General features: G+C 31.4%; 4 protein-coding genes across 4 annotated transcripts in view; 1 reads left to right on the forward strand and 3 right to left on the reverse strand.

Moving 5' to 3' along the window:
* Positions 1 to 2014, reverse strand: part of LOC134691164 (glycine, glutamate and proline-rich protein-like) — a 14137-nt gene extending 12123 nt beyond the window's left edge. The window contains exons 1-3 of the mRNA XM_063551468.1: positions 1793 to 2014; positions 1299 to 1361; positions 954 to 1043 (exon numbers count right to left, since the gene is read on the reverse strand). Coding sequence (XP_063407538.1) covers positions 954 to 1043; positions 1299 to 1361; positions 1793 to 1844 — 205 coding nt within the window. The 5' untranslated portion in view covers positions 1845 to 2014. The remainder of the gene's footprint in view (positions 1 to 953; positions 1044 to 1298; positions 1362 to 1792) is intronic.
* Positions 2015 to 18027: 16013 nt separating this feature from the next.
* LOC134690409 (glycine, glutamate and proline-rich protein-like) lies at positions 18028 to 25356 on the forward strand. Its single transcript, XM_063550378.1, has 6 exons — positions 18028 to 18137; positions 21121 to 21177; positions 22020 to 22109; positions 23479 to 23591; positions 24638 to 24803; positions 25199 to 25356. Exons 1-6 carry the CDS (start codon positions 18086 to 18088, stop codon positions 25333 to 25335), a joined length of 615 nt encoding a protein of 204 aa, XP_063406448.1. The 5' UTR covers positions 18028 to 18085; the 3' UTR covers positions 25336 to 25356.
* A 1979-nt stretch (positions 25357 to 27335) lies between these two features.
* On the reverse strand, positions 27336 to 31081 carry LOC134690410 (complement C1q subcomponent subunit C-like). Its single transcript, XM_063550379.1, has 5 exons — positions 30986 to 31081; positions 30466 to 30539; positions 29782 to 29847; positions 29098 to 29169; positions 27336 to 27959 (listed from the first exon to the last, which is right to left on the reverse strand). The coding sequence occupies exons 2-5, from the start codon at positions 30518 to 30520 to the stop codon at positions 27559 to 27561; spliced, it is 594 nt and encodes a 197-aa protein (XP_063406449.1). The 5' UTR covers positions 30521 to 30539; positions 30986 to 31081; the 3' UTR covers positions 27336 to 27558.
* Positions 31082 to 50243: 19162 nt separating this feature from the next.
* On the reverse strand, positions 50244 to 53716 carry LOC134690411 (uncharacterized). Its single transcript, XM_063550380.1, has 4 exons — positions 53564 to 53716; positions 52871 to 52955; positions 51530 to 51660; positions 50244 to 50907 (listed from the first exon to the last, which is right to left on the reverse strand). The coding sequence occupies exons 1-4, from the start codon at positions 53684 to 53686 to the stop codon at positions 50506 to 50508; spliced, it is 741 nt and encodes a 246-aa protein (XP_063406450.1). The 5' UTR covers positions 53687 to 53716; the 3' UTR covers positions 50244 to 50505.
* Positions 53717 to 68140: the final 14424 nt, after the last annotated feature.

A 68140-nucleotide genomic window follows, 5' to 3' on the forward strand; every position in this document is an offset into this window, starting at 1 on the left:
TAACCCACACTACGAAAGAAAATTAAAGAACATAGTAAAGTAAAGACCCCTATCCAGACCATGTATATCTAGATTGAGTGTTGTTTGGGTACCTTCTATTGGTAAATACTAAATACACATGCATGCAAAGGACGAGAACTAACCATAACAAATAGACTAGACTAGTCATGTAAAAGAGGACTTTTGGAATGAAGGTTTGGGATATTTGGACTACCCCTTGAAAATGAAGATACATTGGATAATTGGATAGGGCAAGCTATTTAGTGGCAACAGGCGGACCCCTGAAAGAGTTTTTGCAATGGTTCTTAATATTTTCATAGGACGATACTTTGTATATCCCGTACGCCCCATTTCGGCAAAGGTCCGTACTTCTATTCCCCAGTATTTGCGGTTGTGTCTAGATGAGTTATTGTCCTGTGTAGCGCTTTCTATTTTCATGACTATATATATAGTGGACATAACGACTGTCCTTCGAAATGGAACAAGCAACGAGAACGATAAGTCGATATGTTGTATAAAGATGGTAGGGGGGAATCTGAAAAGCTGATGAGCAAAAGTCCATTTAAACGTCAGGTTTCTTGATTTTTAGTTTTAGCCTTAAAGGCTGCTTGACAATGTACATATTTCATAGGTTCTTGTTTACGTTTTTACATTCGGAATAAATCTTTTATGTTTCATACTGTTTGTCGACATGCATATTAAATTTCATATCAACAGTCCATAATCTCCTGACATAATTACATTCAACACTAAAACATAGGCATCGTTTATTCTTGCATTAGTGAATTCATTGTATACTATATGAAACTAATCATTTGAAGCAGCTTCAATGTGAATACGACCAGATGACTAGTTCAATTTGCTCAAATACCTTACAAAAATTAAACAAAAAAGGATATAAAAAACTCATTTAATGGACAATTACACCATGCATTCAATTGAATATGACTCACAGTTATTAGCTGCTGCTTTCAGATAACATGACTTTCGTTTATCTATTTCAGATATATCCTGGTCAATGGCGAGATGGGATGCTGCCATTCCTGCAATACAAAGTGAAATACAATTAAAGGTAAAAATAATCTACATAAAAAGTCAACAAAGTCTAGAGATTTACTATCTATCAATTAATAAATGTGATGATTGTTGGAGAGGACATGAACATGAACATTTTTAAATTAAAAGTCCATGTTCAAATATTTTCCACTGAACGTTTAGTTAATACAATACGTCTCCGCATCATTTATCACTGACTTTTAGCATGTAGAAAGGTTTGTGATATTTTACAAGATACTTACCACCATACTTAGGAGCCATGCCTTTAGGATGTAGGGCAGACACGTTTCCATGACAATTATAATCTGAAACAGAAACAGAAAATCATGGCCGTTAATTATCCTGTATTCACTCCAGTATATAAACACTTATTTACTGTTAGTTTTTAACAAACAGTGGATTTAACTTAGTTAAGAAAAGAATTAAATCAAAGATTATTAAAGTTTACTGTTTGATATAGTCGATGACTTCAAAGAATTACATTTAAGTAAGCTTTTTGATGAAAACTATGTAGTCCAATAAACATATAAAAATACATGCTTTAAACGACTATCAATACATAACATCTCAGAGGCGGATTAAGAGGGGGCCCAGGGGGCCCGGGCCCCCCTTTTTTGGAAAAAAAATTGGTTGCTTATATAGGGAATCACTGAAGCGTGACTGGAGCGGGCCCCCATCTTAGATCAGTCAGTGGGCCCCCACTTATGAAAAATCCTGGATCCGCCACTGCACCTACCTATAGCTTCAACTGATACCAATACAGCAAGAACTAACACAAACACTTCCATTGAAAATTATCTTCTGAGGATAATCAGCCGAATTGAGAACAACTAATGTTTATCAAATGTATGTGTAACCTTTGATGAAGGAAGCGATGATGAATATATCCGCCAAAAGAAATCTTGATGTTAGTTTTGAGACATGGAATTTTAATGTAACTTCCGCATTTTGTCGTATAAAATCACGTGTTAAATCATTCAATACAAACAAGGAAGTTTCTATTTCTATTTTTAAATTTTGGTATTTAGATTCACATTGAAACTTAAAAATAGAATTCTTTCTAACCGCAAAGGCATTAAATAATACGCTATAAAATGAAATACGTCATATAACACATGAAATAACAGTTCAACAATAATCATTTTGATAAATATAAGTTACTAATGAATATTTAAGTAAAACTTTCAAACAGACAGCCTACAATTTCGTTTAAATTTATATTTTTAATATTTTAGCACTTGTTCCGCCTTTTTAGAAATACCGTTTAAATTGTGAATTTGGTCCTATGATTTTTTTTGTTATTACCTTTAAGGCAATATACAAAGAATAAATACTGCTAATCTTGAATCATAGGAAATTCACATAGAATTAACACGACACGAAGAACAAATATTCGCAATAAGAATTCGGTGTGTCGGTAAATTGATAATATACATGTAATATCTTGAAAACCTGGACTTCCAATGCTACCGGAGGCATGCATCACCTTTATTTAACAATTACCTGCTATTATGAAACATTTTTTTTAAAATAAAACAAGTATGGACACAGACGCAAATTGTCAGTGGGTTAAAGGTCGTTACAAATGTATTGAAAGCTAGACTGGAAATGTGTATTAACAAATTGAGTTGATGTGTACATGTCTTCATTCAAAGGCATTGACTGATAAAAAAGGGGGCTTCAACTTCCACCCCTCTCTATGAATTAGTTGTTTGAGTGTTTGAATATGGAGTTTGTTAATAAATAGCTGCACTCTAAGCGCATGATATGTCTTGATTCCTTTAAAGCTTGCTTAAAGGTTGAACTATTTTGTTTTGTACAATTATTAGTCTATTTGTTTTCTCATTTCATTTGTTTTATATTTGTCATTTTAAGGTCTTTTATAGCTGACTGTGCTGTATGAGCTTTTGTCATTGTTGAAGGCTATTTGGGGACCTGTAGTTGTTAATCTTGTTTTAAATTTTGGAATGTAGCTGAAGTCAACAGACATAGACAATTCACCCAAGTTTTATAAAATGATGTGGAAGTGTTTATGTGAATAATAAAGATGGGAAATAAGGAAAGTGTCAAAGTGACAACAACCCAACCATAGAGTAGACAACAGCTGAAGGCCTCCAATGGGTTTTCAATGTAGCCAGAAACTCCTGCACTTATAGGTGTCCAAAAACTATAAAATCCCTTATTATTTTTTAGCATATATAAAAATTCATAACACAGAAATGTATAATCTGAAATTTATTACAATCAAAAGGGACCTTAGGTCAATAGTGTAAACAATTCCCCAAAGTTTAATTAAAGGTGATGGATGCATTTTTATGTTCTTGTTCAAAATTGGAAAATTCTTTCTTTTTTAAGGATAAAATCTCTCTTCATAACATGGAAATGAAAATTCTAAAATTTATAAAGTCGATGTGGAGCTACATGTAATGTCAATAGATATAAACATTTCAACAAAGTTTCTTGAGAGTAGGGGGAAGAGTTTTCTAGTTATTGTCTGAAGTGTGGATGATGGACTGATAGACAACAGTATACTATAATATGTTGTGTGTGAGGCATTGGTATAATGAAATGGTTTTGAATGAATTATGATTAGAAACTGTTTAATGCAGTTATTGAGGGAACGACAGTGAAGAAATTGCTGCGATCAATGCGTTTGAATCCTAAGAATTCAATTTTTGTTGAAATGAAACAAAGTTCAATTTTTGGCCCTTTGGATCTTAATGTAGACCAATTTGAAAACGGGACAATCCTGTGCAATTGAATATTTCTGGCTATTGGCAATACTGTGCAATTGAAAATTTCTTGCTATTGCGCAATATTGTGCAATTAGATATTTCTTGCTATTGTGCAATACTGTGCAATTAAAAATTTCTTGATATTGCACAATACTGTGCAATTGGAGATTTCTTGCTAGTGTGCAATACTGTGCAATTGAACATTTCTTGCTATTGAACAATACTGTGCAATTGAAGATTTCTTGCTATTGCAGAATACTGCGCAATTGAAAATTTCTTGCTATTGCACAATACTTAGTATAATAATTTTTGACCCCGATTTGGACCAACTTGAAAACTGGGCCCATAATCAAAAATCTAAGTACATGTTAAGACTCACCATATCAAAGAACCCCAAGAATTCAATTTCTATTAAAATCAAGCTTATTTTAATTTTGGACCCTTTGGACTTTAATGTAGACCAATTAGAAAACAGGACCTAAAATTAAGAATTTGGACATGGTTAGATTTGGCATATCAAAGAAGCACAATACCGTAATTCATTTTTTTGATGAAATCAAACAAAGTTTAATTTTGGCCCCTTATTCCTTGGGACCAAAACTCCAAAATTAATCCAAACCTTCCTTTTGTGGTCATAAACCTTTATAGATTTCTATTAACTTATACTCAAGTTATTGTTCAAAAACCAAGAAAAATGCTTATTTGGGGCCTGTTTTTGGCCCCTAAATCCTACACTGTTGGAATTAAAATTACCAAAATCTATCCCAACCCTCCTTATGTGGCCATAGACCTTCTGTTTACCAATACTTAAGTTATAGAGCAAAACCAAGAACAATGCTAATTTGGCCCCTTATTCCTAAACTGTTGAGACCAAATTGGCAAAATACCCCAAATCAATCCCACCCTTCCTTTCATGGTCATAAATCTTGTCTAAATTTCATATATTTCTATTTTACTTTTACTGAAGTTAGAGTGCGAAAACCGAATGTCTTCGGATGAAGACGATGATGCTAACGTGATACCAATGTACAACCAAAAAGTTTTCAATTTTTGCGGTTGTATAAAAATGATCTCAAATCAAATTTTTAATGGAGTTTGCAACAGTAATTATTCAACTACTCATTTTAATACATCATAAAGTATTAAAGTTTAAATGTCATACAGTCATGGTGATGATGCCTCCGCTAGCATATAACGTTATAAAGGTACATAAATCAAGAACTGTAAAAGTGAAGCTGCTAAAAATTGAACTTAAACCGAGTTTAGAGGTACCGGTAATAAGCATTGTATACACATTTCACTAAATTTAGTTGAGACAAACTTGAGAAATTTTTCCATTTGTGAAAGGGGATAACCCTAGAATGATAATCAAAGTGCTTGTAATCACTGAATGGCTATTAAAGACTGCTTAAATTTATCAGTTGGTAGTAAAGTGAATTTTGCATTGTATATTGTATATATAGCATTATTTTAATTCGATTCAACTTCTATTCTGGACAGAGAAAGATAACTCTAATTTTCAAAGAAGATTTCATAAAGCAATGGTTTTAGGTAATATTAATTCAACAACCATTCTGGACAAAGAAAGATAACTCCAATTTATTGTCTTGAATCTACAAAAATGTTTATTTTGGGCCCTCAATTCCTCTACTGTTTGCCCCATAACCCATAAAATAGACCCCAAACTTCTACTTATGGTATTAAATATTATGGTACAGTTTCAGAACAACTGAAATACTTATACACAACTTTTTGTACTGACACAAGATTATATGTGTATTGGGCACCTTTGGAACCCTTATTCATAAACCTTAGGGACTATATATATATATCCGCCCCAAAACAATCCCAAGCTTCCTTTTATGATTATAAATATTATGTTATAATTTAATGGCTTCCTTTTTACTTATACTGAAGTTATTATCTGGAAACCATCCGTCTTGGGAAGACAACGACAGGATACCTACATGTATTTCAACTGCAAAAATTTCTGTGGTTGTATAAAAATTTCAAATATGTACAATGAAATATAGTTTTAGAAATTGATAAGCCTAGATAGGCCTTATAATTTTTCCCCACATAGTTGAAGGACCATTTACACTCAGGACCGAGTCATAAGTAGACAGTACAGTCTACAGATGTATTAAAACAACCTAGCATCATATTGCTAGTAGTGGGAGTAGCATTCTTGTTCTTTTTTTTTTTATAATATGTTTGGTTCAAATCAAAATTGAATGCTTTTATCTCCCTAATACTTACATTGTAAATAGAGGTGGTACTACTTTGACAAATCCTTGTACATGAGAGTTTTCTGTCAAATCTTTATTTCACAAAGAATGAATTGCATAACAATGAACAGAGCTCAAAGCAAAGTACTTTAATAATACACTTAGACAAAGAGCTAAATCCAGTGATATACTTTGTACTACAGGTCCTTCATTAACATCCATTGACCAAAACCATATCTCAACAACATTCCATACTACATGGTTGGATTTGGAAGTCCTGAAAAAGACATGATTTTTTTTTAACATATTTTAAGTATATATACACAGGTTTAAACTTTCTTGTTGTATAATTATTCCGTATCTATATACATTCCGTATCTATATATATATAGCTAGAAACTATCAATTTGCTTAATGCACATATTGATAATCATATATGTTGAGTGTACCTCTGTTGGAAATAAGAACACACAAACCTCCACCTAGTTTTAGTCAATGGACAAAACATTCATAACTATAAAATATTATAGATCTAAGACTTGTTAGTGTCTATTTACCATTGCCACTGAATCAGTGATATATGTATTGTACACATAATTATATACATGCAAGACTAAAATTATAAAGTACATGTCATGTTTGTATATAAGACTAAAACTGACATTCAGTCTTTACAACATCTTCATTCCCAAAGTCATTTTCAAATCTGACTTCATGGTGAAATAAGATTCCATATCTACAACCAATTAGAAGGAAAAATCCCTCTGATAGACTAGCATTTAAATCCGATTTCTAAAATGGAAGCTAGGACACCTTGGAACTTAGAACTAAAAAATATCGAACAATATATCTGATATATTTCAAATGCATGTACACTTGTACATGAAATAATATAAATCTCTAAAATTCACCATATTGTTCCCTATTCCATCTTCTGTTAGATACTGTATATCCAGTGGCGGATCCAGAAATTTTCTTAAGTGGGGGCCCACTGACTGACCTAAGAGGGGGCTTGCTCAAGTCATGATTCAGTGCTTCCCTATATAAGCAACCAAATTTTTTCCCAAAAAGCAGCCCCCCCCCCCTAAATTCGCCTCTGATATCAACCTCTAGATGTCTTTCAAATACATTCAGTTTAGTGTGGGTTGATCTTTGATTGTTGTACATGTTACAACCAGATTCCCAGCAGGGAGCAACTTTGTAAGACCACAGAGGTTCAAGCTTAGATTTTGAAATAAGGAGGAAAATGTAACCTTTTCAATTTATAAAACAGGCTCAACATCATTTCTATACATTTATAAACATATTCTAAGTTGTGGACACACCTTCATTAAATATTCTACTTCAATTAGTGGAGGAGATCAAATTTTTTGGGTCTATATATTATCCTTGATATTGAGGTTATTTTGACACAGCAAAATATAAAGAAAATGTAAACTATGATCTGGAAATTGACTTCGTTTTCACAAAATAAGCCCACTTAAACTGAACTTTAAATGCAAAAGACCTCTAAATGGATAACAGATATTGCTATATAAAAGAAAAGTCCATGATTATACATGTACATGACATTAAAGAATTCATGAAATTTTTACACTGATTCTGTTAGTTGAATGGACTAGAATGAGATAAGTTATATACATGATAGACATAAAGGTTTTTTCCAACAGTTGTGTTGTAAATTAAATTAGTTGTATTTTATGGTTGATATATTTATGTATATACATGTATGTAAATCATTGGCTCTTCAACCAATGATATTTTACAATATCGATTATTTGTTTATTGCGTAAACCCCTGAGGGTTTACGCAGTATATATTGGACGAGTGATGTAGTCTTTCGGAACACCGGATGTTATTCGGAACACTTCTGTTCTTTCTATGACCACCTTTCAAATACATGCGCAATAGCTATGACCACTTTACAAATGCATGCGCACTAGCTTTCTTATCTGTTGAATATGCATTAGCATCTTAAGTTGCTATAGAGATATTTTACGCATGATCTAAAATTTATATGATACTTTCTTGCACACGATTACAAGCTGGTAATATTAACCTACATGCGTAGTATTTTAATTAGTCAAACGATGTAACCAGCTGTGCTAGATATGAGATAAGATTTCATGTAAACAATGCGCTTTATATTCTGAACGAGAATAATTAAAAATAAAATCTTTAGAACGAGTTTTAGTAGCATTTCATTTTAGATTTTACGTTAAGTGAAGATGAACATGTTGTAAAAAGCAAGCTTTTTATTTTTTTATACTGAAATTAAAGGGAAGTCTTTCTTGCATATGATTAAATTACAGTTAAATATGAAAAAAATGAAATATTTTAAAAGGGGAACAATTAAAAATAAAAATTTAAAAAAAAGTATTAGCACTTTTTGAAATTTTACGTCTAGGACAGACCAAGGACATGTGCCTTAAATTGGTGTAAAAACAAGGATTTTTCCAAAAAAAAATCGTTTATTGAAAATAACGTTAAAATTAATTATGAAAGTTATGTCTGTATTTATTTTCATTAATATTGCAAATTTAAAGTTATTTTCTTTGTTCAAATATTGCAAAGTTATATGCATTATTAGCAGACTTAACCAGGTCGGCGATAAGATATCGAATATATAAAAATCAAGATTTGGTTTGGTGTCAATGAGACAACTATCTACAAGAAACCAAAATAACACAGAAGCACAAACTATGGGTCACCGTACGGCCTTCAATAACAGGCAAAGCACGTACCGCATAGTCCGCTATAAAAGGCCCCGAAAAGACAATGTAAAATAATCAGTCAAAAAAGAAAATTAACAAAGTCCGTATCATCGTATGCGTAACTTAGTTGCTCACCAGAGGAACGCTTCGCAAGCATTTAAACCCGCGTTCCATAAGTTTGAAGTACGTCGAAATGCAAAGGTATACGCTTGGTGAACGCTTTTCCTTCAGGAAAATTTTAATGGAACATAAAAAATTTCATTCAGCTCAAGCGTTTGTCAAGCGTATACCTGTAAACTGCACGTACATAATATACACGCTGCATGCACGAGCGTTGAAAACAATACAGATAAGTTTGAGACACGTTAAGGGCACATTGCATGCAAAAATACTCGTCGCCTTAAAGTTTTCATTCAGGAGAAGAAGTCCGATACGGGTGAAACTTCATCAAACCTACAGAAGATATTACACCCTCTCCAACCATGCAACATGGGACTAGACATAGAAGTACAGGAACTACTCAGGGCCCATTAGTTTTAGCTGTACAAGATCTACAAAAAATATCCCGCCTGCCTCAAAGGTGCATAGGATCGACCATGATCCAGCACTAACGATACAAGTATCAACCAGAGTTACAATGACGTGGTAGTAAGTCTTTAAAGGCCACCGAGCGGCCTCCAAAAATGAAAAAAACTCTATTTAGTCGGCTATTAAATGCCCCGACCATTAAGATTTAAAAACGAAAATCAAACAAAACTAAATAGCCTTATTGATAACAAAATAATTTACGAAAAAAACGTGACCGACATGAATTATGAACAACAACCACTGTACTACATGTTCCTGGCTTTAGAATGGACATTGGCACATAAACAATGTGGTGGCCATAAACCCAACCCTCCCTAATGAACCAAACCTTAAGGACAACACATCGCAAGAAAAAAAACTGTAAAATATATCAGTTGCAACTCGCGTCCCTAAAAATATGGGTAAGGTTCACAATAATCACTTACGTAAAAACAATAGACACAAATCACTGAAATAATCGCACTTACCGAAAGCTATTTCACAGCTAGTGAACATGTAGACGAACCAGTGGGCATAGACGGACTGGTAAACATGTAAACAGACGGGCGAATGTGACAGACTTATTGACAAACATTCACATATAGCCAGACCTGCAGTCGGAAATGTAGAAAGACTAGGAGAAACGCATAGGTACGCTTTACGCACAGCCAATACACGTTTAAGGTCGTTGTGCACACGATACAGATATGATTGACAGGTTGAATGCATCAAATTTACTAGCGTATTGGTAGCATGCATGATTTTTTTTACCACGGCCGACGTACGTTGGATCTATACGTTGATGTGTGAAGCCGGTATTACATTAAGTAAACAGGCAATGTCAGTTTCTAATTCTTATGTACAACAAAAGTAATATAAAACAATACATCTTTATTAAACAATTATCTAATATATATATAATGCCAAACAAGCATTTGGGTTTACGATTGCATTTCTTTTTTTAAAGAAAGCAACTTGTTTTTCTATTGTTGGTATTTTTCAGCATACTAAAAATGTTTTAACGCAACACGAGCGCAAGCTTGATAGGGTGTCCTCACACAGGGTTTTCGCTGGCGGTCGCCATTTTCCCAATTAGCGAAAAAATAATACTTGTGGCGATAAAAATTCGTCATTGGCTAAAGAATTTGGCGAAAGAAATATATAGAAAGATTTATTTTCCTCCTTCTTGTTTATTTACTTTTTATTCAAGTTTCTTGGACTTTAACTTATCAGACAATACTCGGAATTCACCTTGAATGACCTCATTAAGATTTTGACAGAAAATCAATTATCAGCTGATTGCAATTTACAGCTATGGACAACAAAGGACTAATTAATAAAGGTGTTGATTGAATTGTTTGACAAAATGATATGTTGAATGGCTTCCACTAAATGTCACATACAGGAGTTATTTACCACTTTTCGACTCACGTGTTTGAAGAACTCTTTTGACGTCTCCTCTCCATGTAAAGATAGTTTAGAAAAGAAAGCTGTTGTTGTGACAATAAATGTTAAAGGGCAAGAAAAATCTCCCATTTAAAACTTGAATTATCCTTTGACTTTGGTGTAAGTAATTGATCAGGGAGACTACTTTAAAGTCGTTTGAGTGACACGCGTGTTTCAAGCATAGTTTTACATCTCAACTTTTTCATTTAAGATGGTCAAGATGGTCATTATGAAGAAGGGGGGGGGGGGTGGAATGCATTTTGGCGTCACAATTTCAAATGACATAGGATAACATATGATCTGTCCATATACATGTATGACGGTAGAAATGGGGGTATCTTATTGAAGTATTCTTGCCAAATGAAGATTAATCGGTAATTCTTAAACATGACCATAAAAGAGGGGGGATAGGACCTTTATCGGGACTCCAGGATCGGGTGTTTTTAAGCTTGGGATTATCCCCCCTCATAAAACGTACACTTTTTTCCAGAAGATTAAAAAATCAGCTGAATTTGACAAATCACACTATTTGATTTCCAAAAATAACCGTAATTGGATGGGGGTTGTGTGTATTCACATTATTTGAACAACTTTCCTTGGGCCGAGAAAAAAAAGATCTGTGTTTCAGGTAACCCGACCGACCCTGTTTTTTAGCCCCGACCTTAACTTTTATATTGGATCTTTCAAAAAAAAAAAAAAAAAAATTATCAACCGACCCTGTTTTTGACACAGGCTTCTGATAAATGACATCATATTTTTTCTCTCTTGCTTCCTCTTGCATAGAAAGCCAGTAAAACATTTTATTAATGTCAAAAGGTATTCCAAACAGGTTAAAATCCAAGAAATTTGCACAGCAGGTGCTTCAAAAACATTGCAAATGGCCCAAGACCACAATTAATGACCCCACTGTTCGTTGTTCATGAATGTATATACGCATAGTTCCTTTTAATTAGTCATTAGAGTGTATTTTTCCTGATTTTTTTTTCTTTCCCTTCCCCACTCATTTCTTAGATTTTATTGGGTGGAAATGAAAGATCAGAGGTGAAATAATTTTTTGGATGTTGTATTTAAACTGATTTTGATATGAAATGAGTGATTAGGCCAAGTGCAAAAAGGTCATATTTACAGTTTTCGGAACATCTCTTGACTTGTCCATAGGGGTATGGATGTATATTGGCTAAATTTGTAAAAGTGATTGCTTCAATCTTTCTGAATTTTGGATATATTTTTGGACTAGTGCTATACATAAGACACACAAAAAATTTGACAAAAGTGCATGGTGCAATTTTTTTAATGATACAAAATGTTCAAAAGAAATGATAGAGAAATTAATTGTGGTCTGTGGCCAAATGGCACACTTCTAGTTTTTGAAACTAATTAAGGATCCGGACTTGGAAAAAACATGATAAATACTCAATTACTCAAATATGAAATTTTGAATCATCACCAAAAAGTACAGATCATGTGACCATCATAAGAAACAACTATATTAAGTTTCATGAAATTTGGATAAGTCGTTCTCAAGTTACGGTGCCACATGTTTACGCTGGACAGACAGACGGACACCTGACATTTGTATACCTTTATACGTCCCGTCTTTGACGGACGTATAAAAAGCAGTACTAAGCGTGCATGTTACGCTAGAACCATATTTAAAGAATAAAGTTTTATAACTTCTTAATGTCATATATCCAATATTTATCAAAACCTAAAGGGGAGTTACATGTATCTTACTTCCTATATTTTTTCATGGATGTCAATACACCGAATCGCTATTTATTCCATACCGGATAAATTCTAAAAGTAAACAATTTTTCTATCCAGTTGAAGCTATCTGGGGACCGTTGAAACAATTCACCATGCACAATACTTTTTAATGAGACCCGTTTTAACTTATTGTAAATACTTTAAACAAAATAATTTTTTACTTCAATTTTAATTTCGAAAAAAAGTGGATCATACTCTATTAAAGTTTCTTGATGATCGCTTTTTAAAGTTTTTCCTCCCTCAGCTCTCTACTAAAAAACCTTTATTTTCGGCCGCATGACCCAAACAGGAAGTTGTACATACAATGTATGACTGTTTTTCCCAGATTGGACTAAATAGCGATAATTAAATAAGGTGTAATTTCCGGGATTGTTGAAAACTTGCATATTCATCACTATCTGATTTTGTGGTTTTAACGATCCAGACAGACAAATAGCAATAAGATGTTTAGGAAAACATGACCTAAAACCTCCTTCATATAAGACAAAAAACATGGGAACTCATACTGAATGGTCAAATGTGTACAATATGAAAATTTGAGTTAAGATAGTAAAATCACAAATCAGCCGTTAATGTAAATGGACCATAAGTATGACTGTTGAGCAAATTTAAAGGGAAATGACGGGGAAGGGGCAAATTAGCGTTCAAGGGGAGCAAATGCTGTTTAAATTGGTAAGCGGGTTTTAAATATAGAGGGAAAGTGGAGTCATCTTTTTAGACTTTAGTTACATGTAAATATAACTTATGTAGACTTACCTTCTAATTCTATAGACTATTAAAAAAAACCACACACACAACTCGGAACTATTTCTAACTCACTTGCACTACTGATATGCAAACCTAAAAACAAAAAGGAAAATATCTTAAAATAGTGATTGAAAGATTCATATAACACTTTGAAAGGATAATTCAGACACGTGTTACACGGGGAGCATGTTTGTTTACAAATAATAATGTCACGTGATCGCGCACTGACCTCGCATGCTGCATCGCCATTACAATTCACTAATACATGTACATAACCATTTTCATGCAAACATGCAACGTGAATGTGATTGGTTATCAAATAATACGAAAATAATTCATGAACCGTTGAAAAAGAAATTATTTCATCAAATAGATTGGATTTTCACTTTCGACACGAATAGGTCGAGTTGACATTCCTGTCATCGGAGATAGTATTGAGATAAATGGGATAAAACGGACCGCCAAAAAGGTCTAGAGAAGCACATCAGTAGAACCTTAACATAAATAAGTAATACTTACCAAAATTTCTCTAATTGATAACCTATAGAACTGAAATTTCACAAAAATACCGGTAAATAATTTTGTTGATATGATGCTGGTTAAGTTGACGCGAAATAAATATTCTTACTCTTCATGTAATTTTTTTTTTATAAAATTGTATTCGACTACAGTTCAGCATAAAAAAAAACGTGAATATGCAAAAGCCAGGTAATATGTTAATGATTAAGTGTGTATAAGTTTTCTTAAACGAAGTTACCCGTATAATTACCAAGAATTACATTTGAGCGCAAAGTTCTGTATGTGGTTTGGTTGATTTATGTAACATTTATAATTAAGACTGGGATCCTGGCTAATCTTGACCTTACGACGCGCAGCTAGATTGGACCGGATCCCAGGCTAATGTAACATCGTAAAACTCAGGGTAACGGAATTTTTTGCGTTGCTATAAGATCATTGAGGCCATCTATTTTTATTGCGGGTTCCACATATTTAAATCGGAATTATAGAAAAAAATGGAATGTTGTGAGCAGAATCAAAACAGAAATGATGAATACTGCAACATTTCCAGCAAAATATAAATAGGATGGAGGATCTGTGTACTCACATTATTTGTAAAACTCTCCTTATTCATGTGAAGCGTGTGCTTTACATCGAGGCTTATTATGCTAATCATCGACGCCAAAGTACTTCAACCAATCAGACAATGTTTATTTGGGGCATTCGATCGATTTTAACTCAGATTTTGGAATATTTCAATCGAAATTATAGAAAAATGGAAAGTTGTTAGTACATATAAAATAGAAAATGATGAATACTTTTAGCTAAAGATAATTTGGATGGGGGTTCTGTGTATTCACATTATTTGCACAACTCTCCTTACTGATGCCATATTTTGGAATTTCCGTGACCTAAATGGTTCGCGAAAATTAATATTTTTATATATAGTATAGTAATTAAGATTTGCAATTTATAGGAAATTTCAACATAATATCTTCTATTTGAAAAAGAAAAACATAATTTGGAAAAGAACCTCATGCATCGTTCACATTTAATTCGAGTTGAAATCGAAGCGAATTCGCTAATCGCGTTCACACACTCTTCTTTAGTTATTTCGAATTGGCTAATTCAAATTATCAAATTCGCATTAGAAATACGCTTTTAATAATACGAATTAAAAGTTAACGTCGTCTGGACATTGCAATTCGAATTAAAATTGTCGATAGGACGTAAACCGTTTTGAATGTGAATTAAACTAATTCGAATTAGTTTATGCGAATCGAGTTCGAACTTCGTGTGAACTCAGCCTCAATTTCATGACGAGTTCATACGTAATTCGAATTCGATTCGCATTAACCTATTCGATTTGATTTAATTAGCATTCAAAACGTTTTACGTCCTAACGTCAATTCCAATTCGAATTTCAATGCGCGTCAAATTCGCTTTACTGTCCAAACGACGTTAACTTTTAATTCGAATTCAATTACAACTTGACCTTTACCATTTCGGCTGGTTATCGTCACAGGACACCATACTGAAAGCAATGAGGTGATATGTTTCAATGGATAATGCACAGTCACGAAAAAATGCACTGTCTTGATCTGTTAACCAAATCATGCACGTGTATGTGACGTTATGTCAGGCTAATATTGGAAGTCCAGACTGGGTGTGTCAAAACATATCTTGAAAACTTAAAAAATATTCTTGTTTTGACACATGCAATTCGGTCTAGTGTATGTACTTATCACAGAGTAGCAGTCTTTGAGTATAAACAAACATATAAAAACATGATTAAATAAATACGGATCACATCTTTGAAACGCATTATGATTTCACTAGGAGAAGTTGTTAGATGTTTTTATAAGATGCATTTGTGTTTAATAAATAGGCTCATTAGTGTTTTATAGGCATTGCAGCCTCTCGGCACCATATTGACCAGGATATGGCTGAGATCAATAAACATAAATCTTGTTATTTACAAGCAGGACATAGTAACTGTATGTATTTAAATTTATGGTTTAATATCATCATTTTATGGTACTTTAAATGCTTTATAATTATTTTTTTTGTGATTTTTTTTATTAACATTCTGACATTGTATTATAAAGTGTAACAAATAAAAGCATTTTAAAAGTTTTGAAAAATTTAGACATAAGTAAGTCAATCGGAACTGGCATAGAATTCGACCAATAATTCTAAAATTACCAAGTTCAAGTGTTACAATCGAAAGTTTACTAAATTGTTATAATGGCTCACAAGTATATTTAGTTACACTATTTTGTGAAAAGATTCCCATGTCATTGTTTATAGCCGCTGCATATAATGGAGATTTTTAGCAACGGAGTAGATAACTGTGAATCTGGTTTAAAACATAAAAACCTTTGACCACTTTGAAGACCTCAAGTACATACATTTATTTTTTTGTTATTGCATCCGCTTTTTGCAGGATAAGGTCAGTCACAAAAGTCATTTTGAAATACTAGTCCCTAGCATTGTCATTATTGAGTTTACCTGACAGTGTGTGTTCTACTTTTAAATACAAAATAGATGGCCTTGTGTATGGCACCTACAGACAAACGGAATTTATGCAAATTAATAACTTTTTCACATAGAAGACTCCATGTACCTTTCGTAATGTTTTATGTAAGAATCATGCAAAGGGTTTATGATTATATACTTTAACATGCTATGTGACTTTTTCCAACCAAATTTGTCGGAATTTCAAGTTATTTTAAACTTTCACAAATGACATGAGTGATATGCCGTATAACTTTGTCATACGACGTAATTACACGTGCACAATGATGTATTAGTCATTATCAGTGGTAGAATCTACAGAGAAGTCCTGCATGTCATACAACACAAAATTTCTAGTTCAGTTTTATGTTTGAATAAATTTTGTGATCGATGAATTTGTATTATACGTGTTGTCATATAAGTGGGTGTTATTTTGAAGCTATCATGGTTTGTAAAATGGAAGCCAATTGCAAGACGTACGGTGCTGCATGTGTCAATGTCCTCACTTCCATTCTTTTGATACACCCGGATTTGTTTCTGGTTCTAATGGACTGTCTTTAGTCGGCGCTCTTACATATGTTCTCTAATTTTGGAATTCAGGCATATCTTGGGTGGAATACTAAGGCGTCTCTACCTCAGGCATAACTTACCTTAGCTGTATTTGGCAAAACTTTTAGGAATTATGGTCCTCAATGCTCTTCAACTTCGTACTTTAATTTGCCTTTTTAACTTTTTTTTATTCGAGCGTCATTGATGAGTTGTTTGTAGACGAAACGCGCGTCTGGCGTATATACTAAAGTTAGTCCTGGTATCTATGATGAGTTTATTTCCTATTACCTTAATGTACAATTATGACTAAAACATCACCTCCACACTAGACCAATTCAAACCTCTACACGTGACAATGTCGTATGTCCGAAATTAAGAACATTCACGTATCAAAATATGAACTACAGCAAGACAAATATAGATAATGATTAGGCTATTAACATATGTACTGAACTACAGCAAGACAAATATAGAAAATACAATGGTTCGGCTTTACAGAACTACATGAGTTTCTCGTCACGATTTAAGATGTGTTCCTACACTGCAGTTAACAAGTGCAACAAGAATTAGGTATTAAAATGTAAACAAACAAAATCAATTATGTATTTTCAATCCATGTCTGAGACAAAAAAGTAATAATAGCTTGACAAAACATTACTTTATCGTTGTATCAATAGAATAAAGACAAACAAAACCGTTTCCAATTGCAATATAATCTTTTAAAAATTTAAAGTATTCTAGAACAAAACACAATATTTCAGTAAATATATGTTTGAAACGGACAAGTTTGTTTCTTTCGACAACTGTGTTAACGCAACTGATAAAGTTCATATTTCACATTTCATATAAAAGTCATTAAAAAAAATATCTTCATTTTTTTTCTTTTATCTTATCTTCTTTCTTTAGTTGTATTTTTTTCATGGTGAGAAGGTGCTTTTCTTTGTTTTTTATTTAATTCCCATTTATTTATTTGATCAACGTCATGTATTTAATGATTCAAGCCAAGTGTTAAGTTGATAAGCATTGTGGACCCACAATTAAAAAAAAACATGCCAAATGCTGCTTAAAGTAATGTATGTCTTTATATTCAGTGATACATGATATATATTAGAAGTACTATTTGAACCTTTCCGATCAAACCTTTGATCTGACACCTGTATATAGCCATGACAATGCATTCAAGGTGACAAATTATCTTATCATTCAGGATAACACGGACAATTTAGTCACAACTCGGTTGTACGCCGCATACTGTGAAGCAATGAAAACTTTATTCCTTTTATCTGCTGTAATTTTTGCAATTGATGCAGCGAGTAAGTAAATAATTTATGAAATATGCATATAATATATATATATATATATGAGACAAACATCACCTGTGAAAGCGGACAAAGTCTGTATGATTTTTTTCTTCTTCAGTAATTCAAACAAATTTGAACTTAGAAATCTGTAAAACAGAAACGAAAATACCGTTATGTTTCCGTTTATTGTTCGATTTTAAGGGATTTTAGTTGTGACGTGATTAAAGTTATAACGTCATATTTTTGTAAACAATAAACGCTTTCACCAAAGAATCATTTAAAATGAAATTGATATTGTGTTCCTTGCTATATTTTTCTAGACTGAATAATACAAATGTATAAAATTTACTCAAAGTCTCATGCAAACAAGACCGGAAGAAGAAAGTATATTTTTGCGCAAATGCATGCAGGGAAAAAAAAGTCTGAAAAAAAGTTAATTATTTAGAATAGAAAAACACACAATTGAAACACAGGAAAATTCAAGAATGTCTTATTATAGATTATTCCATAAATTAAATATTGTTCAGCATTCATTAAATACTATAGTTCGCTCGTTTAGATGTTGCCTACATATTTGGGTTTTTTGTCGAGCCTGCAACTTTTGTTGCAGAAAGCTCGACATAGGGATAGTGGTCCGGCGGCGGCGGCGTTAATTAACTTTTTAAAAGCTTTATATTTTAGAAGGTGGAAGACCTGGATGCTTCATTCTTTGTATATAGATGCCTCATGTTACGAAGTTTCTGTCAGTCACATGTCACATGTCCTTGACCTCATTTTCGTGGTTCAGTGACCACTTGAAAAAAAGTTCAGATTTTTTGTAATGTTTTTGCAACTTTGTTTGTTGTATGGAAGCATTGTTAGCTGTACATGTCTGCCTGGCATGGTTCATCTGACCTTGACCTAATTTTCATGGTTCATTGGTCTTTGTTTAGTTATCTTGGTTAAGTTTATATGACAGTCCTATCCCTATACCTCTAACCAATGTAGAAAAGTAAACTCATAACAATACGCACATTAAAATTCAGTCCAAGAGAAGTCCGAGTCTGATGTCAGAAGATGTAACCAAAGAAAATAAACAAAATGACAATAATACATAAATAACAACAGACTACTAGCAGTAAACCGACATGCAAGCTCCAGACTTCAATTAATCTGACTGAAAGATTATGATTTCATCATATGAACATCAGGCACAATCCTTCCCGTTAGGGGTTAGTATCATACCATCATAACATATATGAGAAGAACATGACCCTTGTCATGCCAACAACTGTTTTTAGAATAAATGTGTTAGTTCCGATGCAAAGACATTATCAGTGACTCAATATTAACGCCAAAATATGCAATATTTAATGACTTGACAACAGTATCGTAATTATATCCCTTCTTAATAAGTCTATTCAAAGGTTTTGTAAGTTTCTGAGGTGAATACTGATACCTTTGTGCTTTATAAAGAAATTTCCAAAAAAATTGGATGTGAAATACCTGAACGTATAAGAATTCTGCATGTTGAGCTATATTTACGAATGAGTTCCTTATACCGATGATAAAATTTAGTAAATGTTTTGACTAGTTTGTGATATCGAAAACCCTGGTGTAATAATTTTTCAGTAATACATAAATTTCTCTCGTTAAAATCTAAAACATTGTTACATACACGAGCGAATCGTACAAGTTGAGATATATAAACACCGTAAGATGGTGACAAGGGAACGTCACCATCTAAAAACGGATAATTAACGATAGGAAATGAAAAATCATCCCTTTTATCATAAATTTTAGTATTCAGCTTTCCGTTAGTGTTATATATATCAAGATCGAGGAAAGGGCAGTGGTCATTGTTAGTATTAGCTTTATTCAAAGTAAGTTCACCAGGATAAATTTCATTAATATACATACTGAAGTCGTCATTATTGAGAGCCAAAATATCATCCAAATATCTAAAAGTATTATTAAATTTGTTTATCAGATGTTGTTTCGATGGGTCTTTGCTTTTTTTTGTCATAAATTGTAACTCCTAACAATACAAAAACAGGTCCGCAATAAGGGGTGCACAGTTAGTCCCCATTGGAATTCCGATAATCTGACGATATAAACGGAATCCCCAAAGCGAACAAAAATGTTATCTAGTAAAAATTCAAGGGCATATATAGTGCATGGCGAACTGTGCATCACCAGTATTACAACAGAGGTACAAAACACTTAATACTTTTTTCCCCTCTCATTGGAATGTGACCTACCGAATAAGACTTTGAACGATTTTTACGTACATGAGCAACTCGACGAGTGTCAGGTGTGAATCAGGATCTTCTCACCCTTCACGAGAACCAGAGATCACCAAAGAAGTTTATTGGGTTCGTGTTGGTCAGTCTTAAGTTTTCTATGTGGTGTTATGTGTACTGTTGTTTTTCTGTTGGGCACTTTGTTTCTGAGACATGACGTTGTCAGTTTATATAGCCAGCCCAGTAGCCAGTACTTCGGTACTGGCATGAAAATACGGATTTTTTGTGTTATTAAAATTTGCTGTTACAAAATATTAGAAATTATTATGAATTAAGGAATGTATCTCCCTCATGCAAAGCTCTGATTCCTTTCACGAATTTGGCTATACTTTTTGGACCTTTTGGATTATAGCTCTTCATCTTTTATGTAAGCTTTGGATTTCAAATATTTTGGTCACGAGCATCACTGAAGAGACATGTATTGTCGAAATGCGCATCTGGTGCAAGAAAATTGGTACCGTTAATTTTATTATATATTTTTTTTTGTTGTAAGATCTGGGTTTTTTTGTAAGATGTGGTTTTTTTTTGCTTTGGATCAATCTGATTAGTTAAGCCTATAATGCTTTTGTATTAGATGTGATAATGTTTGAGATATTATGCGATATGTTGATAGCTTAAATCACAATTTAAATCTTGTTAATATTTGATTTTAATTTTTTTTAAAGAAGAAAATATATAATATAAAAATATTATTAACCAAATTTTATATGCAGACTATAATTGCCACGGTGATGTGACACAGCTTCATCCAACAGGAATGAGCAGTGGAGGTAAGTAAGATATCAATCATATAATAATAACATTAGATGTATGTTTTATTATAATACGTTATTCTGATTGTCTAACTGCACATCACATGTTATTCCGTAAGCAATTTCATTAGACAATAAAATTTATCATTCATGATGACACGAGGTCCCACAATAAAGTGCACAGGTGAATTAAATAAAACTTGATAAAACTCATGTATTCATGATCCTAGAAAAAAATGTAATTATAAGTATATTGTTATTTTGTAGGGTTGTAAAAGCGATGACCATGCGTACATTTTTAAAATTAAGAGCTTCCGCGCTTCATACAAAATGTATCTCGGTCAACGCTTTTACACCCCAATAAATTTACAAAAAGAAGCATTCAATTCTTAAATAAAACAATCTATATTGCGAAGCAGAGACAACGTTACCAATATTTCGATATTGGTAAATGAGAGACTTTGTAAAAGCCAATAGGATAAGGAAAAGACAATACAAACAAAATATCTTGTCAATCCTAAAACAAAATTATACTGACTGAAAGATTAGAATTATATGAGTATAAAATTAATTTGTTAATCGGTCACCAATTTCAATTATCTCGTTCGTTTTTATGCAGATCAAATAGGGCGTTAATCAATGTATATTTTTTTTGAAATTCTAGAAACTTTATTACCTTGTGTGCAAACAATGACCACTGAAAATAAGGAACATTTTATTAAAGATTTTATGGAAAGGTTTCCAATTGAAAACAACCCATGACAAGTAAATTTATTGAACATCGTTTATGAATCACTTTTGATAAAATAAAAAGTCTACAATTAATTCTTTTTTTATTTGATTAAATTTGTCTTTAATAGGTACGACAGGTTCACACCATGCAATTGATCAGGATATTGCTGAGATCAATAAACGAAAGTCTTGTTATGTACAAGCAGGAGCTGCGAACTGTAAGTATTTATTTTGATATTTACTTTAGTATACCCTCCCGATTGTTTCTTGTTTTTTTTTATCTACGTATAAATATTGCATACGCTAGCTTGCAAAACAATTTTGTACCAAAGAAATTAAAAAAAGATAAAAGTAAAATCACAAAAATGCTGAACTCCGAGTAAATTCAAAACGGAAAGTTTTTAATCAAATAGCAAAATTAAATGATAAAACACATCAAACGAATGGAAAACAACTGTCATATTCCTTACTTGGTACAGACATTTTCAAATGTAGAAAATTGTATATAAGTAGCAGCTTGGATTTAAACAATCTGAGACTATCTTTTTATGTCATTTTTCGTTGTTGTTTTTCATAACTGCATTTTCATTCTTCTACAAGTATGTTCGAAACAAAAGATATTTTGTTGCAAGGAAATGTAAACTCGTTCCTAGTATTTTTATTTCGAAAATCTATGTTCTGTATTAGATTGGTTGCAATTATTGCGAATATGTGTAACAAAATATATATTTTAAGGTTGAAGGACGACACGTTTTACTGCTCCTATTTCCTTTTTGAATTTTGAGCCTTAAGCTTAAATATATGTTCTTATTTAATGCTCTGATAAATAATTCTTAAAGTCCGCTTTTATTATACCCCCGCTTTGAAAAAGGGGGGTATACTGTTTTACCTCTGTCTGTCCGTCCGTCCGTCCGTCCGTCCGTCCGTCCGTCCGTCCGTCTGTCCGTCAGTCAGTCTGTCCCATGAAACTTTCGTCACATTTTTCTCAGGAACTACAATACAGGGATTTCTGAAATTTGATTTCAGGGTTTATTTAAGTCAGCTATATCGTGTGATGTGTTTTCAGATTGATCGTTTGACAACTTCCTGTTAACCGAACACTTGTATGATTTTACACATGATAGCCAAGTTGAAAATTTTCGTCACATTTTTCTCAGGAATTACAATACAAGGATTTCTGAAATTTGGTTTCAGGGTTTATCTAAGTCAGCTATACCGTGTGATGCGTTTTCAGATTGATCGTTTGACAACTTCCTGTTTACCGAACACTTGTATGATTTTACACATGATAGCCAAGTTGAAAATTTTCGTCACATTTTTCTCAGGAACTACAATACAAGGATTTCTGAAATTTGGTTTCAAGGTTTATCTAAGTCAGCTATACCGTGTGATGCGTTTTCAGATTCATCATTGGACAACTTCCTGTTTACCGAAAACTATTTTTACACTATTAATATTATCCACTTGCGGCGGGGGTATCATCAGTGAGCAGTAGCTCGCAGTTTCACATGTTATTCCGGAAATTGGAAATGGATGTTCAAGTTGAAATTTTGATAACTTTCATAATGTCGAATGATTATTTTATAGGTATACATCCTGCAGTAATTGCTGGTCTTGCTAGTCGGGAATCTCGCGCCGGAAAACTGTTATATAGTACAAGCGGCTGGGGTGATCATCATAACGCATACGGTATCATGCAGGTAGACAGAATATGAAATCAATGGATGTTACAAATTCCTTTTTAGTTAATTATTAATTATTCTCCGAAATGGAAATATGAATAAATCGCCATATTTTACTTATATGTATTTTCAGATTTAAGGAATCACAAAATCTACTATAATGCTTTGAAATGATATGGTCCGAGTTTACTAGATCTGATTTGAATGTAAATAATTGATATTAAGTAAACAATTAATGTGAAAAATTTTACTTGTATTTTTGGTACAAATGTAAAGAACCTTATTCATGTTTAAGAAAGGAAGCGCTACAAAACGTTGATAATAACTTAAACAGTATCAATTTGTTTTGCACCTAATGGGCATTTCGACAATCAATGCATCTTTAGTGACGATTTATGCAAAAATACATTGTATTTCAAATCCAAATATATCATTATCAAATAGATGAAAAGCGTCTAAACAAAGAAGGACAAACTGGTATAGCCAAAGCCGGTCACGGAATCATATCGTTGAACGAGACAGATACATTGATTAATCTTGAAAAATTTCCAATATTTTGTAACAGCAAATATAATTGCACACAAAATCCGTATTTTCATGCCAGTATCGTAGTACCGGCTACTGGGCTAAACGACATACTCTCAGGAATTATAAGTTAGACAGTAGAGTTGTGAATTAAAAGGTTCATGTTTCATATGTTTTATAATACATAAGTGAATATGTATTAAACAAGTCGAGTGTAGTAGGCTTACTTTTAATAAAAACTGGCAGGCTAGCAGGCAGTTAATGGCAAAACACAAAATTGCATTAGAATGTACATATACTTTATCAAAGTTATGTCATTATATTGTTGCTACATTAACGAGTGTTTGTTATGAGATTCGGTTGAAGTATGACCCTATTATATAAGTTGCAAATCAAGCTTTTGCGTGCCTTGCTTCTTACTGAATTGGTGCATTTTCTTTTGTATGTGTTGTCGGATTTTAGTGTAGGTAGCCAATCTATCTTAACATTTTTCATTTTTTTAAATTTTGCATTATTTGATTGACTTATTTTTATTCCAGTGTGACATCAATGCTAACCCACTACATAGTATCCACAAAACATGTACATCTTATCACTGGGACAGCTGTGCCCACATAAACGCTATGACAGCACATGTCCTAGTTCCAAATATACAAGGTGTTAAACGCAAGCATCATTCGTGGTCGGATGCGCAAGCGCTACAAGGTTTGTTATCATATAAAATATAGATAGTTCCTTTTCTCTAACATTGTACTGGTAGCGTAATACAATCATTATCAAATGGCTTAGTTCTTATATGTTAACATAAAAAATCATGGTATTCTATTATGAAGACCTGCATAGAATATTCAAATAATATTTACTAATTAAGATGGGCATACACAGCCGTACATGTTGTAATTCTTTAACAATTTACAAAACAATGTCACCAAATAAAGGATTTATAGGGAAATTGTGATATAATACTTTTGGCATTACTGGTGTTAACAACCAGACAACATCGTTTTGAAAGAAAAACACTATTATAGGGAAGTTTTACTCAGTCACCTGAAGATTATTATAATGATGCAACACTTTTACATTTGTATATTCCATTTAAGGTGGAGTAGCTGCATACAACTTTGGTTTAGGCAATGTACAGAGTTGGGGCGGATTGGATGTGGGATCAACACATAATGACTACAGCAACGACGTAATTGCACGTGCTCAATGGCTAATTAGCCATTATCATTGGTAGTGTGTAGAAGGTCATCCTTTCAGCATTCAAATAAATAATTTGTACTGAGAGAACACTTTCTTTACTCATGCCAAGTTGTTTGTATATGTTCTGTCTCCTATATCATTTGTGTCTTGTAAAGTCAAACATCTGTTTTCACTATTTTCTGACATACAACAACTGTCTAAATGCATAACTTCGGGAATAGATCTAAAAGGCAAGTGATCCCGTTTAAACATTTCAAAAACGGTAGCAAGCTTGAAAACTAATTTTATTGAAGCGTTTATTTGAAATTTCAGCTTTTTTGTTTACACAATAAGGTATTGCAGCCTTTTTATGGTCATACAATATGCACGCAGTAAAAACCTGTGTTAAAGCGTAATAAGTTTGTTTGGAATACTTTGGCAATCGCTGGTAATAGTGTTAATGATCTGCTAATTTCATGCTGCTTTTTTTTCGGATTCAAGCTAGGTAAACGTTTCTGTGTATTGTTCTTTAGTCAAAGATTCCGTTGTGTTTTTGTTTTATAATAACTTTACAAACCTACAAGCTGCTTTCTTTAAATTACATAATTCTAAATAGAGAAGTAAAGTGTCAGAAAATAAACACACACTTGCCGACCATCGGTAGGGGTTTTTCTCATTGTTTGAGCCGTTTGGTTACTTATATAATTATAATTGCTCACATCCACTTAATTGGAACTTTGTTGGATATTTGTGTCCTTGGCAATAATACCACATTTCCTTATTTTTATACTTCTATTTCAATTGTTGTCAGTTAGTTTGAAGATTTTTGTCAATTGAATGTGTCATTTGATTAGGGACTTCCTGATTGGATTTTCCTCGGAGTTCGGTATTTTTGTGATTGTACTTTTTATGACACAAATGGATACCAATCAAACATCAATTAAACTTTTATGTATTGTGAGAGCGCTGATCATTTTTGAGTGAACAAATAACATACAGATAGTTTGTGAAGGATATCAATACAAAAGCGCGTTTAATTTTCAAATTTAAAAGAATGGTCTTGAGCTGACAAAGAAAAACACAATTCATTAGTATATTTGTTTTAATCAGATTTGATATGCTTAAGCTAGTACCTAATTTCTTCTTATATATAGTACTTGTCCTTGTCATTTTAACATTTGAGAATCACTGATGAATCTAGTGTAAACTGAACGCGCGTCTATATTTTCTTATCCTATGCATAGATTACCTAAGCCGTATTTGGCACAACGTTTTGGAATTTTGAATCCTCAATGGTCTTTAACTTTGTACTTTTTTGGCTTTATGAATATTTTGATTTGACCGTCACTAATGAGTGTTATGTAGACGAAACGCGCGTCTGGCGTACTAAATTATAATCCTGGTAACTGATAATTTTTTCACCACTGGGTCTATGTCACTGCTGGTGGACGTTTCGTCCCCGAGGGTTTCAATAGTCCAGTAGTCAACACTTCGGTGTTGACATAGATTTTAATAATGTGGTCTTTTTAATAAATTTCCTGTGTACAAAAGTTTGAATTTTTCGAAAACTAAGAATTTTCTCATTCAAGGCATAGATTACCTAAGCCGTATTTGTCACAACGTTTTGGAATTTTGGATACTCAATGCTCTTCAAATTTGTACTTTTTTGGCTTTATAAATATTTTGATTTGAGCATCACTGATAAGTCTTATGTAGACGAAACGCGCGTCTCACGTCCTAAATTATAAGACTGGTACCTGTGGTATTTTTTTATAAGATAGCCTGCAGTTAGGGTACCTTTCTTTTCTTTCCTTCTTTCCATAATTGTATTATATATAGTTGAACAACTCATTTATTCGAAATTTGATAAAATTGTTGTTGTAATATTTTTTTTTTAAATGTTGTCAATGTTGTATTTTTGGAAAATCTAGAAAGAATCATATCCGACAAATTTCCTATGGCATTTGTCTCAAAAATAAGGGAACATACCGTATTTTGGATTATAACAAGCTCATCGAGTCTTTGTTTTTCTCCAGAGATTACAACAAAATAACGATGATTTAAATCACTTGTTTTTATTGATATAGCTATGGTAAAGTCATGATTGATTAGAAGTGGTATGCAAAGCTTAAATATAAGAAAAGCACTACAGCATTTTATTGCAAAGATAACTAAATGAATCTTGGTTAGTAAAAGAATGTACGTTGGAAAGAAGTGTGTTTACAGCTCAAGCATGTCGGTTGCTACAATGAAAAATAGGTCTGGTCCAATGAGGTCATTAATTCAGACGAAATCCTGCGAAACTGGAATCAAAATCTATGGTGCAGACAGTGCCCTGGTAACCATGGTTTTTGGTCCATACTTTGTCTCCTTCTTTCAGATAGATTGTAAGGAACGTACTATCTCCATCATGCGTGTTCTCACTAGATTGGGCGAAAGCGGTTGCTAACCTATCACCACCATCCTTTATGATGTCAATCCAGCATACTTTTCCTTGATTAGATCGAATATTTAGCATGAACACATACATGCCACAGGATGGCGCAGTAAACTCGCCTGTGCTTGGGTCGAAGCTACCTGTGTTATCAAAGATTTGTGTATCAAACCTAACGGTATCACCAACTGCAATTTCATCTGTATCGTCGTAAATTTTATAAGTGAAGGCTACACTTGATGGTGCTGAAAGATAAAAATTGGATTGTAAGTTTAAGATTTTCCTATCATGTTTTTGATCGAGCAAAAACAAGAAAAGCGATTCTGCAGCAAAAAAGTGTTTAAATGAAAACAACAATCAAATCTATTTTACTCATTTCATTTTAATATATATTTTTTGGAACAATAACAATGGCTCGTGAGATGCATTTCTTTCAATTAGTTTGAATTGATACAGCTATGTTTCATTTCATACACACAGCTTTAAAACAATAGTTTTCGAAAGCAAGAAAGGTTGGACGGGTTTAAAGTAAGATGATAAGTCAAAGAATAGATACAATAAATAAATGATAAACTCATTGTATCTAATCTTGTTCTGTTTATCTTTCACTGTATCTTACTACATTAACTTCTCTTTCAAATAACTTCCCACTCTTTTACATATCTGGTTTAGAATCGTACAATGTTGTCTTTGCATATTCCTTCAACAATATGTGAGGATATTTTGAACATGGAACTGTATTGATATACTAGTGAATAATGAAATAACATTACATGAAATGGAATTCCTCCAAATATGACTTGTCTTGTATCAAACTAGTCTAATTTTTAGAATGGAAACACGGAATGTGCTAAAGAGATAATAACCCAACCATGGCGCAGAAAACCGGTTCAGAACTACAATTGGTCTTTAACACAGTGAGAAACACCGCACCTAGTGTCTGGATTCAGCTGCCACCTTAATATAATTTCGATTTGTTCAGCGAAAATGGACGCCATACTAAACTCCAAAACATATGAATATGCCAGAATTAAATAAAACATGCAAGACTGAGAAAGGCAAGAGGTTACTGACTTCGGTTTGGCACAAAAATGCGGCTTGGTTTATCATGTTGTGTGAGATGTAAACCACTATACATCTAGCCAAAGTAGAATAAACAAACGGACATAAATAACCACAAAAGAAACAGCTTTAAAAAGTCCGAGTCCGATTTAAAAAGGTACATTTCTATTTGTTAAGCTTCCTCTTTTTACGTAGGCTGTACATGCTATCAGAAATATTCAATGAATGTTTAAGGTTTGGCATTCTATGTGTGCATTCTGAACTTATCAGACTCAATGAAATATACACTGAAATATTGTTACATCAACTTGTTTTACTTACGGGTATTTGTGTTCGATCTTTTAACCGAATTTATTTGTGCTCTGGATTCATAGCTCCTTGCTTTTATCCATGCTAGTGTTGTAAAGAAAAAAACATCAAATTATTAAAAAATAATTAGTATTTCACATGTCTCCATCTTTTATATTTATAAAAATATAATAAAAATATAATGATTCTCATTCTGATGTAATATGAAATTAAATAAACAGCAAATACTCAAATAACAGCGTTATCGTAGTAGTGGTCTTGTCAAAGCGTGTTCGCCTCGAGTACTTTCGATTACAATCGATCGAAAGACTTAAACGTAGGGATTTGCTGCTTCTCAGTAATGCACGAGGAATTGCGGACTAAAATTAAGGACAGGTTGACTCAGAGTTTGACCGGGTAAAGAAACATGTTTTCCCCTGAAATGGGACCTTATGAAAAAGTACATTAAAAGTCTGGCTGAGATAGTCGATCATCATCATTGATTTTGTTTCTATTTTAACGAGTTTTGTTGCTGTCCAAATTTCATAAAACCAGTTATCTTTTGTGTGATAATTATGTTACCTTTCAAAAATAACGAAAAAAGGTACATCACATTTGAAAGATATGGAGAGTCTTCTTGTGTATTAATATCCATTACGAAAAGTTTAGAAATATACAAATACTATATACCAATTAACAAACGAAAAGAAAGCTTACCTTCATCCTTTTGTATAGCATTTCGGGTTTTCGGCGAATGGATTAACCTATTTGCTTCAAGCATTCCTAAAAAGTAAACCAACAAAACAATGAAATCTTAACATGGCGATTTCAACTAAAAAAATAACGGATTATACTCTGTTTGTCAATGTTAAGAAAATTAAGTTCAAACGATCAGGAAAGCTTGATGGTAAAAATGAATTTTTATGCATATAATTGGCAGTTAACAAGTAAAATTAACATGAACAAATATCTTCTTTTTTTTATCAATTTGAAAAAGTTTAAAGCAACATTTTCTATTTGTAAGGAATGAGCCTTAACATCATCCAAATAAACTCAAGTAAATGTGTTCATGATAACCAATGTTAAAATATCTTGTCTTTTCAATATAAGGTTGATTCATCATTTATTTTTCAATTCTTGCTTAAAAGAGATTCGAACGGTAATAAACGGTCATCAACATAGTAAGTCTAAAATAAACTGACAACCTTATGACTACAAGGTTAACAAAAACAAAAACAGATAACCAACAGTGTACAATATACATTATAGTAAAAAAACACTGAACAACAAGATCATCACCAAAGACTCGAAGTGATCTCATGTGTTCAGAGAGGGTAAGCAGATCCTGATCCACATGTGTCACCCATAGTGTTACTTATGAAAGTCCATTAACAAACTTACCCTCCAAAGAAATAAAAATCACAACAATCACAATCTGCTTTTTGGTTCGAATCATCTTTTATTTGTAGACTATGCTGTAAGATAAAAAATAAAACGTTTTAAATGTATGGTTCAGTATTTTTGTACTTTAACTTTATATTTAGTTATTTGTGTCGCTGAAACTTTCGATTTTGACTATTAGATATTTTTGTTCTCATGTTTCTCCCTTATATCTAGCTTGGTAACTTTGTAATTTATTCAGTGCAAATTAAACCATTTTCAATTTCATTTTAATTCGATATTCAAGTTTAGGAAACCTTTATATTTATTTAATCAATGTTAAATTTATTTTCGAAAAAATAGAAACGATTAGTTGTGTTTATTTTTTATGTCAACCAAATTCAAAAATGTTTTATCTTAATGCTGAAATTCAATTGGCAGAAAATAATTTCCCTACCTAAGGTTTTGAAATTTTAATCATACGTGAATTGAAATATTTTAAACGCGCCTATCTGTTAAAGGTTTAGTAAGTGATACATACGTTTGTTTCAGATGATGACAAGCTGTTTGTTCCTTCTCTCTGTGAATGTAAGCTGCATGTTTGAGTTGGATATTTTATACTAGAACTATGGCCAATAGAAAACAAACAGTGCATAGTTCAACCTTGAACCGTTAACGAACTGATGGATGAACAGATAAAAAGAGAAAAATAATCACATAAAATGGAGTTTAAACGAACTCTTAAATTTGTTTGAAAACCGGTTATATTGTAAATTCGATTTTTGTCAAGGATATCTCATAGTTTTTAAATATTACGTCGTAAATTTGCACTTTTCGAATAAACCATATAGCATAATATAAAAAAAAAGATTTGGTAGTATTGCCAATGAGACGAATATCCACAAAAGACCAAAATGACACATACATTAAGAACTATAGGTCATCGTACGGCCTTCAACAATAAGCAAAGCCCATACCACGTAGTCTGCTATGGAAGGCCCAGATAGGACAATGTAGAACAATTCAAACGAGAAAACTAACGGCCTTTTTTAGTAAAAAAACTAACGAAAAACATATATGTAACACATAAGTTTATCATACCAATTTAAGAAATTTAAGAAATTTAAGAAATTTAACAAGAGATCGCCCTATCAATTTACACTTGCCATATACAATATAATAGATGAATTATCATTTGTTTATACATCATGGAAAATAATATGTACTTTTTGAATTTGTAGTAACACTAAGCATGACATATTTATCGCTCGTTCGTTCAAAGATAAAATATGTTTGTTCTTTGCCTGTTAATTCCATTACTATGAATGCTTTATCACAGAAATCTGAATAAATGAAGACTCGGGTTATCCGACGTAAAAATCAAAAATCGTTTATATATTATTCAGCAACAAATCTGACGACTAGCCTTGTTTAAATTAAATACCTTAACTTAAAAATGGTTAGAAAGAGCTCTGAAACAACATCTAAACATAACGGTAATGGAAATAACTCTTTATAAGTTATGAAGACCAAACCGCTTATTTTTATAAACCTTACAACGACTGATCACATCGTTAAAAGATTTGAACTTCAATAAATTACAAAATGTTTATGCTTTTTTTACCAAAAGGAAAATAAAACGAAAAGTTACACTCATCATACGTAAAATTTGTAATCATAATGTTTACTGTGGTAAAGTGCTTTCATTTAGAGAGAGAAAACGAGACCAGAGAGATTCAATAAGTTGGGAAAAAACTGGCAATGTCATGGCGAAAACCAATACGATAAAAATACATCTAACAGTACAAATACACAACATACACAACTTGGCCAAACAACAAGAAGCCTTCTAGAAATCAGAGGTGATTGCTGGGCATCTAAAAAGTAAGCAGATCCGATCCTGTTCCACATATTGCACCTGTCGTGATTCGCATGTAAGTCCAAATCGGTTGGTCACGACCGCGGAAAAGTAGACGGAATATTGATTATGTCAATTTGAACATATATGTCATCATTTATGAAATAGGCACTCCATTACAGCCAACAAACTTGTGAATACATAAGTAACGTACGTTTTTCAAGGGAATATTTCAAATTCACCAATAAGAGATAAGGATTTAATAGATTTCTTGCTAGCGCAATCCTCTATCAAGATTTTTTTTATAGATGTAGGCTCTGAAATATCGTTTCAAACGAAAGATATATAAGCCGTCTGCAGGTGCTGCTGTAAAGAGGCTACATAAATTAGGCATAGAGAGACGAAAGATACACTCACAAAAAATGACAAATAAACGACGTTGCTAAAAAAGGTAAGCAAAACTTGAAGCTTAGATCGTTTCTTATGTTATAAAGGTTTACTTTCTATCGACCATCATTGTCAATTTCTAGATGCAAGTCAAGATATGAAGTAGATCTTATTGTTTTTTTGTGATCTCCCAAATCTTAATTTTGTTTTAAAATTCGGTTTTTTGTTTCAGTTATTTGATTGCTGATAAAATTGACAAGAAAGAAGTTTTGTTGAGCATTTGGAAGATATAACGTTATTTGTATTTGTATTTTGTATACTGATCGTAGTCGCAAACATCCTTTTTTTTTTCTTATGTTTTTCTTATTTTGTAAATATGTTAATTTTTGTAAACATCTATACAATAAAGTGTTGATATCACTTTCAGGTCATTTTAAAGTGAAATAAGCTATGATTATCAGATAGTTCAAATGATAGGGAGTCGGAGAGAGCTACCTGACTTCTACAATAATTGAAAATGAATAACAAATACCATATAATTTTCAATTATGTACTTTATCTAACACATGAAAATATTATACCAGGTACTTACATAAACGTTTAAACAAGAAATTTGAACTCAAATGAATAAATGTATGCCAATCTAAAAGAAGAACAAAATAAAACGTAAATTATTTCAAAACATCATATAGGCCAAGGCGCGTCTGGCGTGTTAGATTATTAAGATATTTGAACTTAAATGAATAAAAGTTATGCCAAACTATTTTAAAAGCAAATGCAAATGAGAAATAAACGTATAAATTACTTCAATAACATCATATCATACATAAAGCGTAAAGCAAAGATTTGCCGAACGGAAATTGAGCCTTGAACTATGAGATAATTTGAGGCTCAACTATTGTCATGCAAATCTATGTTTTTCGTTACATGTCAGACAAAGTACATGTACTTCACGATTATCACAACAAATTTGAAAGTGAACTTGAAATATCAAATAACATTGTAAAGTACAAGGCGTTAGCATAAACATCTACGAGTCTAGCCAGTCTTAAAATAGACTAAAGTGAATCCAGACAAGCAGTTCGAAAGCTCGCATGTAGCCTTAATCTTTCAAATTATCTATTGCTCTACCGCATTGCAATTGATGTCCAACGATAAAACCGAACACTTTAAGTATTCCTAAAGCTTGAATTTAGAATAAATGTAAAAATGCACTATACTAGAAAGGTTATTTTAAAACTAAAATATATATATTATCATTTCAAAATGCATTAATGAGTTGCTAAAAATGTGAAAAAATAGAAATGTTTCTAACTTTTCATCTTTAAATTGGAAACCATTGAACGCACATTGTATTTTGTTACAGTTTCTAGTAAAGGATACGATTTACCAATCCAAGTTGGTATTAGGAAACATACATAAAATGATTTAATTAATTATTTATAAAGAAATTAAAAAAATAGATTTTATATATAATATATTTCTAAGTGAGGGAAACACATGTGTAAAACACTGTAGTAATTCTTGAACTGAATATCAATTATTGTGAAAATGCAGAAATTTTTTAATTGCCACAAATACATGCAATATTTTCCTCATAATCAATTGATCAGATTCTGACAAACAACGCTATGCGCACAGCCAAACGTCAATTACTTCACGTGTACAGCTTGTCATCCATATTTGTTACTACTAGATTTAAAATATTAGCATTTGTATGTATGACAAGTTATTTTGTTAAGGGTTGATATAACTGTCAATAAGGCATATCAGGAAAATGAAATAGAAAAAAAAATATCAGTAAGTTTATAGTTTAAAATTAACAGATGAATTAAATAAAAGAAATATGGGGGTGTTTTTATCTTTTTGTATTTTATGAAAAGAGTTATCTTGCAAATGAAGATGAGCTGGAATGTATTTTGTTCCTTGGAATAAACATTCCAAAGATATTTTTTTCACTAAATGTGGAATATTCTAATTGGAAACCATTCCGATGCTTTTTTGCAAACTAGATCTGATGTAATTGTCGTTATAGAGTCAATTTATTATATGCAATAGATATGTCAAATATTGGACGTCATTAATATTGCTTGACTATACTTCGGCACTCTCGTGATTCGTGAATATGATATCATATTTTATCAGTTAGTTACGTTCATTTAACAGATATTGAAATAAATATCCTATCACGTTCAGAAATTTACGTCGAAAAATAGATTTAAACATGTCATGTGTGTTTTTAGCGGTAATGTGTAAATAATTTCTTATTATTAAAGATCATATCCACTTAAAAAGCAAAATGTATTAATAATTGTATTTCAACACTTAGCTTAAAATTTATCGTAAAGATATTTTTAAAGTTTTCATGCTATTTTGTCCATTAAAATTCATCAAAACACTAATGTTACTTTCAAAAGATGAATAAACGTAGATCAGTCAGTATTTATTGACTTAATATTTTTTTGTTAAAAAAAAGCACAGCACATTGATATTGTTGGGAAGTTTGTTCTGCCACGAAATGACTTTAAGATAACATAAGATTGACTTGTTTTACAATTCAAATATTTAAATCATTTCGGAAATTTGAATTTTAATCCGTTTAAACAAAAAGCAGTGCTTCCGGTTGTGCAGACGGATAAGGCATTTCCTTCTTTGCATGCATCAATCGCCAAGCGAATTCTCACTAGGACAAAATATCAAAATCAGTTAAATCATAGATCAGATGACTATACTGGTATCTGAAGGTTCAGGGTGGAATACTTATTCAATTGTGATATCTCTGTGTTACAAGAAAATTGTCAATCATGAATAAATAAACATAACAAAACGAAATGATTGCTTTCATTGAGTCCATTATGTCTTCATACATAAACAGTGACAACATAAATATCACATGATAAATAAAATCAAACGTTGAAATGGAAAATGAGCAATTATGTCCATAGAGGCTTTTAAGCTCTTTAAGTTTCTATTTTCTTATTCACTAATGTTTTTCGTATTTTCGGCTTTTAGTATTCTTTGTGAATATCAATTCAGAAAAAAACTTTGGACGCATGCAAATGTTAAATAACTTGTTTTCATATAAGTAATAGTTTCGATTTTTAATACACTTTTTATTTATAAAAATTATAACCTGATACCTAAAAGCAACAATATTAAACAATATCTCTGTATAAAAGTATGAAGACTCTTTTGTTTACAATTTTAATTTGTTGTGCGAGCACTGATGACAGTTATGTGTGTCTGGTATTTATCCACGTCACATTTGTCGTCCGCAGTACCATTTTTAATTTTACCAATTTCTTCGTGTTTCTGCTCTAAACAGGAATTTTTAGATTCTAAAAAATAATATTCATGAAATAATCAAAATTTCATTAAAAGCAATATCAAATAATTTTAAAAAAAAACCAAAGGCATATTTTTTTCTTTCGACACATATAGGCTTTTAAGCTCATTAACTTTCTATTTTCTTTTTCACTAATGGTTTTTATATTTTCTGCTTTTAGCGCTTTTTTTAATATCAATTCAGAAAAGAACTTTGGACGGATAAACATTTTAAATGTGTTCTTTTCATATAAGTAATAGTTTCGATTTTAAGTTCAATTTTCATTCATAAAAATGATAACCTGATCATCAAAAGCAACATTAGTAAGAAATATCTCTGTATAAAAGTATAAAGATTCTTTTGTTTACAATTTTAATTTGTTGTACGAGCACTGATGACAGTAATGTTTGTCTGGTATTTATCCACGTCACATTTGTCATCCGCAGTATCATTTCCAATTTTATCAATTTCTTCATTTTTCTGTCCTGAAAACAAAGAGTATTTACATTCCAAAAAATAATATTGATGAAATAATCAAAATTGTGTTAAAAGCCATATCAAATGATTTAGAAAAAAACAAAGGCATTTTTTTTTTCTTTTGACGGACTGAATGGTTTTAATGATCGTCATTTGTGCAATGAGCTCTGACTAATTTTAAGTTATAGCATGTCCAGTATTTAACATTTTAACAGTGTCTTGTTGATTTATGAATAAATTTTCAGGCAACACGGGTCTTAACTGAACCTGTAAACTTACTGTGTCTGTTGAGACGGTTAAACCCGTTGGATATTTATACACCTGTCCGAAGTCTGTAGCCTGTTCAGTGGTTGTCTTTTGTTGACGTAGTTCATTAGTGTTTCTAGTTTCTCATTTATCTTTTTTTTTTGTAGATTATACAGTTTGTTTTTTCTGTTTGAATAGTTTACCCCGCATCATGTTCGGCCTCGTTATAGCTTGCTTGTATATAGTACAAAAGTAAGTGCTTTCCTAATTATCATTGAATGCAAATATTAACATGATTTTATAAGTTGTGATATGTTTTTCGAATATGAAAACATGTATTAGTATATAATAATTATCCTAACAATCGACCTTTCGATTGAATGTGATGTGTTAGTACAAAATACATCGAGGACCTTATTGCAAAAGTCTTAGTGTATTAGGTACTTCCCGACGGTTCTGTATACGGCATTTTTCATTGATTTCATTCCAATAAGTAAAAACTATCATTACCTAATATTGACATTTCTATTCCTGTATGATTCCTTGCACTGTATCCTTCGATGTCTATTCCAGTGATCTGAAGAAAAAGATAAAGCATTTTTCCCCTTTTTCTTTTTTTATTTTCTTTTTACATAGCATTATTTTTCAAAATATTATTTAAAAATGTGTTATTTACATGATATGAATAATGATGTATATTTGCCTTTTCCAGAATCAATAGTCCTCTATATTTTTATTGTTTACCAACACAATAGAAATCAGGTTAAGCATTTGGTCGAATATTCATTATTAGGGACGGTGTTTACCAATATAAACGTGTTGGTGTTTCTTTTTAATATTACCAAGAATGCTGACGAACAAAAAGTAAAATCACAAAAATATTGAACTCAGAGGAAAACCAATTTGGAAAGTCCATAATCACATGGCAAAATCAAATAACACAACACATCACAAACGAATGGACAAGAACTGACATATTCCTGACTTGGTACAGGCATTTTCAAATGTGAAAAATGGTGGATTAAACCTAGTTTTATAGCGCTAACCCTCTAACTTCAACTACTAAGTTATCTTCAAATGAGATCGGGTAAAATAAATCAATAGTTTCGTCTAATTTAGCCAATCCACTGTGCAGGATAGAATGCAAGAAAACTCTCACGTTTAATAATAATAACGCCTGAGCTTTCAGACTTTTGGTTTGTTAAGATTTGAGGTTTCTTGATAAATGTGAATCTATTAAAGCGCCTCTGTTGCACTATATTAATCAAGGAATATTCTTGAGAATCCTCTATAAGGAGACGGATTAATATAAGCAATTGTTGCTTGTTTCCGAATCCTTATTGTGAATGTGTTTATAATTATACTTGTATATTTCATAGTGAAAATATTGTTTACACCCAAGAATATTCTTGCTTAAATAAATGGAAGACACGAAAACTCATATAAAAAATGTACATTTTGTTTCAAACCTTCATCCGTCTTTCGTATCATTATGTTATGTATGTCTAATTTTGATGTTTATTCTTTTTTTTATCAAACTCACGGTGTTACTCGTTGATACCAGTCCATTGACATCATCACTGTTTTCTGGTCGCTGTTTCAGGTTTTTTACAAGAATTAGTATTGTTACAACAGCGGCATTGACTGCTACTACGACTTCCAAACCCATGATTATCATACCTGTAAAATGTGATAAAAAATGAAGGTACTGTGTTTCCTGGTTTATATTTGTTCAAATCAGCGTGGTTCGCTTCATAACTTTGTTTCCGTTTTTTATTTGTGAATAAAAATTATATTTAAGATTAACTTCCAATAATGAATAATTATGTAACTCCTGTATTAACAAGATTATTTAAAAATAAACATCAGATAAGACTTTAGCCGGGTTATCTTGCAAACTGAATGCTGTGATAATGAATATTTTGCAGAAGCCAGAAACCGAAATTGTAGACGTGCAATCGTTCACATTATTATCAGATGGAATAATGGCATATATACATGCATCGTGTCGTACATAGTCAGATTTCTCTGTTTTGTTATTCAAACTTTCTTGTTTTATGCAATTTGAAAGCAGGTCGGTTTTAACTTTAAAATACAACGAGGGAAATTTATTAAATTCACTTTTTAAAACAAAATGATTCTTTAGGCGAGTAGGAATAATCCTTCAAACAGATTTTGTTTTGTTTCCTATGATGGTTCAAGACGTTTGGAATTTTTAACAAAAATAATTTGAATAGACTTATTAAGACGTTAAACCACTAGTCTACGTTCCGTTTTCATTTGAGCATCACATTTCATCAATGATTGCCCTATCCTGTTATATGATAGGGTCTTTCTTTATAGGGCTTTTTTTAAGTATTTTGATTCGGACTCTCTGCTGAATTTCTTAGACAAATCACACGTCTGGCGTACAGAATTTTAATTCTTGAATATATGGTACCTCACAGAACTGTCACAATAAAGCGACTTAATATGTTCATTATCGTCAAACAAATTTGTTAGCCGAACGGAAGGATTTCAAAGAAAATATTCTAATACATTATCCTAATGAAGTACCTCAGTCTTCATTTATGCATCAAAATTGAGAATGGAAATGGGGAATGTGTCATAGAGACAACAACCCGACCATAGAGCAGACAACAACCGAAGGCCACCAATGGGTTTATATATAACAAACGTCTTCGGACTACATCTGACCTTCATTTTAAAGATATCATACAAATTAATTATTACCTGTCTTTGATGCATGAGGGTCCTGATTTGAGGAGTTAACACCTTGAAAAATGATAATAGTCATTAATGGGACATATTTGCTAACCTTATCTCCTTCAAATTATCGAAAAAAAACTATGTATATCACGTAAAACAAAATATGAATTTAAAAATAACAGAACGAAATCTGAAGTAGAAAGTTATTTTAAGTGTTTTAACGAAAAAATATAACACTCTTATTCACCAAGTCATGAATATATATTGACAGTTGTTTACCATTCGTTTGATGTATTTGAGCTTTGATTACGGACTTCCCGTTTAGAATTTTTTCTGATAAAGCTAATTTTGTGATTTTTGTTTTTCTCGTAATTTTGAGTTGCAATCATTACAATTTTGATCACTTATAAATATAATGTCAAGTTTACCCTCAGACAAAATCTCATCAAAGTTTGATAGTGATGCAAAAGTACAAGTTGTATGTCCGATACGGTTCTCCATTTATCTGTTATCTAGTTGATAGATCATCGTAATAAGTCATATGGTATATTCATATAAATGCAACCGTGTGAGATAGTGTTAAAAAATTCATTTTCATTACTGAGATTCATGTTCATGAGTAAAAATGTAGTAGAATACCATATTTTTGGTTTAGCGCTGTTAAAACACTCCTGTTTAGGTATTTGAATGCGTCATGACGCAAAAACTACTACATTCTGTAAAACTCTTCTAAAAGATGGGCATAAGATACTAAAAGAAGAGTCAAACTCATAACTCGCAAATGAAATGACTACACTATGGCTAAAAAATGAAAAAGACAAACAGACACATGACAAAAAAGCGAAAACAAAAGACTAAGCAACACGAACCCCATTAAAAACTAATGGTGATATCAGATGCTCCGGAAAGTAAACAGATCTTGTTCTACATGTGGCAGCAAGGAAATCATGATTTTGTCATTACTCAACGATGCAACACTTTGAAAGTGTTTATTTTTCTGTCTGTTACATGGTTTTGTTCTTTTTATTTGAAGTATTTTCAATTATTTAAAATATTCTATTTCTCTAAAACTCACCTGAACACAAAGTATGTTCTATATCCTGTAAGCTTGTTCCATCTCGACAGGTGAAACTTGTTGTCATTACCGTGGTGGTTACTCTGGTGATCCATTTATGCAACTCAGACTTGAAACACGAACATTCAAAACAACTGTCACATTTGCTGGAGAAAAAAAAACTAAATAATTGATATATTTTCATCCATTCTTATTTATTTTGTCACTCTTAGAGAAACCTCTGGGATGACATTAAAAAATACTATATTTTGTATAACAAATGAACTTATTCCAAACACTGAAAAAAATTAAAGTATTTCTGATTATTCATAACATATTTTATATATTCACCACGTTGTTTCGCCAAAGAATAATAAACACCATTCTATAGAACACAAGCATTTTAAGCACATAGCAACAAATATTACCAAATCTTGGGTCAAAAACTACAATGAAAATATGTTTAATTTTCTCAAGAAATATGATAACAAGTTTAAATCGTATTTGAATCAGTGCTTTGAATAATGTACACATTTTCCTTGCGCATAAAGTTTAACAGTACCAAAAAAGGATACATGTTCATTATTGTTTTGTATTAGTCTAACTCAACATATGAATTCTTACATTGTATTAAGCTGTTGATTTGACTGTAAAAACCCTTCGTCTATATCATCAATTGGATTGTTGCTTAAATGTCTGAAAAAAAGTAGAATAACAAAAAATCCGAACGGAAATTCGATAATCAAATGGCAAAATAAAAAGCTCAAACACATCAATCGAATCGGTAACAACTTTCATATAAAAGTATTGACTTTTTCAGAATAAAATACTTTGATGAGCATCGTTCACACAATTATTTTGTAGTCGGTTGGACACTACATGTATCAGTCTTATTCTTCTCAAAAAAATTTGGGTCAACAAAACTCATCCTTGTATGCATAACTATTATGACATCTTATTTTGAAGAGTTTAATCTAAAAATCAAGCAATTAATAAGAAGCGGCTCTTGAAACCATTAATACAACACCACGTATAAAAAACTCATCATAGATTCCGGGATTGTAATTTTATTTTTGCTCCAGACGCCCGTTTCGTCTTACGAAGACTCATCAGTGACGCTCGAAATTCAAAAATGTTAAAAAGAACTTTCAACCATAACAATTAATTTGAATTTAAAGCTGATGAGTAATAAGAATTCATTTTGAGGGGATTATCCCCTTTCATAACTTCTGGATCCCTATCTGATTACTTAAAAACAACCGAGTTATGAATACATAAATACGTCAGATAATAATAAAAAAGGCAAATGTGTTTTTTTTTTTGTCTTTTATGATTCCACTTAACAAAAAAAATGGAATGTTTTTATTTATAATTTACACCATTCACATTTAATATGTTTAAGCCTGTTATTAATAGATAGTTTTTAATAATAACAAAATGATCTTAAATTCTCTATTTCATTTATCAAATTGATGGACTGTTCCAATTCTTTGCTAAGTTTACAGTTGTACTGGTTTTGACACAAACATTGAAATGCAAACAGTTTTAAGTTACTTACATTTGTAAAAGCCCTGTTAGTTCGCTGAGACTATCCTTTGGTATAATTTCTAATTGGTTGAACGATAGATTGCTAAAAGTAGAGCATGTTTAGTTAGTAATTATTAATTTCAATAACAGAGAAAAGTAAAAAATTGTACTCGAAAATTTCTATTATATATCTTACTACCACTGGTCAATTTCATTCTCTGCATTTGTTTATGAAATTCGAGACAAGTTGTACCACTTTAATGCTATCACATAAAGGCGATGAATTGTGTAAATTACATATTGAAGAAGGAGGACGAACGATCTTTTTTTTATTTCTACAAATGTGTTTTAAATTGTTTTAAAAAAATCATCGGCTCTTATTATGAATAAAAAATAAGAGTCTTAGATGCTCTTCAATTTTGTATTTATTTGGATTTTAAACTATTTTGATCTGAGCGTCACTGATGGGTCTTGTGTGGACGAAACGCGCGTCTGGCGTATAAAATTGTAATCCTGGTACTTTTGATAACTAATTAGATATTTATTAATTTAGAGATTAGTAGTTCTGTTATATCGTTTGAACAGCGAAAACATATATCTTTTTTCAATACAGATTTGACATTCATCTATTGTTGTTTGTTAACAAACACCACCAAACATTATTCGAGAAGAAGAAAACTATTATTAAAAACTAATGTACAAAATTTAAATCATGTGACAACTTACAGAATAGTACAATCATTAGATATCGACGTTGGTATCGATGCCAAAGACTTCTTAGAAAGATCGACTGTTAACGCTACACAAAAGTTCATTACGTAAACATATACAATTGAAACGAATAATATCTCGATCATGATTCATACAGCAATGTCGATATTGATGATACTTAGTCTGAAAATTTAAACATTTCTTAATCAAAGACAACAAACTAACAAGCTGTAAAAAAACGTTTTTTTTTTATAACACTTTTTTATGTAAGGGGTGGTAGTATATTTTTTTATTATACCTAATTGACATGTATACCTTTCTTCTATTATAAGATAGATGACAGTGTAAATGATATTGAACTGCATGGTTACAAGTTTGGTAGTTGATCGGTTGCCATCTGTAGGTTTAGTAACTGATGGTATTTGAATATTTCCGCAATTATGAACTTGAGGTTTTAACTGAGATACCCCTATTTTGACAACTTACCTAAAAAGTGTGTTTTGTTTATGCATCGTTGTAATTATAATGGAATTTGATGCGACTGTCATATTTGTTACTCTCATCGGATTTTGTCTAATGCTTAGTTCGTTACTGTGTGTGTTACATTTTAACGTTGTATTGTCATTCTCTTATATGTAATGCGTTCTCCTCGGTTTTGGTTTGTGACCAGGATTTGTTGGGCTTTTTTTTATTGATTTATGAGTTTTGAACGTCGGTATACTACTGTTGCCTTTATTCATACAAGTGAAAGGTTTAGCGCCATAAAACCCGGTTCAACTCACCATTTTCTACATTTGAATATGCCTCTACCTAGTCATGAATATGACAGTTGTCGTCCATTTGTTTGATGTGTTTTATCTTTTGAATTTGCCATTTGATCAGGAACTTTCCGTTTTGAATTTTCCTCTGAGTTCAGAATTTTTGTGATTTGACTTTTATTGAAGAATCGCGTAAAATTTTAACAGCTGTCGAAATAAAGGAAACAAAAATACCTAACTCCTAAGTAAATTGAAAAAGGGGAAATCCATATATAAACTTACAAAATCAAAGGTAATCAATCAACAGAACATTCGTAAAACAGCTGTCATATTCCCGATTTGGTGATAACTGTCCTTCAATGAAGACATATATGTGTCTTTGCAATATGAAAAGTCAGGAATTATCAAAAGTCTACAGATTTTTATTTTACGTCAATCATTAATGTTCTATTTCTTAATCTAAAAAAATCCAATTGCATGCTAATGGGTGTATAAATTTAACAGAAACAATCCAAGATACACCGACTATCAGGACAAAATTCTCAGAAATTGCGAAATTAAAAAAATAATGGCTGATACAACCACTGTCAGGGGTATATGTTTCAATATGCTAATATCAATTTATTACATCTTTATCTCCAATCGATAATTATATCTTTCTAGGAATGTGTGCAATCCCGCCACATTTAGTATGTATGTGCCTGTTCTAAGTCACAAGCATGTAATTCAGTGGTTGTCGTTTTTTATGTGTAACATATATGTTTTTCGTTCATTTTTGGTACATAAATAAGGACGTCAGTTTTCTCGTTTGAATTGATTTATTTTGTCATTTCGGGGCCTCCTATAGCTAACTATGCTTTGCTCATTGTTGAAGGCTGTACAGCTGCCTATATTTGTTTTATCACACTCGTTAAAAAACTTAAATTAAACATGTTTAATCCAGTCGCATTTATTCGTCTGTCACAGTCCCTGTGTGTGTTAAAGGACAATCTGTGGTCGTCGACTGTACTTGCTCTTTGGTTAGGTTGTCATTTGATACATTCCACATTCCAATTTTCAATGTTATCTCATTTATTACAATTTTCCTATGTTTATTTTGAAATTATAAAATGTGGAAAAAATGTCACAGAAACAGCACTGAAGTTTGAAATAAGTAGTTAATACGACATTTTATATTTCGGATGCACATGTGTTTCGTTTTTTGGTTTGATCAGAAGGCTGTTAAGCAATTTATACTTACTTCATTATGTATTCAACACTTCCACAAAAAATTAACATAGTGCCGTTTAGTGAAATTATTTAGATAATAGACCAAAAATTATGTATTTTAAAAGTAAGATTTGACATAAATATATGAATAAACATGAAGGAAAAATAAAATCTGAAAAAAAAATAAGTTTAAGATTTTTTTCTGAAAAAAACATAGTGTCAAATGTACAAATTGATATAAGTTTACAATACCACAGCTTAATATTTCATTGCTTTTTGGAAGTCTTGGTTTGTTGATTATTCAATTTTTTATCCTTGATTTTTGGTTGATTTCTTAGTCAGTTGTTTACTTACAATGTCAATGTATGTTGTCATTAAAATTCCATTATATTCATTCCATGGAATTTCTAAAGTCATATTACTCATATTTGGTTCCCACTGTCTATAATACATTTTAGTATGATTAAAAATTAATATGATCGACTTATCTTATATTGATTTGTGTGTTTTAGTGTAATCCAATAACTTGTAGCAACAACATACAGATCAAATTCAATATGCAAAGCTATCTGTATCAAAAGATTTGACTCCACAATATAATTTAATATGGTTGCTGGAATTGTTGCAATAACAGATATTTTATTGATTAATAAATGAAATAAAACACTTCATTTTTTTTTCAAAAGATCACATGTAAGAACAACAAACGGCAACTATCCAGTTACAATTGTTTTTTTAATTTCTTAACAAATAACGTGGTATTTTATAAATAATTAGTAATCCAACAACACAATATAGAATGACATATGAAAGTATCCAAAGGAGACTACATCATGTTTACACATATACAAGGAAACACCAATTAACATATTTTATATTTCCATTCTCAATTTTATTTTTGATGAAGTTGGCAATTATTTTCGGGTCCTTTTGAGAAGCAGTTACTCAAAAAACTGCGATCTGCAACATCTTTTCAAGCCTAAAAATTAGATACAATTTTGTTTAACATATTATTTAAACATTTGCAAATGTTATAGACATCAACTGTCCCGGGTAATTGAAGACAGATGCGCAATCACAAATATGTTTTAGAATCGATACATTCTGTATGTGCATGTCCAAATCTAATTCATGATCCTTAAATTTTGCAAAGAGGAGAGTTGAAAAGTGCAAACAATTTGTAAATATCAACAACACACATACGATTCAACAAAGTCCTCAATACTCTTACTATCTAAGCTTGTACAAAAATGTCATATGGAAATGAAGTGAATACAAAATAACAAAATAATACGATAGCATTCACTGAGATGCGACATTTCGTTTCGTTACAAAGATCTTGCTGATAAATTGGGATTGAATTTACCAGATCAAAATTTATAATGTGTGGATACATCATGAAGCATATAAGATGACATCGAACATGGTCGTTTCAATGGTGAGAACAAGAACACACGACGAAAATATGATTAGAGTACGGAAACAACAATTCTAATGCAATTTGGATGTAACAATTTTTTTTCATTGGCTAAAAGTTGCCGTCAAATCCACAGTTGACCAGACGTAAATAAGGAGGTACCCGCCAGTTTGAATTGATTGAATCAACAAATGTTCGATTACTACTATTTAATCGAAAATAAAACAACACTTACCTTGAATTCGCCGTTTTGATGTAATTTATCTGAACTTGAAGCGTACAGGTAACGTTATAACCTCAAGTTTGTAAGTATTCATTTTTATGACGTCACGTTTAGCCATGACGTCTTTGTGCCAAAATCATTTATGAATTTTGCGGATTTTTTTTTATTTGTCAGAATAAGATATTTTTTTTCAAGTTTTATCATATTTTTTCTTTTTATAATGCATAAGAATCGGATTAACAGTACTTTAGTTGAAGAGTTGTTACCGTCAATTTTGATTTGACGGTTGCAAATCTCCGTTTTACTGTCTCCGCTACGCATCGCCAGTTAAACTGCATTTGCGACCTACAAATCTACAATTGACGGTGGCAACTCTTTAACTACAGTACTGTTATTCCTTAAATGGAACCTACCACTGATCATATCTGACACAGACTTTCAACATCAGTTAACTAGTTAAGCAACTTTATCAAGAAAATCATACAAGAAAATTCAGTTCTGGGAAAATTCTTACTATTGGGTGATATCTATCCGGGTCAACATTTAAATTTTCTACATTTGAAAATGCCTGTACCAAGTCAGGAATATGACAGTTCTTGTCTATACGTTTTTGATGCGTTTTGTTATTTGATTTTGCCATGTGATTATGGACTTTCCGTATTGATTTTCCTCTGAGTTCAGTATTTTTGTGATTTTACTTTTTGTCCATAGGCGGTAATGGTAACGTTTTCCTCCGTTGCTCAGTCCATATCGTTTACTTGAACATATATGATGGCTCATATCGAAGCTGATACATTTATACATGTCTGGTTAAATTTTCGGAGTTGCAAGTAAGATTACTCTTTTCGCAAATTGCTGGACCCAGAAGATATTAAAAATGTCACTCTCCTCTTGAAATAATCCCAAAATTCTGATAAAAAAAATCAATAAAAAACTTGTCCTTTCTAATCGTTTATTTCAGGTCAAATCTACATATTTCTTTTCCCATCACATCAGCTCTATAAAACAGTTCATTTATGTTCATTTTTAAAATCACAGCATACACAATTATATGGTGGACTAATTTATTATTTTCAATTACGTCATCTGAGTTCCTCATCTCAAGTCTATTAGGGATCCTGACCCATCTCCATGTACAGGCCCTTCTGCAACCCATAATTGAAATATTCACGCATTTAAAAGACGAAAATGTCTCTGAATGTCTGAGTTGTCAACCGATTTTTTTACGAACAAATTTTAATCGTTCAACATGCCTTAAATAAAAAAAAATAGCGGTTACGCTGTTATGGTACGAAACCACTAATTCATAGCCCTATTGCTTTCTATGTTAAATTCTACAGTTTCAAGCATTATTGGCTACTTTGTCTTAAGTTCAAATAAAGTGGCAGTTATTTCATGTCAAAACAGTACCTTATCCTGACTTGTGCTGAAAAAATCAACATACCTTTAATTGCAAATTAGAGCGTACAGGTTTCCGTATGTTTGATAGTACAAAAACAGGAACTTCGGATCCGAACAACAGGTCAAATGTGCCCTTCTATCAAAATTTCATATACTTCTTTATCATTCAAAAAAATCATGTAAATCTTTTAACAAGGGTTCAACAGTGATCCCATGTCCCCTACTTTCATTTGATACCACAACTAACCAAATATACCCGCTATACAAAGATACAGCTATGCGTAGGAACTATTTTGTTTAAAATATGTACTACTTTCATGTATTTTCTTTCCGACCGGTCCTGAATAAGTGCATGGTTCTATACTTTATATATATTGATTTGTTTTATGTTTTTTTGTTTTGAGAGGTAGACTTTTTGTCTTACCTGTGTCGATTTATAATCGTCTTGATATCCAAAAACAGTTAGAAAGAGCGGTTACAAATCGTTAATATCAATAATACAAAATTCCACTGTTATATAATATCTTTTTGTGGGATTTCGTAATGGATATGCATGTATTCAGGGTTTTTTCCCTCCAAAGTATCTCGATTAAACAGATATCTAATAAAAACGCAAAAACGTCACCGTATCGGCAATACATTTAATAAAATGCATTTTAAGATGAAACTAGTATGCAGTAAGATTGACTTTCTCATTTAATATTTAAAGAGGTTCAGGAATATATACATTAAATGTTTACAATATTATAACTTTCTATGGAATTTGATCCTCCTCCTCGTCAAAAGATACAGATAATTCGTATTCAGCATCATCTACATTTTCGTTTTCTTCCTGATCTATTTCCTCTGTGATATCACCAGACATCTTAGCACGATTAACCTCTGCATACTGCGTAAATAAAATTTCATCTGACGTTTCTTTGACGGTCTCTTTAGCTTCGTCTACATTATATTTAGACTTTGCGAAACACAACTGTCGACGCCACCACAAAAATATTATTGTGACTACAATGATAACTGCAGCAAGTACCGGAAGCAAGATTATAAAAATATCACTTCCAGTTGAATTGTCGTCATCATTTTTTCCTGTTGTTTCGTCATTTTTCACTTTGATTTTTACATCAACAGTTACATTAGTCGTATAACGCATTTTTGTCACATCATGAGCCTAAAAACAGAAAACTATTATACATCACAATTTAAATAAAAATATAATGACCATAACAACTTTTGATATGCAATGCATATAGACTACTAACAGTGTGAAGCATCACCGAATATAAAAAAAAATATGAAGGGGTGAAAAAAAAATTGTAAGGTCAGGTAAGGTCAAAGTCTTGTTGTTTTTATATTCTACGTTCTGATGACAAGTACATTTGTTTTGATACTTATTCTTGCCAATGAAGCTACTATTAACGGTGGCTCTTTTTCTCCTTTATTGGCCTTTTTTCTCTGTAAATCTTTGTAATCAGATAAGTTTTGTCATCATATATCCTTCAAATATTCCGTTGGTGTTTTCATAGCACAAGGAACAAAGATATGTTTTAGCTTCAATAACATTTTATTTTGCCAAAACTATTGTTTACACTGATTATTTTATGAACATACAGCGGATGTTTTGTACGGCGCATAGCGGGAAAAAGTTGCTTAGTTATGATAAAAAAAAATTACTATGCACGTCCTCTTTAAACCATTAAAAATGTTTATTTTGAAATAAATGAGTTTGTAATTGTAACATTCAAATGATGTGATATAAAGCAAATGTTATGCGATGAAAATGACAAATCTGAAAGTAACATCTTATGTAACTAGGATTAGCATGTTAATGGCATTGCTTTGTTTCGGAAACTAGCTATTAAGATTAAATGATGAAGATGAATAAAGATCTGTCATCCGGGAGAACATAAAATAAGATGAAGTTTAAGATGAACGGGAAACAACAGTCTATAAGATCATGTGGGCGTTTTATTCGGCCTCCATCGATCTTGAATCCGTAGAGTCGTGAGGAAAAGTGTGACGCAAATACATGTATGTACAAATTACAAAGGAACAAGTGAATGAAATATTGCATGAATTCAATTGCACATTAACGATTCTTCTCATATTTGTCAGGCAAATAAAAACTGTACTTTGTCGTAAAGAAAATGCAAAAAAGGTTAAGCATTAATGTATCAAAATGTCTTACAAGGAAATCTTACGGTCTAGATAATTTAGAATGAATAACAGCTGTGTTTTTTATTTGTTTAAATTGTTTAAAACTTATATTCCTTTTGCGTTATCTTCATGTAATCTGATTACTATGAGCAACTAGATATTTCACTCAGCTTTTGTGCTTTATGAATTCATATGACAATATTTTTATAGCCCATAATCTAATTGAAATTAAACAATCAATGCAGCTAAAAGTGGTGTTAAATAATTTAAAAAAAATCAATGCAATAAGACTTAAATAAAATTTTGAACACATATAAAAAAGGAAACAGGACAATTAAAAAAACATAATTAATCATAATTTAAAGGCATATTATTTAACGAAAAGAACAAAGATAAAAAGTCACTGTCAGGATAAGATAATTTCGACTTATTTCTTTTTTAAGACTCTGCTTAACAAATTTCGTTAAATCGATATTACATTCTATTGTCACTAAAATATCTGCAATACATAGTTATACGAATATTAAATATGGTACTATGTTTTTAAAATTTGCAAAGAATATGATCACATTTTGCATGTTTAGAATGCATGTTAGAATCATTCTTCAATGTGTTTCTATGCCGTTTATATCATGGCTTTTTTTCTCCATTATATATCTGTTTCTCTTTGCGGCTGCAGCTCTTCTGTTTGCAAATATCACTATAATTAGTAGTATAACCAACACAGCAGCAACAATCGGAACAATAATGACTATTAAATCATCATCATTTGTTTTACTGCCGGACATTATTGGTTCTGTAGTAGGAGCATGCGTAGTTTTAACTTCCGGTGAAGTAGGTTCAGTTGATGTCTGCCACACTGTTGTTTGCTCTATTGTTGTTGTTTCTTCTTCCGTTGTTGTCTCCTCCATTGTTGATGCTTGAAATGTTGTAATCTCTGGTGGAACAACAACTGTCAGATTTAATGTAACATTCATAGTACCAAGTAATGTTCTGTTACTAATAGCCTACAAACAGAGGGGTTTTATCATTCTAGCATCTATTTTGTCTCACTCTATATATGCAAAACTCCCATTATTGCGATGGTATGATATTGATTTCATCATCTTTATACTTCAGATATCTTAAAGGATTAAAAAATTTATTAAGAAAGGTGTTTGCAAATTTCAATTTTTATTCAAATGACTACATATGTATAGCTGTTTAGGAGCATTCCTGCTACAAACATGTGTTTCTCTTTCTAACGATATTAAATATACTTTGAGCAGCAATGAGTCGTTTGTAAACAACATCGTCTGGCGTCAAAACTGTCATTCAAAAAGATCATATTATGTTATTCTTTTTTATTATATGATATAGAATAAAAAGTGTCAAAACTGTAATATTTTTGCAGATAATAACAATCAGCCTTTTCAAAAAAGGAAAGGTATTGTTTTACGAAGCGAATTAGACACTTTTGTTTTTAATCCTTAAGACTATCATTTTCTTAGTAAACCCCTTTGAATATGGAAGTGTGATTTAACACAAAGAAAACTGATATGAAGGCTCAAATCTAGCAAACGTTTGTTTGCCAAAAAACAATCCAAACAAATAAAACTAGCTTTATACTAATTGATAAATGTCTCATACCTGAATGTACAACACAACACTGAAATCATCTTTAATAGTATCATTTGTTGCGTTTTGGAATGATTCTATTAAGCTTAGAGAACCATTGTTTAAATCTATTGAAAACAAACTGCTGAATGATTCGGGATAAACTAAAATAAAAATTCAATTCAGTTGTGATTTGCATTTACCAATTTTGTAATTTTTAGTATTGAATCATATATTTCATGACAATACTTGTGACTTGAAAATATAATTGTTGTAATTATTATGATAAAGGAACTGTTGAATTTTACATAGTTACATGTTTCATGTATACACAAATGTGATTGTAAAACATCATTATTATATGTATGTAAAATTCATTTTAATATTATAGGAAATAATTCTTAAAGGTGTTATTTTTTTCTGAATTAATTAAGTTATTTGAAAATGGTTCATGAATACTTCAAATGATAAATAAAAAAGAATATGATATAAAATCTACTACTCATTAAATCACAGAAGACGTCAACTTTAATAGATAAGTACATTATACTAGTCTAAATATATAAGATTTGGGGCAGACGGTAATTTAGCAGCAAGATAAAGACACAATAACCCAAAAGACATCGTAAAGACATACACACAGACAAATGATTATACATTATATCGAGATCTAATTCTCCCAAAATTTTCGACAAGGCTCAAATCATTATGGATTTAGAAAAGTAATAATAAATAAACAGGTGTTTCTCGTTTCTATATACGGATAGACGGTTAGTTTTCAGGTTTGAATGGCATTGCAATAGTCATTTTATAGTTTGCCGTTCGGTGTGAGTCAAGGCTCCATTTTAAAGGCCGTACTTTCAACTATAATTAATAACTTTTCACGACCATTGGTTTTCCTATATTTCACTAGTCACAGATTGTTACTTGGAAAAAGAGTTATCTCATTGGCACTCATACCACATCTTGTTTCTGTATAGAGTTCACAGGAACTTACTCTGGTGAAAAAAGATAAATGTGTAACACGATTTAAGATGTGTTTTTTTTACTAAAAATTTCATCTTTCTTTCTCTCATATTATAAAGTACAGAATAACTTATGTTTGACGTTCCAAATGTAGTGACTTTTATGTTATGTATGTACATATTCCGATAACCTACTCTGATAAGGTACATAATTACAGATGTGTTGTTGTTTTATATGTTATGACCGTTATTTTATATATACACAATAAAATTGAGAATGGAAATGGGGAATGTGTGGACATATTCCGATAACCTACTCTGATATAGTACATAATTACAGATTTGTTGTTGTCTTATATGTAATGACCGTTATTTTATATATATATATCTATATGTATATACCGCTTACCTCCTCTGATATAGTACAGTATTACAGATTTGTTGACAATTTCTATGTCCTCAGCAATCATTTGTGGATTAACTGTCACATCCCCCTAAAAAAATATTTCTTTAAGTTTCATTAGTTTATATTGGTCTTCAGCCAAATAGTATATAAAAATGTTTTTCTTTTGGTCTAGTTATTCAACTTTAGAAGCTGTTTTTATTTGTTTTTTGTTCCATTTTTAACATTCATTATCTATGGAGACATTAATTAATTCAAAAATAACTATAGCTAATAGATGTAAGGAAATAAAACACAAATACCGGTATTCTATCATTTGAATTAAATAACTGGTATCACTCAACACTTGTCATTATTTTATTGTTTGTATTATATATTTTTGAAGTTTGTGGTCTTTGTCAGTATATGTATTCGACATTTCGTGTTCCCAAAGAAGTTAAATCAAGAAAAGCACTGCGAACACATTAAATTTATAAACTGTTGTTTTCAATTTTAAGAATAGTATAAGACAGTTTAAAAGACCAGATTCTTCTAAACAAAACTTTCTTTTAACACCCTAAAGTCCGTATTTTATCAAACGAAACACGATTCACAATGATTCGTCTTTTCACTCGTATTTCCAATTTTGATATAAATCTTTAAGTCTACACTACTAACGGTTAATTGACTTTTTCATGACATTAGATTAGTTTCGTTTACCTTGTTTTCATACGAAACATTGCCAATGAAAGATTTAACGAAACAGTCTTTACATTTCCTGGTACAATCTGATGACATATCTATAAACTTTGGTGTTTCATCGTCTATATCTATTACTGTCATTGTCAGTGAAACTGTTGTGGTTCTCGGATATTCAACAACATCCTTTGGCATAAAAGAAATCATAATTAGATTCATAATATTTTGATAAATGGATAATTTAGCCTTCCAATCAATCTACAAAATGATGTCCAAAATGTCAGATAGGGGATTTGTAAAACAAAGAAGATGTGGTATGACTGTCAATGAAACAACTCTTAATTCAAGTCACAATTTATAAACAGAAGCAATAGTAGGTTAAAGTACGGCATTCAACTCTTGACTCACACCGATCGACAATCTATGAAGGACTCCAAATATGACTAGTGAAATATAGGAAAACCAACGGTCTAATCAAACAGTTATTTAAAACGAGAAACTAGAAAACTTTATGCACACAGATGAGGTATAAACGTTTAAATAGACACTAACATGCACCGAACCTGACACTATCGTGTAAAATCAAAGACACAATACAAAATATCAATCGAAATGGCTTAACTCAATCAAAAGACATCTCAACAAAAGCAAGTGAACATAGACTGAATGATTTTCAAACTAATCCGAGATGTAACCTTAGATACAAGTTCATAAAAATCATGATAGAATAAGTTGCATGAGAGCTCTACACAGACAAGACAAATGAATGAAGTAATGGACGAACGCACAAACGCATGGACAGTCATCAGAGTATTATTTGCCCGGTCAGTGTTGCGTCGGGAATAAAATAGCAACAGTATAATAATTTTAAAAACAATTGTTCAAATAACAATTGAAGGTCTTCTAGTTTACTGGAAGCTACTACTGACGTTCAATCATATGCTTCGTCATACAGATTCTATAAATATATGGCTTTAGATACGTTTGCCTGAAATAAGAAAGATTATTGTCAACTTCCTGTTAAGAAAATGTGTTTTTCGTCTCATATGATTTTACACCAATTAACAGATAAAAAGTCCCAAATTTCAAAGATCAAACATAAAGATTAAATCAGAATGTAAAAACAAAGTATTATATATCTCCCTGAAAGATGCATGGTTCGGGAAACAGTTGTAATGAAAAAGTGAAACCAATACATTGCAATAGGAGAAAAACATGTTTTATTCACGATTTCACAAACTTTAAATGATATAATAATGATTATTTATTAGATGTAATATTTCTATTTTATAAATTTCAGAAAAAGACTCGCCTGCCCAATCAAAGAAGTACCAAATGTCACAGATTTTATTAAAACTACAAAGCCTTCATCGATTTGGCATTAATGTTTAGCAAGTCATATAAGGATGCCATTTTATTTTGATTCAAATAGATTGTACTTAAACAGAGATAATGATGAAGACTTTAATTAAATAGTTAAGTTTAAGAGAATGTGATTTATTTTTTAGCTATTATTGACTTTGAATTGCCTTTCAGTACCTGAGTCTTCGTACTCTCAGATCTGTTCTTTAAATTTTTTTTGTATCTGTATGTAAGTAGATTTGGTGTTTGCACCAATCGAAGTAGTTTAATCTACATAACTCGAAAACACTTTTAACCCACTCATAGCAATAACTTACTGTCCCAAGACAGGCGTTTGTAATTCATTGATTGGTGTTATTTACTCTCTGTCATATTTTGATTTTGTTCTTCATGTTCTCGTAACTCGAGTCATTTGTTTTCTCGTTTAATTATTTTATATTTTGTCATGTAATATCATGACCTTTCATAGATAGCTTGACTGTATGGTTTTGATCATCGTTGTAGGTAATACAGTTGCTCAAATGCACATGACTTGAACACTGCGTTATAGTTATCTTTTGAAAATCATATCCTTATTTCTATATCAATATTTATTTAAATTATCAATTTTGTAATGTGTTTAAAAAAATCATGATTGATTCACCTGTATGATAACATTAAGGTAGAGCTGTCCATTTCCACTGAGACCACATGCTGTTGTTTCATAATCTAATTCACTTTTTACATATAAAGTTCCATTCTCGTAAATATCGAAATATTTGGTTCCGTCTTGGCCATTCTGTCAATATATCAAGTTGAATTTAAAATAAAAACTTGTATCATTCAAATTCATTTCGTCGAGTTCAATTATAGAAACAAACACAGGTTTCCATTTAAATTGTAAACAGATACTTTTTTTTACAAATTGTTAAAAGGATTAGCATGCTCATTAAACGCAATGTAAACATGTCGAATAAGGGAATCTAAATTTCAAGATGTGAAATACTTTTATTTTAATTTCTACACGTATAGCCAAATGTTCTGATGAATCTTTGTATCTATGACGAAACTTCGTATTTTTTTTAAGTCATGTATGATTTCAAATACCGGATTTGATAATTTTCCAACAATGCATTGATTACGTTCGTTAAAATCTATGACATCACTACACACACGGGTATAATGAACGAGTTGGGGTTCGACTTATGATTTGGGTTTTCCGTGTGATATTTTTCTCCTCTCTTTTATCAGTAATGCTTATATCTAACTATTGAATGGTAGACTGTGTATGAATATATGAGCAGCAAACATACAAAAGTGGCAGATTAAGACACATTTGATGTCGTCAAAAGGCAAAGGTCCTTTGATTAAATCAGCTTTACATAAACTAGATTGCATCTGCAAAATGTGTGTTTTCCTGTACTAACACATGTAAAAGTCTTGAAGTCCATAGCACCAATACTTTTTGTGAGTTCTATTTTCAAACGAATCTGTAGAAATATGTATCTTTAGTCAATTTCACCGCTCAAATAGATAACTTACTAAAGCAGCAGTACTATCCACAGCAACAGAATATCGTAAAAGTTGTTCTGGACAATCCAAATCTTCAACACGGCCCCGAAAGTCAATCACATTTCCAAAAACCATAAAATCCTTTGAAAAAAGTTCGATGTTATTTAATCAGCAGATGGTTAAGTTTTTAGGATTAAAGCATTATATCAAAAGAAATTTTTACAATGATGAGCAATGTGTAAGCCTAAAGCATTATTGCCTTCATGTTGACAAATGTATACCAAAAGATGTATTGCATATGATATAACTGGATTAAACCTTGATTAGTAATGTTCATTTTCGACGATATAAAAGAATATACACCAAATACAAAATGATGTGATATAGATATATAAGGCTTTCAAAGAAAAACTAAGACAAAACTTCTGACATTGATTTTGTGAGTATAGTTTCAAATGGGCAAAGTATAAGTTCAGTTTTGTTCTTTGTTTTTCAAAAAATAAATGCAGCTACATGATTATTTCAGTTTTGTTTCCAGATCAAATGACGAGTTTTAAAACCAGGTTAAACCCACCTTTTTTCTTAAAATGTCCTATACCAAGTCTGGAAAATGGCCATTGTTATATTATAGTTCGTTTCTTTGTGTGTTACATTTTGATTTTGTGTTTCTGTTGTGTCGTAATTCTCCTCTTATATTTGATGCGTTTACCTCAGTTTTAGTTCGTAAACCGGATTTGTTTTTCTCTAAATCGATTTATGAGTTTCGAACATCGCTATATTACTGTTGACTTGATTTATGTAAATGCAATTCCTGTCTTTAGAATTGCTACATTGTTAATCTGGAAGCTATGAAGAGTTTTAATCGACAGGTGTTACATTTACAATGTAGGTCAATAGAACAAGAGTCATTCAGGCAGAAATAACCAGGCAGACAAAACATGTCTCTCCGGTGATACTCGAGGCCAAAATATTATCTACTGCATGTACTGTCTGCAGTGGTTACAATCTTCTTAGCTTTAATTCAAAAGTTTTCTGTACAACTTCAAAATTCTAAAGGGATATAATTTAAAGATTACTACTCCAGGCACAAATATACAAAAAAAAGATATTTCAAATAAATACCAGAACTTTCTAGGTATACATGGAATATATTTGTCATTGAAAAGTTTAACAAAACTTTGATCAACCATTCAATTAAATTCTGTATCTAAATGTCACAACACCCATCGAAAAAAGAAAAAAATACTTACTTCGCTAAGCTCTGTCAGCATGTCTTTATTATTATAAAGATTTGGAGAATGATCATTTACAGGATTAATCACCACTGTAAAGTTCTAAAACAAAATAGAGAAATAAAAGTTCTACAGTTGACGGTAAAATAAGTAAGTATAAATCAGCTGCAACAATTATGCGATGATATATATGATATAAAACTACTTTTTTCAAACTTTCGCAAAAACTCGTTGTATCTGAAAGATTTTATTAAAACAGTAAGTCAGTTTTCTTAAGGATTTGTGTGTAGCATTTTAATGCAAGTTTACAATATTAAGAATTTTTTCAACATATACTTAACGTAACGTCAACGCAATAACATACATGCACATGCAAGTTATACATGCAAATCTATAAATTCATTCATTCATTCGGAACCATATTTAAAAAGTAAAATAACAAAAATACCTAACTCCATGGAAGTTCAACCTGCTAAGTCCTCTAGAAAATGGTAAAATTAAAGGCGAAATCAAACGCAATTGTCATCATCCTACTTTGGTACAGATATTTTCACATGTAGAGAATGATGAATTGAATATGGTATTATAGCTAGCTAAATAGTAATCAAAGGATTATGATTATAATTTAGTAAGCCAGACGCGCGTTTCTTCTTAATAAGACTCATCAGTACTAGTGATGCTCGTATCGAAATAGTTATAAAACCTGTCACATATATGACAGTCGCATAGAATTCATTCATTTTGACAGCAATATGTGAACAACGATAACGACATATAATAAGACGAAAACATCAAACATATGAGTACAGTAGTTAGTATTGTGTTATATTCTTTCTTACTTTAAAACAAACATATATTTCAGCAAAGCAAAGCATAACGGCATATAGACAAGTACATACAAAAAAATGAAAGACATGAATACATGAAATTACAACTGCGCAATAACGCATTAATGCATACTAGAAAAACAAGACTAAACAGTAAAAGTTAATAATTACGAAGACATATAAAAGATCACTTTTACACAAAATTAAGATCAGAAACAACGTCAGTACTTTGAAACTTTACGTCAAGAATTACACCAGAGTTCACATTACCAGTTTAGAGTTTAAAGTGACGGTAACTGAACATCGGAAATTTCTCGCAAAAATCGGCATACCAGTATTCCCTTTTGTTGTTTTATCTGCAAGTGATAAAAGAACATTTCACCTAACAGATGTCAAAAATTATTTTTAAAAATGCGAATTTTGGATTGTAATTGTGACTCGACCAGGACCGATTCTGCATTTCTATATACAAGGCCAAACAAGTACTACTTACAAGTGATGTGTTGTTTCCACATGTGAGGACAAAACTTGCATTCCTAAGACCACTACAATCTCCAATCATCTACAAATGAAAAGTATAAATAAACACAAGTTTATAAATAACTCACTGATTTTCAAAAAAGAGTAGGCATATAAGTGTATTATTACATCAGAAGAACTACTAATTTTAAAAGGAAGATGTTTGTTCGCTTTTTAAACAAATTCATATCTTCATTCTTAGTAACATGTGATAAACGTGTTCGACATAAAAATTGATTTCGCATAGTTTTGTATTGAACCACTTTAAAGCGTACTTTTCGGCGGATCATGTGACTCATGAAAATTTCACATTTTTTGTTAAAAGATAAGGATTTTGTATTTCATATGTTTTTTAAAAAAGTAAAAGTTAACCAGAATTCAAAGAACAAAAATATCAAAATGGATATATATCAAGCGTGTCATATTGCTCCGATAAGTACGAGAAGGTTTCTTAATGTTAATTTTCATATTCGAATAGAAATTATTCTTTCATTTCGTTCTCAGTTCTCATCGTAATATGGACTGATAGGTTTTAAAAGGGGAAAATTGCGATGTTTTACTAGTCATAAAACACATTTTACATAAAAGCATTTTACAAAGTTTCACATTGTGTTTTCCAACTGATAACGGAGAAAATCAAGTATCTTATTCTTTTTTCGGTTGACATTTAAAAAAAGTTAAGGTCGTAGCTTGTCGCATTTTTCTGTAAGTAGCTAATTACCACAAAAGTAACATGTAAGAAAATGAATCCAATTGTTAAGTCTTGCATGGCTTAAATAAAAATTTCGGATTATATGTAAATTTTGGATCAAATTTAATTTATCATAATTTGCTGGCTTTTTTTCTGGCACAAATGTTTTAGGGATATTGAACTGAAAATATATTTTGTTTTTATTTACCATAATAATTTTATTTAAACGCAAAGTCTCTGTGAATAGAAAGTGTCTATTGTTTCGATGCATATTAGTTCATGCATTTGCAAATGTCGTGAAATCTAAGGTTCAACTGTATAGCAGCTGAATAATAAATACTGACTTTTAATGCACAGACAAAACTTACATCTAAGTCTGTGCTACCAGTAACATTTACTATAAGGGAGTGTCGATTCTGCTGAGTGCTATTGAGGAAATAAACATCTACAAATGAACTATTGACCTTGATGACTCTCCATGATGAGTCATAGTGTGTCGTCCAGGCAGGTTCAAACGTTCCTGAAATTAATAATCATATTGTAAATATATGATTAAAGATATTTCATGTCTAACAGTAAAACATGGAACATAGATAACAGTTACACAAACGATCAGTTTATGATCAATTCTTCTGCTGATCCTCTTATTCAAGCTAGTAAGTTTTTGAAGATCTCAATATTTAAAAGTAAAATCATAAAAATACTGAAATCTGAGGACAATTTCACACTGACATCCAATGGCAAAATCTAAATTTTGAACAAATTAAACGAATGGATAACAACTGTTATGTTCCTGACTTGGTACATGCATTTTCTTGTGTAGATAATCGAGAATTAAACCTTGTTTTAAAGCTAGCTAAACCTCTAACAGTCGTATCTTATTCTAATATATTGTCAACGATAAGTGAACAAAACAAACAGACACAATAGTTAATAATACAAATAGGGGTATAACAGCAACACGAACCCCACCAACAATTGGGTTGATCTGAGGGATTCCGGAAGGGTAGGAAGACCCTGCTCCACATGTAGCACCCGTCGTGTTGGTCATGTTATTAAAAAGTCAGTTAATAGTCTAATCGGTAGGTCACATTCGTGAAAAGGAAACGTGATTATACTCTACCAATTGCATTTAAAAAATAAACTTAATGTTTAAGTTGTGTTGCACTAGTATACAATAATATAAAAAAAGAAGATGTGGCATGATTGCCAATGAGACAACTATCAACAAAAGACCAAAATGACACAAACATTAACACCTATAGGTAATTGTACGGCCTTCAACAATGAGCAAAGCCCATACCGCATAGTCAGCTATAAAAGGTCCCGATACAACAATGTAAAACAATTCAAACCAGAAAACAGTTATTATAATTCTTACCAAATGGCGTGTCCTCGTCAATATAATATTCTGATCCGAAATTGAGTGTACTGCATACTGTATTGACTGAAATAGAACACGCAAACATTATTTCAACAGAACGTGCACACATGTTATAAATTTGACATATTATTAACATAAATAAATTGTGTATATCAAAACAATACCACTTTCGGAGACACTTCAATGCAACAGCAACATAACAACACATAGAAACATCAAAAACATGCTTTTAGATTTAAACAAAAATGTGTATATGTAAGACATATTGATGTCCATTCCTCAAATCGTCGTTCAAATATGACATGATACTAAAATGAGTTACAAACCGACGGCCAATTTGAAAAACAGAAAAATCTGAAACCGGAAGTTTAAAAGTTGAAAACTAATTGTCAAGTGTGTATAGAAATTTCGGAAAAATAATTTCAAATGACAGGCAGATGATATTTATGTATTAAATATGGTAATTCGTGTTTTAGGGGATTTTTGCGAGGTTCGTGACTGTCTTTTTTGATTTGATATTTCGGAAGTTTTTATGGAAAGAAATTCTGAGTTGGAAGTGTGATATGTCCTGAATAAGGCAAAATAAGTTACCAATATAAAATTCATATGAAATAATTGCGATTTCGTTAATTGCAATGAATTTAAGCAAACAACTAGCTCCGTAACCCTTAGTTTTTATTTTGAAATTCGAAAAATTATTTACACAGAAATCTTTTCAAAGCAGTATGAGGGACATCCTAGGAACAAGTATTCAATACTTATACACTTTATAGCAAATTGGTAAATTATCCAATACTATGCTAACATCGCCCATGGGAAATTTTAAAATTGTTGTATATACATTGAACGACAAACATGTGTGACGTATAAAATTTTCTGACGTCAGACTCGCTAATCAATGAATGTGTTTGTAGACAGATGTTTTTGTGTTCTGCTAAATTGTTCGTTTTAAAATTGTAACACAATGATGACTGCTGTACCCATATTTTGACTTTTTTTATTTATTATGTCTGTTTAGTTCACGCATCATTGTAAATATAACGGAAGTTGATAAGACTTTCATCAAAGTGAGAGGTTTAGCACTATAAACCAGGTTTAATACACAATTGTCTACATTTGAAAATGCCTGTACCAAGTCAGAAAATTGACAGTTCTTGTCTATTCGTTTTTGATACATTTTGTTATTTGAATTTGCCGTGATTATGGACTTTCCGATTAGATTTTTCTCTGAGTTAAGTATTTTTGTGATGATGCTATTTATTTTTTATACAAAGTGTCTGTGAAAAAGCACGGTTCTAGTATACGGTGACTTATAGTTGTTAATGTCTGTGTAATTTTGGTCTTTTGTGGATAGTTGTCTCATTGGCAATCATATCACATCTTCTCTTTTATATATTATACTGTATTATAGAAGAAGCAAACTTCGTCCTTAATTTGTCAAATAAACAAGAAACATTATAGAACATTTAAGTTTTCCCCCTACTATCGGTTAGTAGCAAATGTACATCATATATCTTCACACCAATAATCGCTGATTTAACGACTACTTATGGTAGATTTTTGTCAATTGACATTTAGAGCATACATATTTAAGAATATATACAGATATTACATGCACTTTCATGATGGTATAGAAAAAAGAATAAATATTGTACATGTCTTTATTCTTTTGAAGATCAATCATTGAATATCAATATATAATTTCCGTTGCAATAATGTTTTAGAAAGTATGTATTGATCCTCCAACCAAACGAAAATTAATTATAAACATAATTTGAACTGTTATTTCTTATAACAAGTGTACACTTGTTCGCATATTTCATACAAACACTCTTTTTTTTACAAAGGTTCTTATGTGTCTGACGAGCAATAAATCTAGCTATCAAACAAACCAATAAATAAACAAATCGTTAAGGATAATATTATGTATTCAATTGAAATTTCGTGGAAACTGGGCAACTCTGTATTTAAAAAAACCCACAAAATATCTATTTACACTGTATTGTGATTATAATATCATGTTTGTATAATGGGATTTTGGTAGAAAACAGAACTTATGTTGATATTCATCATTAGTCAAACAAAATATAGAAAACTGAAGATTAAACATAGCAATCACCACTATAAACAAAGGAGTGAACTAACGTGATGTTGGACTTGCAGCAGTTCCAACAGTCTATGATCCTGTATGACTCCCCGACAGTTAATGAGATTCCAAGGAGAGATTATGATAGTATTCTTGCTGCAATAGTGACACAAGTCGTGTTACTTATTTTTAAATACCAATCATGGGTCATATTCCTGATGAGCAGAAAATTGATAGCGTCCTTTATCTTACCAAATGAATATCAATTATATCCATACATCGGCCATGTAAAATTGTCTAGCAATGCAACAATAAAAATATGAATTTTCAAAAGAAAACATAGTTTACTTCGATTGATGATCGATAGGCATGATTGTCACCAATTAAACAACATGGAAATTGAACAGTCAAAAAGCACAAAAAATAACATGAGGCCTATAACAAAATCAGCTATAACAGCTTTCCGAATTGGTTTCAACATGTACACTTATGTTCAAGTCATGGGGAAGACTACTATACGAAAGACTGTTTAATTTATTGATCTCTTACTGACTCTTAGTATACTATGCTGTCTCTAATATCATGTTATATGACAGTTAACAATCAATAAATCTAAATGCAGAACGTCCCTTCCCCCAAAAAAAATATAAACCAGTTTTACACGGGGGAATTGCTAAATCGATATATTTATTTAACAAAAATGTATCGTGCTTTTTACAAGGTCTCTACATTTTTAATTAAAATTATATTTTTTATAAATCAATGAACTATGCCACATAATCATGATACAGTTACTGATTTTGCTATTTGAAGACTTAATATTGATGGCTGATCAACTTTGTACTTGTTTGGATTTCCAAATACTTTTATCTGAGCGTCACTGGTGAGTCTTATGAAGACGAAACGCACGTCTGGCGTAAATTAAGCTTGAATGTGTTAATCTGTCATGGTAATGAAAAAAATTGAGTGAAAAATCACACGTCTGTCGTCAGCAACGGTAAGTTTAAAGCAAACTTATATCCATTATATACAGAAAAGAGTAATTTGGTATCAAAGTACCAGGCTTATAATTTTATTCGGGAGACGCGCGTTCTGTCCACAAAAGCCTCACTAGTGACGCTCCAAACAAAACAGTTATAAAACAGAGGCATCGATCAAACGTTTTCATTGATCTTTCAAAATGTGATAAAAATATTTTCATGACCAGCTCATTCCTAGAATATCATACTCTTACTTCCCTTGCAATTAATTTTTCAAAACAAAATCTTGTCCCCCGCATAAAACAACGATTTAATATTAACGTGATATGTACTTATGTTTCATATTTAAAGGTTTTTGACATACATGTCAAGGCATACTTTCATGTCAAACTTTTTGATTTACAAGACGTGCTTAGGTATTTCGTGAACACTAAACTATTTATGTTTTACATTAAGACGTGTTGTTATTTTAAGGTGGTTGTAAATCTGTTGTGTTGTACTCTCACAATCAAAACGGAATGAACCCTTTGGTTTTACTTGGCAGAATGTTTATGCAGTTATTTTATAAATGTACGTTAAAACTTTATTTTTTGTTATAGGACATATCATACATTTTACCAAAACACATTATAAAATAACAAAGGTAGTATTTCCTTACGAGGTTTACCTATTGACACAGCTCACTGGAATCCAAGGAAAACATTGAAAGAAAAAAGACTTGAAAAATTTAATGGAAACATTAATTATCTTAGCATTCCATTATAATAAGATTTACTAGATTTACAACACAGATATTGAAAATGACATTTCAAACGTAATATGGAAAACAAATAAAAATATTTCAGAGCAGTAAGAAAACAATCCAATTGTCTTTCAAACAAAACAATAAAAAAACAATATTGAAAAAGCTTATGTAATCAATTAAATTTCATGGAATCGGGGCAACTCTGTATTTTAATTACACCAACGTATACATCGTATACATCGCTCAGATATTAATTTCTATCTACACTGTATTTGCACTGTAACGTCACTTTGGTGTAGTGTCCTGAGTTGATATACATTACGCAATAGTTAATTAGAACATGAGTTGATATTTGTAATATCACGTACAAGATAATACTTTTCAAATGTTTAACAAATTGAATGAAGTCGTCATTCCGGAGGACTTGATTTTAATTAAAAATGTGATTACTTTCATCCTATTTAAAGGGCATACGATACAGTTTTGATACCATATTGAACTTTTTACCTGGTTTATTCGAGAATGCAATATAAATATATACTTTTGAGTAAATTGAGGTCGTTATTTCAGTTATTTGCTTAAAAAAGAATCGAATTTGTGGACATATTTTTACTTTCACCAGAAATAGATTATTTTGTTTTGTTTTAAAAGATAAATACAAACTGTTTTGTTTTTTCTATGTCCGACAAATTTGTGCATTTTGGTTTTACAAATAACACATATTCATCAAATGTTCATGAACGTAGAATAAAAACATATTTTTTTGCTGTATTTTTATCAAATTAAAAAATTGCATTATTGGCATTTTCATTAAAATTAGTACACAGAATCTTCAAACGTTATCAAGTCAAATGTCATATTGAAAAAGAGGCGTCCATGAACTCGGTTTCAAGATCAATCAGTTCGAATAATAACAAAAAGACGAAAACTGCATCTTTTCCCGATATTTCACAGTTTGACCTCGCAAAAATATCAATGTACGTTAGCAACGTCATTAAATCCCCTGTAACTATATCGGAGCTATTAAGATATGTGAATACTCATCATTCTACACAAGTAGGAACAGCTGTGATCATAATCATATTAAATACGAAAACTATTGCAGGCTTGCAACTTGTTAGCGATATCAAACCACTTCTGTATACTCAGACAGGATACCACGTGTCCATCACAAAGAAGGTCAACAACAAAAAATAGCTAAAAATGTTCAATTAGAAAAATGATGACTTTGCAGTATGGGCTTTGATAAATGTTGAAGGCCGTATGGTGACCTATAGTTGTTTATTTCTGTGTTATTTGGTCTCGTGTGAAGAGTTGTCTTATTATTGGCAATACTACGTCTTCTCATTTTTATATGGCTAACAAGAAAGTATACAGGAAAACTTGAGCATTACAATACCAATTTCAAGCATAGATTTTGGAACGGTCAGCAATTTTACAGTAAATCATCCTTGCTGACTCTCTGACATGAGACTGATGTCAAGCAGAGAGGTTATGATAGGATTCCAAACTACATTGCCTGCTCCACTAAAAACACCAGTACTGTTACGTCCATTTAAAAACGTAATATGGGTCAAATCTGCTGATATGCGGAATTGTCATATCTTTTATCTAACCTTGAGGTGTCACTTAATAAATAAAACAGTCAAACATTTGTCATGAAAATCTTTCAAACAATTCAACAACATAATGTGAAATTTAAAAAGAAAACATACTTTCCAGCGGTCAACGAGAGAAAGACATGATTGTCCCCAATATATAGAAACAATATGGAAATTTAACAGTCACATAGCACCATTAGCACTTAGCAAAATCAAGACAGTCCCTTTAATAATTTGAATTGTGTATTCATGTTTTTACGATTGGGTTTCAACGTTTATACTTGTGTTCAAGTCATTGAGAGGACAACTAAATGAAATATTGAGAAAGTTAATTCATTGATCTACAAGTTTACGCATCGTTGTCAATATAATTAAATTTGATAACAAGTGAGAGTTTTAGCGCTATAAAACCAGGTTCACTCCACCATTTTCTACAAAAGGAAATGCCTGCACATATCAGGAATGTGGCGGTTGTTGTTCATTCGTTAGATGTGTGATTTATCTTTTGATTTTGCCTTTTGATTAGGGACTTTCAAATTTTCATCAGAGTTCAGTATTTTTGTAGTTATCTTTTTCTTTTTACTATGCTATCTCTAAAATGATAATAAACAGTCAGTTAATTTAAAAATTACGGACCCGAAATACAACAGTTTTACACGGGGGAAATTTCTATAACAATCAATACGATATCAAATTAACGAACGTTTCTCGTCCTTTTCGCAAGGTCTCTCCATTTCTAATAAAATGGATACAGAATTTTATATAAAAACAAAAACTACGTTTAATAATATAGTGACTAACCCATGTATTGAACATCATCCGCGGTTGTGGTTTCTGATATCTTTATGTGTTTGCCATTTAAAGAATTTATATCGATGACTGATCTTTAAATATCTTTGTATATTTATTTCACATATTTGCACAAAGAGTGTAGACAACTTTAGTAAAAACTGAATTGACTAACAGATATCTTAATGATTCGTGTTATTGAGCCATTGACGTATTTAAAACCAGATGCATTCGAAAGAGGAGAACGTAAAAATATGTCAACGGTAATGATTTACAGAAATAAGATTGAAGCATTTCAAGAAGCATTGTAGTCGTAAAGTTGTCTTTCTTTTAATTGCCTTGTATTTACATTTGATAATGATAAATGCGTAGAGGTCAAATAAATTCAAACAAACATTTAATCCATTACCGTGGACAACCTTTTTTTTTTTTTTTTTTTTTTTTATCAAATACTGATTTTTTTGTATTTACAAAAAACATTTCGAAGAAGACGTGTTATGGATTTTGCAGTATCATTGTGCTTTAAATGTTAAAGCGATACTTTATTAGCATAACATCCGTCATTTTCTTGAATAAGTTCCAACAAAGCAAATATAATTCCCCAATATAAATACAGATGAAAGATCATGAAACGCACTTAAATATTTCGTTATACAATAAATAATAATGATCGTGAACTCACATAACTTTTATGTTTAGGAGGACAAAACTTCAAAAACATTTTTTCAATTTGAATCGTGATATATCAACACTCGATAAGCTTTTTGAAAGTTTTGATGATAAATGAAATTATTGAAATTAATTGGTCTTTGTGTTGTTTTGTTTTTGTTGCAGGGTGACATTTGTTGAAGCTCTGGATTGCCACGCAAATAAAAAAGTGAAAACTTGTGC

Source organism: Mytilus trossulus, chromosome 11 (genome assembly GCF_036588685.1).
Source record: "Mytilus trossulus isolate FHL-02 chromosome 11, PNRI_Mtr1.1.1.hap1, whole genome shotgun sequence".
In the NCBI taxonomy this organism is placed as follows: domain Eukaryota; kingdom Metazoa; phylum Mollusca; class Bivalvia; order Mytilida; family Mytilidae; genus Mytilus; species Mytilus trossulus.

Coding starts and splice junctions, on each gene's coding strand:
- LOC134690411 (XM_063550380.1), bottom strand. CDS start 53,686: ATGACAGTAATAGATATAGACGATGAAACACCAAAGTTTATAGATATG. Junction 52,956..53,563: donor ATGTTTCGTATGAAAACAAG/GTAAACGAAACT, acceptor ATATTTTTTTAG/GGGGATGTGACAGTTAATCC. Junction 51,661..52,870: donor ACTGTACTATATCAGAGGAG/GTAAGCGGTATA, acceptor TTTTTATTTTAG/TTTATCCCGAATCATTCAGC.
- LOC134690410 (XM_063550379.1), bottom strand. CDS start 30,520: ATGATTCGAACCAAAAAGCAGATTGTGATTGTTGTGATTTTTATTTCT. Junction 29,848..30,465: donor GATTTTTATTTCTTTGGAGG/GTAAGTTTGTTA, acceptor TTTACTTTTTAG/GAATGCTTGAAGCAAATAGG. Junction 27,960..29,097: donor AAGATCGAACACAAATACCC/GTAAGTAAAACA, acceptor TTTATCTTTCAG/CACCATCAAGTGTAGCCTTC.
- LOC134690409 (XM_063550378.1), top strand. CDS start 18,086: ATGAAAACTTTATTCCTTTTATCTGCTGTAATTTTTGCAATTGATGCA. Junction 18,138..21,120: donor TTTTGCAATTGATGCAGCGA/GTAAGTAAATAA, acceptor TTTTATATGCAG/ACTATAATTGCCACGGTGAT. Junction 21,178..22,019: donor AACAGGAATGAGCAGTGGAG/GTAAGTAAGATA, acceptor TGTCTTTAATAG/GTACGACAGGTTCACACCAT.